This window comes from Sturnira hondurensis, unplaced genomic scaffold (assembly GCF_014824575.4).
Source record: "Sturnira hondurensis isolate 20B ecotype Veracruz unplaced genomic scaffold, ASM1482457v3 Scaffold0006413, whole genome shotgun sequence".
In the NCBI taxonomy this organism is placed as follows: Eukaryota; Metazoa; Chordata; class Mammalia; order Chiroptera; family Phyllostomidae; genus Sturnira; species Sturnira hondurensis.
Window position 1 is genome coordinate 22770415 of NW_028079044.1, and position 72089 is coordinate 22842503.

Below are 72089 nucleotides of genomic sequence, written 5' to 3' on the forward strand. Positions count from 1 at the left end.
TATTAAGGAAAAAGAGGTCAATATACAGTGAATGATAAAGGTATAAGGAGCAATTCACTGGGGAAATCTATCTATCTATCTATCTATCCATGCCATCTATCTATCCACTTATTTGTCTGTCTCTATGGAGCCCAGGGAAGACAGAGAGGCAGAGAGAGAGACAGAAGGAAAGGAGAGAAATATTAGAAGCCTGAACCTGCTGTGAAAGAATGATACTAAACAGAGACCGGTACAAGCTCCACATTTATGTCAGGCTTTCTGCTAGACCTCATGTCCCCAGCACTCACTTAGCGCAGTGCCTGGAATGTAGTAAATGCTTACTGAGCATTTGTGGAGTGAGGGGGAGAATGAATGAGTGGAGGGTAAATGACACTGATAGGTAGGCAGACGTGGTTTTCCTTCTATAAAAGGGACTCAGTGGTCCTCGCTGACACTAGGTCAACATGAGTAGGCGAGTACATGTGGCCACCGACAGCTGTGGTGCAGGACAGCCTATATGAGGAGGGAACCCCCCAAAACAGAATTATCTTCTGGGAGGTGGGCCCCTGGTAGTACAGGCTTCCCCTGCTAGGTGAGTGTATCAGTGCACCAGCTGGTGTTGTTCTGAGAGGGTGCATCTGGTTGACTTCGATGAATTGTTTTTGAAGAGTTTTCAACAGGTTTGCCCATTTCATAATGGGTGATTTAGGAGCCCGCACCATGCTGAGTGTTCAGCAGTTTTTGACCAAAACTGGCATGACCCCCATGCCCCACCCTCCCTATTTACTGGATCTCGGCCTGAACAACTTTTTTTTTGTTTCCCCAGGTGAAAAATCCTTAAAGGGAAACATATCTGCCGATATGGAAGAGGTAAAACAAAATACGGCAGAAACACTAAAAGGCATTAAAATTGGCAATTCAAAAACTGTTTTGAGCAGTGCAAAAAATGTCTGGATAGGTGTAATGCATCAAATGGAGAGTACTTTGAAGGTGACTGAAGTTCAAATATGAAAGAATAAATACACAATTTTTTATAAATAAATTCTGAGTCTTTTTTGGGGTCCCCCATCGTATATACACATATATGATAGATCTTACTATAAGAGATATTTCTAAAAATTCTCTCTAGAATCCATATTCCCTGGTATACAGAGTAATTTTCTTCAATATTTCAAGCAAAAATCCTAAGATCTATCTGCTTCGAGTAATTTAGCGCACATGCTCAGACCTGAATTAATCCATACGGTGGCCAGGGCTGCAATGACGTTGACTACGTTGGTTTAGATCAATTACTACCTGCTTTGGGCATCAGGAATCTGCAGATTCAAGATTTTCTTCATTTTGAGGGAAAATTTTCTTCTAACAATCTTTGAATGATTTTTGCTTCCATATTTTGAACTCTTCACCTAAAGGATGGCCAAAACTTGTCTTTATTTCAGGTTATTTTTGTCATTTTTATGTGTTTCCCCTTATTGTTTTAATCTCTGCCTTTTCCCACTGCATTTCCTGGGATTATTGCAAGCATTTGGAGGGAGGTGGAGGGGTGAGGAGGAGTATCAGTGATTTTATTTTTAGCTTAATTAGTCTTAAATTTGTTTTCTTAGTTTTGCAGACTTTCTTTTCATCTCATTTAGCTAGTTTTATTGAATTAACACACCTATGTAATTATTATATAGACTGAAGTGCTCATGGGGAACTCTCTCTTCCATGGTTATGGCTTTGGGCAGCCTGGGTCCTTCACCTAGCTTCCCTGCCATGTTGCTGCCTTTTAATTCTTTCCTCTTTGTAAAATGTTCCCATGGTTACCACACCACGTGCTTTTTTAAAGATTTTATTTATTTATCTTTAGAGGGGAAAGGAAGGAGGGAGGGAGAGAGATATCAATGTATGGTTGCCTCTCATGTGTCCACTGCTGGGAACTGGCCTGCAACCCAGGCATGTGCCCTGACTGGGAATCGAACTGCGATCGTCTGGTTTGCAGGCTCGCACTCAATCCACTGAGCCACACCAGCCAGGGCCCACACCACCTGTTTTTATCTTGTTTATGTCCAACATGGGGATCTTGGTCCAGATTCTTTTTGCACTGAAATATTATAGATGCATTATTTTGACTCATTCTCCTTTCATCTTTCTGTTTACTGCACTTGGTTGGAGGTGCATCTTCTTTCATTGTGGAGACAAGATTTGGGCTTTGGAATATTTTCCCCAGTCTAGTGTAGAGTCCCAGAGTCTTCACTTCATCAGGGAGAGTCAGCCTTGTTCACTTACTTCTCACCATTATCTTCCTGATAAATATTTTCCTTCAAAAGAGGGAAAAGATGAGAGAATTCTACTTAAGGTCTTTCCTTCCCACATTGGGAATATCAGTACCAATTTTTAAGATTTTATTAAGTCACAAGTACTACCTCTGGGAGACCTGGGGACGTTTTGAGTCAGAATATGGTTTTCTTGGCCCTCAGTTTTTGATAGTTATGGCAGTAGGTTTCTCCCCTTTGTTTGTTTTTTTTTTGATTGATGCTGATGTCTACCTTTCACCTGAACCATTTTTTGTCAAGAGTTACAAAAGAGAATGATGTGATCAACTTTACTTCCCACGATTTAACTAGAAGTCTATAGAAGGGTTTTAATTAGTGGAGACTCATGTTTTAAAGCATAATGGCAGGCACAGAAAGATGCTCAGAAACGTTCATGGAATAAGAGTGAATAGTAAAAGGTGAAAGATTTAAACAATCTGAAGAGAAACCAGAGTATGAGAATGAGTGAATAGGAGAGGTACATAAATGAGAGTGTGGGTGGAACGAGAAGAGGAGATGCAATGGGTGGGTTTGGGAGTAGACTGATGAATTGACTTTGGAACTCTTTTGAGCTGGAATGACACTCATTTAATCTGGTCTTTACCTTTGGGTAGATGTTAATGATTTGCAAAAGCACGAGTCTTAATCTATGGAGCCAGTTGTTGGAGAAGTGAACCAAAGGTGATATAAATGAAAGCTCATGGACCTAGGCACTCTTTCGTTTTGTTAGTTGGATGATAAAGTTGTGGCTTTGAGCAGGCCTTGGTTGTGCCTTGCCTCATCCCTCCCCACCCCTTACACTCTCCTGCCCAACTGCCACCACATAGGCTGTGACTGACAGATCTACTCTGTACAGAAAAGAACATTAGGTTCTAATAAAATGCTCCCATATGTTTGGTACTATGAATCTAACAAGCTGTAACAAAATAAATTGGCTGGAGGCGAGCTTCCTTGAGCCTGAGAATCTGGTTCTGTCTCATCCTCCTAGACATTTTTTGAGTTTGCTTGAAGTTCAGGAGGTTGTAGACATGCAGCAGCCTTCAGGTCAGAAAGGGAATTGGTTAGAACACATCTTTGAAAGGGTCAGAAATCTGATCTGAACTAGCATAAACAAAGTAAAACAGGAGAGAGAGATGCTGTTGCTTATTCCCTGAGATGATGGACCAAGAAGAGGAGGGGTTGTCCTCAGCATGATTCAGTTCAAGAACAGGCACATCAGGACTCCTTCGCCTCTCATTTCTGCTTCTCTCTGCTTCCCCCCTTCTTCTCTCCAGCTGACTGACTCCATGCAACTGCAGGAATCCAAGATCTTACATTTGTACAGTCTAGTGACCAAAGAGGAAAGAAAACTTGCGCCAGATCTTGTGACAAACCCAGGGGAAGATTTTCATGGACTCAAACCAGTCATGTATCCAAATGTAGGGTGGGATTGTGGGATAGCAAATTGACAGCTCCCACCAGAAATAGGTGTTTCCTAAAAAGGCAAGGGAGGTGATAGTCTGAGCACATAAAACAACACATTTTCACTGAGGGGGAGAATGAAAGCCTCCATATGCTTTGCAGGAACAAAATTCACCCCTGCCGAGCTGTTGGGGGATATGACCCTTCACTCCCGTCCAAGTATATGAGTGCCACTCGATACCTTTAGATTATTCCCTTTTGCCAAACCCCCAAAACTGGCACTTCTTGATTTTGTAACCTCAAATAAAGTGAACCCCATGATGTTTCCAGGTTCAGCTTAATTCCAACCAGTTGTCACTTCCTCCACCTAGGAGCTGGTATGGAAATAGGTATTATGCCTCTGCTGCTTTGTGTTATGGCTAATGCACTAGAGAGACCCTTTTCGAGAACCAAAGAGCCCTAGTTACACCCCAGAGGATGAAGACAGACTGCAGGGGACCAACTGGTTTTCGTTTGGACCACCATTAAGAGAAGGTTCACTTGCTCTAGTGCTTTTAAAATCAGCTCTGCTCCAAAGCACTTGGGTTATGTACTTGCCACCTTGCAGAAAGACTCAGTATTTGAGATTCAAGCCAAATGCTTTTTAGGCCACTTGTAAAAGACACTGCTGCCCTGGGCCCTGCTGGCTGACTAGGCTGGCAGCCAGTTCCGAGACTGACCATGATAGCACATGCCATTTAATACGCAGGGAAGAACGGTGACATGGTTTAGATTAAGAGCAACGCTAACCATGTACCAAATACCTTTCACATGGCCCAGGCACTATTTTTTCTTTAGCCACTTTTCTCTCACTGTTAAATAGAAAAACTTCACATTTTATTTTATTTAAAACATATTTTATTTATTTATTTTTAGAGAGAGGGTAAGGAGGAAGAAAGAGAGGGAGAGAAACATTGATCTGAGAGATATATTGACCTGCTGTCTCTCGTATGGGCCCCGACTGGAGATGATGAAACAAACTGGTGACATTTTGCTTTGTGGGATGATGCCCACGCAACTGGTCAGGGCAAAACAAAAATTCACATTTTAGAAGGAACAATTGCTTATATTATTTCACTATTTAATAAGCTGATAGGTAGCATATTGTTCTTGCAGAGTCAAAGATGAAAAATCACTACCCTGGGAGAAAATGTAATAAAATTCTGAAGACAATGGGAAGGAGTGACTAATTTGGTGACTTTGAATTTCATGAGGAAGACTTTTTTTTGTTGTTTAAGTTTGTGTTTTTCTATTTTCTACCTAGTGTTAAACACTCATCAGATATTCCTGACACACAGTAGGTGCTCATCAGGTATTTACTGATGAATAAATAAGTAAATGAATATATTAAACTTTCTAAGAGGAAGAACTGATCAACAATTAAAATAAAAATCCAGGCAAAATCAAGTTTAAATATGCGCTTTTCTACAAAGAGAGTTAATCTCATAAGAGGAAAATTGATCTCGTTTACTCTATTCCCAATTTTACCTGGAATGAGAAGTAGAAGTTCTAAACCCTCAGATAAATGAATTGTCCATGCAATGTGCCTATCTTACCACGGGATGCTAGACATTGTAGGAGCCCCACGTTGCTAGACATTGTAGGAGCCCCACATGCCAGTTTTCCAGCTGTAGTTTCTCAAGTAAAGTGTTTCAAGATAAATTTGGTTATAGTCACATGTATGACCCAAGTGACTAGATGTTACTCAGAGTAACTCAGAATCCTCACATCAGTTTCAGTATTTATAAAGTTAGGACAAGTTATGAAATTTTGGGGGGCTCAGCACAAAATGAAACTGTGGGGACCTCGTTCGAAGATCATTAAAAATCCAGACAATGACAGCACAGCATTAAACCATGCGCAGGCCCTTCTGCCTGGGGACCTATGTGACTGCATAGGTGGCATGTCCACAAAGCCAGCCTTAGAAGCTCCTTGTCTTCTGGAGACTGTCGAAGCCTGGTGAGTTCATATTCACAGCAAGACCCCACTGAAATCACTGGGTTGTTTAAATGTTTCAAACGTGGTGATGAGAAGTAGGACGACATGAGGTACTGGCTTAGGTGAGACTTGAACCTAGGGTTGCTGTCTCCCAGTCCGAGGTGTCCTCCAGCAGAGAGATGACAACCGAAAGTTCCAGGGACACTACTTGCTTCCATTCACTATTAAAATAATGTTCTTGGATCTTACATTGAATTTTTGGCATTTTGCTTTCAAGTAACTGGGGATTTATAATATCTGGGCCACTTAAAATGCCTTCAGTAAGTAACAACCTTTATTTGTGGTAAATACTTTAGGAAAATGTATTCCATTAACCTGAAAATCCACCACAAAAAAAATTTCAATAACTCAAACGACAGACCGAATTCTGCCCTGATTTAGTTTGAGTAGATATCATTAAAATAATAATTTACAAGATGATTTATATGTAATTAATTTTGGATTTATTGTAATGATATTTTTGTTTATTGAGCTATAATTTACATATAGTAAAAATCAACCTTTTTTGGGTGTACAAGTGATGAATTTTCACCAGCTTACACAGTCAGGCAGTTCCCCATTCAATCAAGATACTGAATATGCCCAGCATCACAAAAGTTTCCTTCAAGCTCCTTCAAGGTCATTTGCTGTCCTCACCCCAGACCCTGGGAACCACTGATGATTTGTCTTTCCATTTTTGCCTTGTGTGGAGAAAGAAAGAAATAATTTACATGAAATTCTTTTAAGTTTGGCTTATGTTACTTATTATAATATTTTCTTTGCTTTACATCCTCACCAGCAATATTTAGTAATTATCTTTTTTAAAAAGCCTAATCGACATGCAGTGGTGTCTCATCGCAGTTTTAATATGGATTTCCCTAATAACTAATGATATTTGGCATTTTTTTTCATCTGCTGTTTCCTCTGTGTATCTTCTTTGATAAGGTATGTTGTTCAAATCTGCTCCTGTTACTTTCTATTTATTAAATATTTTTATGTTTTAATTTTTCCTAGCTTAGTAAAATATAATATGTATAACATTGCATAATTTTAGGGTGTTAAACATAATGATTTGGTATATGTATATACTACTAATAATCACCACAATGAGTTTAATTACCATCCTTCACCTCACATAGACATAACTTTTCTTTATTCAATGGGAACTGAACCGACAGAAAGACAGCTATCATCATGGTTTTATTCAAATGAAGTGTAAGAGGAATGGGAAAGACTTGAATGACCAGGAATAGACTAGAATGAATGCCACCCCAGCGCTCAACCTCTTATGATTTAAAAAGTGCATTTTTCTTCCGGTACCCAGCATTTTCCATGGAAGTTTGTGGGGTCTCTTATGGCACCAAGAGGACAATTTGGGGTGCTTTACCAGGAGACCTGCTTGGGGCAGAAGATGTTCTCCTCACTGCTTCGGACCACCATGAGAACTCTCGGCACCCCGCTATCCTTCCAGGTGAGTGTGATGCAAACCAGGGAAAGGCGGGCACCAAGGAGGCTAGCGCCGGCCCCTGCCATTCGCTCCTTCTCGTCCATACCCTGCCTTTTCAGAGGCTCTGGTTGCTCTGCTCACTCTGGTTTTCTTCTGCTCCTTCTACTGCTGCGCTCTTTGGTCCTCCTTCGTCCTTGAGTCCACCTCCTTGAAGTGATCTCTGACTCCAGCTGGCTGGCACACTCTGCAGCCCACACCTTTTTTTGACGACTACATAGGTGACTTGGTGTTTCTCCTTGCCAAGCCCAGCCTTCTGTGCCACTTTCTCTCATTCTGAGATGTCCACCGTGTTCCACAGCTTCTGCCCTCTTCTTGGTTGGCTCTAAGCATCTTCAGCATCCTTAGTTTCTTTCTATTTAACATCAGTCACTTTCCTGGTGGGATGCACATTGATTTCCCTTGAATATTTCCCATAATGCTCTACTTCCTTCCTGTCAATAGGCAATTGTCATGTCCTGTGATGTTTTCCTCTTGCCACAAACCACTCTGGAAGCTCCCCACTCATTCTCAGTAAATGAATATTGGCCAAAAGAATGAACTATGAGGCCCCTCTCGGCTTTTTGGGGAAGAGGCAATAATGGCATCTATAGCAAGGCCTTCAGGGTCCAGTGTCTGATGCTTCACTAGATCCTCAATAGACACTCTCTCAAACTCATCACTTCTGACTTAGATCCACAGTGTCGCTTCTCATCATGACCTGGCTGGCTCTCAGCTCTCTTCACCCTCACTGTTGCTGCTATCACTGTCTGAGCTGTCAGCTCTCTCTTCAGCCCCAGGGCCAGTGGCAGCCTCTGTCTCTGATGGAGCTTCTGCCTCCTTAGGGGGCCTTATCCTGGCACCAGGAAGATTCCCTCAGTCTTCAAATTGGAAGGTGGTGGTAGAAGTGGCTGCAACTGCTTCTTTGGAGGGCTCTCACATGGGAACTGGGTCTGACCAGGACTTCAGCAGCATCATCCTTGAGCCCACTGAAGCCATCCTTTGAGGACCTCAGGTTGGCTTCTTTTTCCTCCAGGACTGCCTTTCCCTTCAAGGGCACCAGCAGTAGATTCTCTTGTTCCTTCCCTTTTTTATCATCTTCTGTTTCAGCAAATTGTAAATGCCTTTGGTCCTTTAGACTCTGAGGCCTTCTGACTCCTGCCAGCTTCTCTGGATCCAGGCCTTAAATGTTTGGTAGTATTCATCAGCGAAACCATTGGGTCCCGTGCTTTTCTTTGTTGGTAGGTTTTTGACTACTCCTTCAGTCTCCTTAATCATTGTATGTCTGTTCATATGTTTTGTTTTTTCATGATTCAGTCTTGGTTGGTTGTAGGTTTCTAGGAATTTATCCGTTTCTTCTAGGTTGTTCAGTGTGTTGGCATATAGCTGTTCATAGTAGTCCCTTATGATCCTTTGTGGTTGTCATGTCCTCTCTTTCATGTGTAATTTTTATATATTTGAGACCCCTCTTTTTTCTGGTTAGTCTAGCTAAAATTTAGTTAATTTTGTTTATCTTTTCAAAGAAACACTTTTAAATTAGGTTGATATTTTCTACTATTTCGATGTTTTCCAGTTCATTTATTTATGCTTTAGTCTTTATTATTTCTTTCCTCCTGCTAACTTTGGGCCAACTTTGTTCTTCTTTTTCTAGCTCCTTGAGGTGTAGAGTTAGCGTGTGTATTTGAGAACTTTATTTTTTATGTATGTGTTAATTGCTATAATATTACTTCTTAGAACTGCTTTTGTTATATCACACAAATTTTGGTATATTGTGTTTTCATTTTTGTTCATCTCAAGACAATGTTTTAATGTATCTTTTAGATTATTCTCTGATTTTTGGTCATTCAGGAGTGCACTGTTTAATTTTTATGTTTGTAAATTTCCCAGTTTTTCCTCTTGTTATTGATTTCTAGTTTCATAAAATTGTGGTCAGAAAAGATACTTGGTATTATTTAAATTTTTAAACTTCCTAAGACTTGTTTGGTGGCCTAATATATGATCTTTCCTAAAAAAATGTTTCTTGTGTGCTTGAAAAGAATGTGTATTCTGCTGTTGTGGGATAAAATATTTTGTATATGTCCACTAGGTCTGTTTTATCCGCAGTGTTCTTCAAACTGCTGTTTTCTTATTGATTCTCATTCTGTATTACCTATTCGTTGTTGAGAGTGGGGGGGTATTAAAGTCCCCATCTATTGCTCTTTATTTCTCTATTTAGTTCTGTTTGAATTTGGTGCTTTATACATTTAAGTGCTTTGATGCTGGGTATTTGACCATTTACAAATGTCAAATCTTCTTGAGGCCCTTTATTATTATATAGTCACATTATGTGTCTCTTTTTACCATTTTCAGCTTAAAGTTTGTTTGTCCAATATGGCTACTCCTGCTTTGTTTTGATTACCATTTACTTGAAATATCATTCCATCCCTTCATTCTTAGTTTACATGTGTCTTAAAGATAAAATGTGTCTCTTTTAAGCAAAATATCATTGAATCAAGTTTTTTTTTTTAATCCATTCAATGTTCTTCCATTGGAAACTTTATTTACATTTAAGATAATTGTTGTTAGCTAAGGACATCCTATTCTCATTATCTTAATTGGTTTCTGACTGTTTTGTATATCCTTTGGTCTGTGCTTCTTATTTGTTCTCTTCTTTGGTGACTTAATGAATTTCTGTAGTGGTATGTTTTGACTCCTTAATCACCATCTTTTGTGGAACTACTACAGATTTTGTGTGTGTGTTTCCATATGGCTTACATAAAATATATTTATAACATCTTATTTTAAGTTCATAACAAATTCAATAGCATTTCTAAATTTTACACTTTTACTCCTTCCCCACCCCCACATTTTAGGTTATTGTTATTACATTATACATTTTTATTTTATGCATTCAATAACAAACTACGTAATTATGGTTATCTTTAATAAATTTGTTGTTTAACTTTTGAACAAGAGTAGTAAGTGAATTATGCACGACCATTACAATATTATAAAATCTGACTTTGAACAAATACGAGGTCTGTCCAGAAAGTATCCATTCATGTAATGTGAAGAGTAGAGACATTTATTGAAGAAGATAAAAGATACATTGTACATAGGATAATGACTCCTCAGTCCCCTTCAAAGTAGGCACCTTGGGGCCTCACACAATTCTGCTAGTGTCTCTTCCACTGTTCAAAAATTTTGCAAAATCTTCTGTTGGAATTGCCATCAGCTGTCTTGTTGTGTTTTCCTGAATCTCCTTGGCAGTCTGGAACATCTTCCCTTTCAAAGGTGATTTTTGTTTTGGAAAAAGCCAGGAGTCCCAGGGGGCCAAGTCTGGGCTGTAAGGTGGCTGAGTCACCTGGATGATTTGATGTTTCACCAGAGCTTCTGCCTAAGACATGATGCATGAGTGGTTGTGTTGTCATGGTGAAGCTGCCAGTCACCAGTTACCCATAGCTGTGACCATTTTCATGTATTGCAGCTCTCAACAGATGAAGAACATTGAAGTAGTACTCCTTATTAATTATTTGGCCTGGAGGGGTGTACTCATGATGAACCACATCTTCCCAATCAAAAAACACAAATAACGTGGTCTTGATCTTGCTTTGACTTTCTTGTGCCTTCTCCAGGTGTGGAGAACCAGACGCCTTGCACTGGGACAACTGGGCCTTTTTTCTGGATCATACGAGTCTCCTGTTGTGACCTGCTTGAAGAAATCTGGTTCATTGGTACCAGTTTGAATCAAGTCATTAGCAACTGCAACACAATGTTCCCTCNTTTTTTTATCCATTCAATGTTCTTCCATTGGAAACTTTATTTACGTTTAAGATAATTGTTGTTAGCTAAGAACATCCTATTCTCATTATCTTAATTGGTTTCTGACTGTTTTGTATATCCTTTGCTCTGTGCTTCTTATTTGTTCTCTTCTTTGGTGACTTAATGAATTTCTGTAGTGGTATGTTTTGACTCCTTAATCACCATCTTTTGTAGAACTACTACAGATTTTGTGTGTGTGTTTCCATCTGGCTTACATAAAATATATTTATAACATCTTATTTTAAGTTCATAACAAATTCAATAGCATTTCTAAATTTTACACTTTTACTCCTTCCCCACCCTCACATTTTAGGTTATTGTTATTACATTATACATTTTTATTTTATGCATTCAATAACAAACGACTGTAATTATGGTTATCTTTAATAAATTTGTTGTTTAACTTTTGAACAAGAGTAGTAAGTGAATTATGCACGACCGTTACAATATTATAAAATCTGACTTTGAACAAATACGAGGTCTGTCCAGAAAGTATCCATTCATGTAATGTGAAGAGTAGAGACATTTATTGAAGAAGATAAAAGATACATTGTACATAGGACAATGACTCCTCAGTCCCCTTCAAAGTAGGCACCTTGGGGCCTCACACAATTCTGCTAGTGTCTCTTCCACTGTTCAAAAATTTTGCAAAATCTTCTGTTGGAATCGCCATCAGCTGTCTTGTTGTATTTTCCTGAATCTCCTCGGCAGTCTGGAACATCTTCCCTTTCAAAGGTGATTTTTGTTTTGGAAAAGGCCAGGAGTCCCAGGGGGCCAAGTCTGGGCTGTAAGGTGGCTGAGTCACCTGGATGATTTGATGTTTCACCAGAGCCTCTGCCTAAGACATGATGCATGAGTGGTTGTGTTGTCATGGTGAAGCTGCCAGTCACCAGTTACCCATAGCTGTGACCATTTTCATGTATTGCAGCTCTCAACAGATGAAGAACATTGAAGTAGTACTCCTTATTAATTAATTTGCCTGGAGGGGTGTACTCATGATGAACCACATCTTCCCAATCAAAAAACACAAATAACGTGGTCTTGATCTTGCTTTGACTTTCTTGTGCCTTCTCCAGGTGTGGAGAACCAGACGACTTGCACTGGGACAACTGGGCCTTTTTTCTGGATCATACGAGTCTCCTGTTGTGACCTGCTTGAAGATATCTGGTTCATTGGTACCAGTTTGAATCAAGTCATTAGCAACTGCAACACAATGTTCCCTCTGCTCTGGTAGCAAAAGTCACAAAACAAATTTTGCCACAACACATTTAATGCCAAGATCCTGCATCAAAATCTCGGACACAGCAGGTTTTGGAATCCCCAGATCAGCTTCTAGTTCTCACAGTCAGTCACTGATCTTTGTTGATTGAAGCTCATACACGTTCAACTTTTTCAGGTGTTCTGCTTGTTGCAGGCCTTCCAGAACATGGATCACTTTCAACAGATTCTTGACCATCTTTGAAGCATTTAGTCCACATTTTTATGGCACGGCACTCATTGCATCATCCTGAAAGCACCATTCTGAATGATGCTTCATTCTGAATCAACTGAATAGTTTCCTTGGAGGAATGTTCAAGCTTAACACAAAATTTGATGCAGATTCATTGCTCTATTCACTCAGTTTTTTTTAATGCAATGGCTACACAGTACACATGATCACCCAATGGCATCTACTGCCCCCACTGACGTCATCATTGTTCACACACGCACATTCCAGTCCACTCTGTCTGTCCACTGTTTCGCTGTCAGGTTACATCACTATTGCACAAACCATTCTCATTATATTAACAATGGCTGGACTTTTCCCAGACAGATCTTGTATACACCATAGTTTTATAACTACATTAATTTTTATATTGTTCATTAGCATGCTTTTATTTACTGTTGGCAGAGCCAACAGCTCAGCTCTACCAAGATTAGTATATTGGATCTACTAAGATCTGAGCCCTGGTTACTGTAAATTCTATTCCCCTCGTCCCTCATAATCTCCCATCCAAGTACTAACCAGGCCCGGCCCTGCTTAGCTTCCGAGATCAGATGAGATCGGGCGCATTCAGAGTGGTATGGCCATAGACCTCCCTCATAATCTTATCTTCAGTGGTTAAGCCCCACAGATTCCCCCATGTGATACTTGTGAGATGAGACCCAAGTGGATATCCTATGAAGTGACCCACAGCGCTGGGGCAGCTGCATGTTCAACTTTGGGCTCTCTTTTTTTCTACTGGAGAAAATATGGGTCCAGTTGGACCCTTCTGGTGCAGAACTGCACTGGCCTGAGGGGAGGACGGTATGGTCAGAATGTAGCCTCTCCTCTTATCCATATAATATGAACCTTCTCAGCCCCTATAGTCTGGGAGGGGGCGTTTTAGCATTACTTCTGTATTCCTGTATTTTCACAATGGTGTTTTGTATATGGATAGTTGCTAGTTGGTCTTGCTTTGAGAGAATGACCTATGTTATCATCTTGATGATGTTACCCCTCTTTTTAAGAAATGGGTTATTTGTTACTTGTTATTAAGTTTTAAGGGTTCTTATATATTCTCATTATTGTTCTTATATATTCTCATTATCTGATAAACGTGTTTATCAGACACGTTTTGAAAATATTTTCTCCCAATTTGGGTCATTTAAAATTTTTTCTTAATTTTATCTTTCAAAGAAATGTTTTTAATTTTAATCAATTCTAACTTATTAATTTTTTCTTTTATAATTTATTCTTTTGTTCTATGCAAGAAATCTTTCTTTAAAACACATAACTCTGGCCATTGTGGCTCAGTTGGTTGGAGAGTTGTCTCATAACCAAATGGTTGAAGGTCCAATTCGGGTCAGGGCATATATGTAGGTTGCAGGTTTGATCCCCAGTCTGTGGTGTACAATCTCTGGTCCAGGTGCACACGGGAGGCAACCAATCAATGCTTCTTTCTGTAATTGATGTTTCTCTTTCCCTTCATCTCCAGAAGCAATGTAAAAAATGTCCTCAGGTGACGATTAAAAAAAACAAATCATAGTTTTCCTGTTATCTTTAGAAGTTTTATGGTTTTGTGTTTGATACTTAAATCTATGATTTTTTAAATTTAATTCTTGTATATAGAGCAAGGTGTGGAAAAAGCTTATTTTTTTCTTCATTTGAATATCTAGTTGTACCAGTACTATTTGTTGAAAAGACTGTTGTGTATCTACCTTGTAAAAAATAATTTGCCACATACACATGAGTATATATCTGGACTCCATTGTGTTGCATTGATCTATACGTTGATCTTTTACCAATATCAAAATATCTTGGCTACTGTACCTTTATAATAAATCTTGAAATTGGATTCTATGAGGTTTCCAAGTTTGGTTTTTATTTCCACATTATTTTGGCTGTACCGGAGCCTTTGCTTTTTCACATATATTTTTAAAAATTAGCTTTTTGACTTCTAAAACATTCTACTGGATTTTGATTAGGATAGCTAAAATTTTTTATTAGTTAAGAAATTGTCTTCACTGCCTTAAGAGACGTTATTGCAGTGATTTCCTAGTGTCTGCCTCTATTTTCCATCATCTGGAATGACATTCAGGGCATGAAAGTAGCGTGATGGTGGCCCTGAAGTTGGGGTTGGGAGCTGTGGACTCAGGCTGGCTGTAGACAGGAGGGACTGAGTGCTGGATAGTAACTCTCTATTCACAGCCAGAGGAGATGTTAGGAAGGAGGCCAACTGTGTGTATTGTTTATTTTAGCCTTGGGGAGATTAGAGTTAACTTGCTTGGCTTGTGCTACACCTCTCAGAGGGAAGGCACGACTGAGATGTGGGAAACAGTACGAAGTTTCTTTAATAATTTTAAATTTTTTTCTCCTGTTTGCTGCTATTTTGGAAATCTCACTCACCCATCATTTACTCTAGTTGTCTCTCATTCAATACCCTTTATTTTTTCCTGCCTTCACTCCAAATTCTTACTCAAATTTCTGATGTTCATTAACAATAATATCCTCTAAAGATTAGAAATGTGAAATAAATATATTTTGGTAGAAATTTGGAGACAAACAAATCAAGCATTAAATTAAGCACAGTTATTGGCGTGTGCTGATTGTGATTAATTGTGGGGTAAAGTATTCCAACCACCTAGGGACATTTTCCCTGGTTAGACCTCAGTGTCAATCCACAGCTTCTTCTCCAAATAGCAGAGTCTCTCTAGTGCATCTCTGACAACTTCGTGGCATCACTGAGTTTCAGATTTTCTTTCTTCCTTATGCCTGGCAGCCATGGACCAATTAATCTGAAAACATGAACATTTGGGAAGAATATTCTTTGGTGACTCAACAGGGCAACAGATGGCAAAATGTTTAATGTTTATTTCAAATCCATTTCCACATTGGATTCACATCCAGGAGTGTTTAAAACATTTTTATTTGGATAGAGACTGTTGGTCACTGTCACACAACAATCTCTGTTGAGAGTATAATTTGAGTTACAACTTCTTTGACAGGTGTCAGGCAGACATTGCAATTTTGGGGGATCATGAATATGGCTCACCATCCTTCCTCCTTCACATTATATTTTACTTATCAAGAATATATTTACAGCCCTGGCTGGCGTAGCTCAGTGGATTGAGTGCAGGCCTGAGAACAAAAGGATCACGGTTCGATTCCCAGTTAGGGCATGTGCGTGGATTGCAGGCCAGTTCCCAGCAGGGGACATAGGAGAGGCAACCATACATTGATATTTCTCTCCCTCTCTCCTTCCCTTCTTCTCTAAAGATAAATAAATAAAATCTTAAAAAAAGAAGTGTATCATTAAAAAAAGAATATATGTACAAATACTGCTTTTTAACACCATTCGTTCATTCATTCATTCCATTCATAGTAAGTGTTAATCACTATTTCTGACAATGAAAAGACACAACAAAATGGGCTACAATTAAGGACTCTAGAGTCTATTAAATATATTTACTTTGTCAATAAAATTTAATCCCATGAAAGCATTTTGCTAGGTAATCTTGCTCTGTTTTTGTTGGGCAGGCCTTTCCCTCTACAGAGCCTTGAAGACTGTGTTGGAAGCTGGTTTGGTGACTAAGTATCAGAGGCAGATTTGCCTAAATGGAAGTAAAATGTATTTCAGACCCCTTCTTGCTCGCATAGATTCTTTCCAAACCTCTGGGAGGAGCCCCATAAGGTTGTTTATATGGTCATAATTTTTGTAAAATGTGGACATGTACGGTATTTCAACTATAATTGGTGAAGACTGCTACCTCTTTGTATTCTGAATTTCCGCCTGTCATTCCTATTCTCACACTGGAGGACAATGGAGGGACTATCACATTTGGGGGCGTCAGATAAGTGGAAGTTTAGTTAGTGTTCACTTAGTTTGAGCTTAGTAAGGTGTATTTGTGGTTTGCAGTCTAATCTAAAAATAGTTTTCTAGCTGTGGCTCATAGGAATAATGTAGAAATACAACTACTGCTCACTGGGATGACTCCTCCAGGGTTTTGTAAAAAAGATTTTATTTATTTATTTTTAGAGAGAGGAAAGGGAGGAAGTAAGAAACATCAGTGTGTGGTTGCCTTTTGCATGCCCCCTGCTAGGGACCTGGCCAGCAACTCAGCAATATACCCTGACTGGGAATTGAACCGGTGATTCTTTGGTTTGCAGGCTGGTGTTCAATTCACTGAACTACACCAGCCAGGGCTATTAGTTCCTTTAGCGTTTTTCAAATGAAGTTGCCAATAGAGAAGTCATAGTACACAGCAGTTCGTGGCATAGAAAACATGTGGGTGTGGAAGGAGAACAGAGTTTAAAATGTAAGGATCTAGAATCCAGTCTGTGGAAAATTCTCCTAAACTGTACATGAGCAAAATTGTAAGCAATAGCTTTTATTCCCATCAATGCTTAAACAAAATGCAAGTTCTCTTTCTTCACAAAATTATATTCCTTCATGCAGTACATGCAATTGTAAACGCGCCATGGAGCCTTTTCTTTGTATTTTGGGGAATGTGAGAAATAGAATTTGTCAAAATTTCTGTTTTTGTAAGGGAAAAACTATGGCTATATTATATGTAGATAATATTCCTATGTGACAGCCTATGTTTTATGCATGTTAATGTATTAAATAGCATCTTAGCATAACATTACCATTAATAACTATAAAGCTGAAACAAACTTTTGAATTATCGAGCATAAAAACTAAATTTGGAGCAATTATTCTAGGGAAAGTCTAAATTAAGACTTCTTTCTGTGTTGAAAATAATATGACAATATTTTTGTCGTATGAAAAGAGAATCAGAGTAACAGCTAAAAGATGTAGGAGCAAAATATGGTGCAGGTGTGTCAGCCATTTAATTAAGAACATGTTCTGTTGACTTTCTGGATTTTGTACGTTTTGTTAACTTTCCAAATTCAAGGTTTGTTTTGATTTGTTTTCTTAGTCTACATAAATACTTACATACCTGCTTAATTTTATATTAGTAATTTTGCATTATTTCTATTAAAGATATCTCTCAAAATTTAAAAGTTTCAGGCCTCAAACACCTGGATCTACTCTGTATTTGCCCCTGGTTTTACTTTTGTTGCTCAGCGATTTTTCAAGAGAGAGTAAGTCCTGAAACTAAATTAATCTTCTGTGAGGAAATTAAGAAACAGATTGAGTGAAGGGTGAGGGTAGGATAAAAATAGAGGAAAAGGGAAGTGTATGAGTTGGCCACTTAAGCGGCTGATTTAAAGTTGGTAGTGAGTGCACTGAGAGGAGGGAAACATGGGAAGTAAGAAAGTGGGGAAATGGGACGGAGAATAGGACAGCAAGACTACTTAGCTTGGTACAGAGAAAGAATACAGAAGCTGGTCAGGAAGCAAGTTCCTGGATCCATTCATTTACTACCACTGGGCTTCCTGCTGCCTCCTTTGTAAAATGGAAATAATAATACTTACCGTTCAGGTTGTTGGCATTGAAAACAACTACATCCAACCTCAAGCCCAGTGGGCCTCAGAGTTATTACCACTGTTGCTGATTCAATCAACTGTTCTGAAGGAGCAGAGGCAGGTGCAGCAAGATGCAGAATATAAGATCTTGAGAAAAGCCTGAGAGACAAATGGGAAGTAAAAATAAGGCCAGGCTTTGTCCACTTGTGAAGGAATGTGTTGGGAATGCTAAAGCATGAAGAGGCTGAAAAATGATTTGGGTTATATAAGGTAAAATAGGAGAATTGGGAAGACAGATTCTGCATAATCTAACCACTACATGATGAGAAGAAAAACGCATGCCTCTCTGATGGTGGTGGAGGAGGAGGCACAGGAAGAGAACGGACGAAGCCTCACAGGGCTCCTGGGTGAAAAAGTCTGAAATTGGTGGTGCCAACGAGTGTGTGGGTATTTGGCCGAAAGGGGGAACGTCAATGTTATCTCATCTATCAGGTTGCTGGATGGCTAACTCCGGGGCTCTTGCATATCAGTGCTGGGATACCGATAGACTCAGGTCAAAGGGAAGACCCAGAGGCTCCATTCAGATAATGAGGAGTAGGGTTACTGTGAAATTTTGGGAGGAATGACTAAAACGAATAAAAATTTCCGTTTTTATCTGATCATCATTTTTGCTGAAATTGTGAAAAAGAGAAAGCAGGTCATCACAGAAAAACAACCCATTCCCTTTAGGGCTAAAAAACGTACTCCAGTTGGCTTCTGCTTCAGGGAAAGTTAAGTTTGAAATGTTGACTTCTCAGCCTATAAATTAGAACCCACATATTTACATGTTCCATTTACAAAGAGATGGAAAGTAAAATTTCTTTAAAATTTATCTTGCTTACAATGTTTAAAATGTCACTTCAGTTCTGAAATTTTAATTCGTGGTTGGCTCTCTGGGTCACATCTGCCGCTTAAACGAGGGCCTGTGCGGCAGACACGTATTTTTAAAAAGTTGTGTATGGGGGTGGGGCAGAAGGGGCACAAACATGGTTAAAAACAAAGACCCACAGGCTAAAGCTGAGAATTGCTAAATAATGTGACAGAGACCCTCTGCTTAGCCAAACTTGGATCTGGCTCCTCTGAGACCTTTTCTCCATTATACCTGGACCTCGAGTCTTATCTCTGACCCCACGCCAGTCCTTGCGGGGTCTGAGTAGTTCGGTTAGCAAAAAGGGGATGGACTCACATGAACAAGTAAAAAGGACACATGGACAATAACTAAGGTGGGGGGCGGAAATGGGAGGGAGGTGGGGAGCACTGGGTGGGGCAGGGCTGGGAATATAAGACAGAAAACTGTACTTGACCAAGAATTAAATTTTTAAAAAAGTAAAAAAAAAAAAAGAATCCTGCAAAGTCAGTTCAGAGCGACTCTCCACTTGCTATCAGATCACCCTGGCCCGAATTCAGAAGATTCCTGTCAGGTGAGTTAAGCCAGGATTCCACTGCCCTTGGTTTCTTCTCCTAGTAATTTTCCATCCACCAACCTCCCCATGTGTTTCCTTGGCTGTCAGTCCCCGTTTGTTCTTGTTGTAATCGGACCCGAGGCCTGTTCTATACCAAGGTCTCATTCCCCTACTGCAATAGTTTCTGAATGAAATATTTTTACCATTTTAACTACTGTCCAGCTCCAGTTTTCTTGAACGAATGTGAGATTGTGACTAGCAACCATCATTTCTTGCCAGCCCAGCTGGTAACTGCTGGGTTGGCAAGCAATCTGCTGTGTTGGCTATTGGGTAAACTCTTATCTGAATAATTTTAGTAACACCTGTAACTGCCGCTTGTATACAACTTAGAATTTCCAAAGGCTTTCACGTATATTAATTTTTCCCCACTTGTGAAGTAGGCAGGGATCTTAGAGATGAGGAAACAGAGGCTCAGAGGCTCAAGATGGGGACACCCGTCTTGGCGAGGGTCATTCAGTAAGTGTAGCAGGGCTAGAACAAAGGCTTTCAGAGTCCTCGCTCAGTGCTTTGAGTTACAACTGCAATTTAAAACGTGAAAGAGGAAAAACTAGAGTACCTCAGAAATGTTGTGGTAGAGAGTGAATTGTCATGGAGATGAAGATGGCGACTCTTAAGCAGGACAATGAAACAAATGAAGTGGGGAGTCAGTAACTTGCCTTAGGCATTAGAATGAATAATTATTTATTATTTTTAAATGATTTTATTTATTTATTTATTTATTTATTTATTTAGAGAATGGGGAAGGAAGGGAGAAAAAGAAGGAGAGAAATATCAGTGTGTGGTTGATTTTCACATGGCCCCCACTGGGGACTTGGTCCACAACCCAGGCATGTGCCCTGACTGGGAATTGATCCTGCAACCCTTTAGTTTACAGCCCGTGATCCATCCACTGGGCCACACCAGCCAGGGCAGGATGAACAATTATTTCATGACTATCCTTGAACAATTTACTGCTTTCATATAAAGAATAGTTTCAAAAGCTTTAAATTGTAACAAAGATACTTAGACACATCAAGAACAAATCTTGGGTGTAAAGATGATTATAGGCTCAACATACAGCATCCCCACCATCTAATAAAGTCCTTGAAATGGCCACAGTTCTCAGACACTGGGTAAAATGCTGAAGGGAACAAGCTAGGTAAGACATAGTCCCTGCGGTCTGAAGCTCTTGGCCAGTTTGCACAGGAGTGACGTGACCAGACATCTAGTTACAGAACAGCGGGGAGAGGCATGCCCTTCTTGCTCCTAGGGCCCACTGACTGAAAGCCGTCCTTGGTCTGCCTAGCAGTGTGCCTGTCTGTGTTACAAGCTGGACCCACTATTCTCTGAGGGTCTTTTCAGTTTTTTTTAAATTGAATTGCAAATCCTGTTTTCACGAGGCTGCTGCTTCTGCCACTATGGAAATGATGGTCATGTATATCACAAATTCAAGTACAGGACTACAGGACTCAAGAGGAGGAACAGATGAGCTGTAAAGGGGCACAGTCCTCCTCCAAGCCAAGTGTCTTTGCTAATGAGCAAGTAGGTTAAAAAAAAAAGAGAGAAGGAAAGGAAAGCAAGCGAGAATGCAATCGGCCAGGATAACGGGATGTGTGAGTGAGGTTCTTCAACAGATGTGCCTGCAGTGAGGTCAGTAGATAAATCTTAGCACCTTTCACTGGAACATTTCTCAAGCCAAGTGCTGCTCCCTGGACAATCCCACAGCTGCAGTCTCTCTTTTTGATGAAGAAGGAGGCCAATATGTCTCTCCCTGGGTAAAGCAAGACATCTGTTGTCCTTTGCCCCGGGCCATCTCCTCCCCAGGCTACAGGTGATGCCCACCTTCAGGAGCTGCTGAGGTGGCATCAGGACAATGCTGGTGAGATAAGAAACCCCCTCTTTCTGAAGTGTTTTCAGATGGACCCTCCTTGGTCTGGGTCTGGGGGAAAATTGTCTAAGCACCACTGTGACCTGCTTGTCCCATGTGAGAGTGTTCCAGTGCCATTCTTGAAACAACTCCGAACCATCCCTCCCCTGCATTTGCAGGGAAGTCCCATGTGGCTTAACTTTCTGTCGGAGGTAGGGTTCCAGACGGGCCCTGCAGACAAAACTCCAGGGTCAGCAGCAGCGTTCTCCCAGCGAAGCAGCAGTCTCCCGTTGGGGCAGGGCTGGCTGTGCGCTGTAGTCTTCCCCGCCCTCTGGCCTGGTCTTTGAGGATGTCATGGTGAAAGTAAAGGAAACTTTGTTTAGTCTGCACCACAGCTTTGAATAGGCCATAAAAACTCCCTAGGCTGTGACCGACCAGACTTGGAACAGCAGACCTCCGCTCGTCACTTAATGCACCTTCTTTGTCACTTTGTATTTTGCCTGTTGTCTGTCTCTCTACCCTGGTGGCCTGTAAATACACACACACCCGCCATCTGGAAGTTGCTGTGCTAACACTGTGTTCTCTAAAGCCCCTCACACAAGTTGATGAAATCATGGGATGTACGCCGTTGCTTTTACCTTTAGGGGATGAGATTAAATAGAGACATTTGGAGATTGAGAAACAAAGGGAAACATTTCTACTATAAATCACCTCTCCTGAACCAACCCCTCTCAAATGCTAGTGGCTTACAAATCTTCATTATGATTTGAATGGTTATAACATAGTCCTTGATTAGAAACATCTTGATTCCTAATAGTGTCAGAAAAATCTTAATACCTGAGCCCTAAAACAATGTGCTTAAATATAAAGCAGCTGAAAGATTTCCCTATGTGCAAGTCCTCCTTTAACTTAGTTAATCTAGAGTAAATGAAAAACAACATCAACAACAACAAAAAACCCCTAATATTTTCAGCAGGGGGAACCGGGGAGGAGGAGGGGGAAGAGGTTGGTATTAGCGGATAGAGATGGAGAAGATGGAGAAGATGGAGAAGGGAAAGGAGGAGAAGGAGAAGAAAGAAAAAAAAAAAGCGTTTGCTGCTGAGCTGAAAATTCAACTAGAAAGCCAAGGCCCAGCTTGGAGCAGAGTTTTATGGCTGAGTTATAAACTCTGAAAATAGGGCTTTATAATGGAAATGTTGACAGACTCTCTACTATAACTGGGTTAGCGGATGCCCGCTGTAATGTACTGTGTAATTTATAGGAGTCACCTGTTAAGCCATCTGGGAAAGAAAATTTCCCTTCTTTTAAAATGTTAATAACTTGATTAACCTTTTGAACTTTATCATTACTCCAAATGGAGTCCATGGGAGCTGGTTGCTGCTGTACACCCAATTTGTATTTGCAGATAAAATTTGGGACATAAAAAATATTCATACCGGGAGGCTTTCTCATTCTTACCTTGTAGGAAAATGAGTTGTCAGGGGAGAGGTGGCACCGTGATGGCTTGGTTTCTGCAAACCAACACTGCCTGCAGTTCGAGCACGAAGTGGGATCTCTTTGTGCCTGTGTCCGCATGCACGATTTTCTTCTCTTCTCCCTTTCCTCCCCCACTGGCTTTTCAGGCAAGAAATCAGGTACTGAGATCTCTCCCACCCTCAGGGAAAAGAGGTATTATTCACTCCGGGAACCCTGACTCTATAACTGTTTAATGGATTGCTAAATGGCTTGTATATATGGTTTTACGACTTCTGCACTTGTACAGTTAGAGATCCCCGTACATGAACTGCCCTGTTTTCCATATTCCACCTTCTTTCATGTTTAGTACAGCTCTCCTTCCCTATCAAAACATCCTTATTAAATCTCTTCATTCTCAACATCATTCCCTAAATGACCAGCTTCCCAGGCTGGACTCCCACAGCCTGACTCGCATTCTCAGGACCTCTCCACGGGCGCTCTGGGACCTTTACCCAACAACCCTCTCTGAACAGACTGAAGAGGGCCAGAAGCTGAAATTGCTCACTTGGAATTTGCTGTATTTCAAACACAGGCCAAGGCCTTCATATTTATTTCTTGTTTAATGTCTCCTGGCTGACTATTTTACTGTTAATCTGGGCTGCGAATGTTTTATGTGAGGCATGCATCTTTGTCTTTAGCATATGGTATTCCCATGTGATCTTCATTGATTAAATCAGGAGATCTTTTCTTTATTTCTCCCTAGAACACTGAAGTAGTCACGCCCAAAGTAAGTCAGATAGGAATGATTATTTTGTTTTGGTTTTTTAAAGATTTTATTTACTTATTTCTAGAGAGAGGGGAAGGGAGGGAGAAAAAGAGAGGGAGATGTCAATATGTGGTTGCCTCTCACATGGCCCCCACTGGGGACCTGGCCTGCAACTTAGGCATGTGCCCTGACTGGGAATTGAACTGGTGACCCTTTGGTTCACAGCCAGTGCTCAATCCACTGAGCTACACCAGCCAGGGCAAAAATGATTATTTTAATAAATATCACATTGGAAGAGCCAATTGTATTAAGAGACAGCCCTGCCATTTCCTCAATCCTTTGGTCTGAAGGACAATGCTTATCAAAACTACACAAGAAAGTGGTCTGATGGGAGAGTGAATATACGGAGTTCTCTCCCACTTTCTGGGAAGGTTGTCTCTATTTTATTCTTAATTAAGGCAGCCAATCATTCTGGTTTTCCCAGACACTCCTGGTTTCAGCACTGTAGTCCTATGTGCCAGGAAACCCCTGAGGCCCAGCTGGCCATTTTACTCATACTGAACATTTTTTATTATGTTCTTAAATTACCTGATTATAATAATACAAAAAGAAGATTGATCCATAAAGACTTAATATAAGGAACCATTTTTTAATTGCTAGAGCATTCACAAATGACTGGGCTTCCTGCAAAGACAGCACACTGTCCCTGGGACATTCATGCGGAAGTCAAACCTGTGAGTAGGTTTGGAGGAAGCTCCCGATTTTGGCAGAAAAAACAAGACTTCATGACCTCAAAGGTCTTTTTCAACTCTAAATTAAAGGAAAATTCTGGATGGCTTTAAAAGACAGAAACATGCCAGCTACAAGTGACCTCAGGGATCTTAAATCCCTGTATCTTTAGGTTCTCTGTGCAGGGTTTGCATTGTTATGTTAATGTGGTTCTGTATCTTATCAGTTCCTCTGAGACCTAGTGTGGTCCTATTTTGTAACATTGTGTATCTATTTTTATTCTAAGGGCCTCTTCTGTGATTTTCAGACACTCACCCCTTCGTTGGATGGAGCCTGTGCTCTTCGTCGGAATCTGATGCTCATTAATGCCATGACCATTTCTCCGCTGGAACCACAGCTCCTGCTTGCAATTTGATGTCATCCACCCTTCACACTCTCCGACACTCATATGCATTTCACAGTTGTGTCAAGAGAGACCTCAAGATGTTGAGAGGAAACATTTGCCAAGGCTACAGTGAGATTGTGTGGCACAGCCAAGAATGGAAAAGTCAAAAGTCTGGCTCCGACTCCCTCTTCTAATGACTAGACACTACTCCCTCATTGGAACGTATTTGATTTTAATGCCTTAGAGGGGCACAGAAAGCTGGCTGGTTTACAAATCGAGAAACGTTCTTCCTGAGGCAGCAGCACAGCCGTCCCTGCCACCAGGTTCAGGGAGCTGTCGATCTTACATGACAAAGCCCCTCTCCTCCTCTTTCCTTTCTCTCCATACCTCTTCCTCCCTGATTGCCTCCTGAATTTGCTAAATGAAAGTTTATTCTAGTTATAGAATATTCTAGTTATCTAAGGGTAACAGAAATTTCTGAAGTACATAAAAATGTTTATAAGAACCTGAAATGGCACAGAATCTAAATTAGGAGGTAATTCTAGGAGCTCATGTCTCCCTGATGTCGCTGTTGAGATCACAGAAAAGAGGACCTGGAAACAAAGCCCCTCTGTTCTCTCTGTGTCGAAGTCGGGCTCGTCCTCTCTGAATTGCGGGAGAAACCCCCACTTCCGGAACTTCGTCCTTTTCCTTTTTGCTCTCTGTCACCCTCCGTCTTTCTACCCCAGATAGTTGGGTTTTCTTTGATGTTATTGTAAGCACTTTCCTTTGTTCAGTAAGCATTTACTGAACACCTACTATATCCTGTGCATGGTGCTGGCCTCAGAAAGTAAAATTAGTCATATTTCTATTGCATCCTTGATGAGCTCACTTTGTATATGACAGTGGTGAGAAATAGAAACACCTCTCCAAACAGCTAACAGTAATATAATTTGATGAATGTTCAATGATCTAAACTGAAAGATATTTAGACATTTCTAGAACAAGCAGAGAGGCAACTGTTGTTTGCCCATTAAGACAATGTGCTTGTTTTTTTAAACATGTTTGCCCTGATGATATGAACTTGACTACGTGGCAGATAAGCTTATCCAGGTTCGTGTCTGCCCTTTCATAAACTAGATCACTGAAACACTTGTACTGGACTGTGTCAGCATGGCTTTCTTTAGACCTGAGTTCTGACCCTTGCTGGGGTGTGATGCCGTAAGGGTTTTCTCTATCATGACCCATAAGAAAAATATTTTTTCAGGCTCAGCACTAGAAATACTTACACATTTTTTGGAGAATTGATATCTTTTTGGCTTACAGAGGTTGTGGGCCTTTTGACTGATAGTATGCTCCTTTCTGAGTTATATCTTAACATTCATGAAGTTTAATCACTCCCATCCAGTACTTACATCCCCTCAACTAGAGGTTTAATCCAGTATTTTAGCCCACACGGAAAACAGATTTTACACTGTGACCTAGTGCACACATTTATATGTGTGTATACGCATGTGTACACACACATGTAATTAAAGTTGCACAAAACACATTTCTATTGCAGTGCTCTATATTTTTATTCTCTTCTGTTCCACTCCATCCTGTTTATTTCATGCCATTCCATTTTATTCAATGTTTAAAAATGTTAATCCCATGTCACTATATTGATTTCATAACTCTTTTAAATATAGTTCAATTTATTTATTATTAGAGGGAGAAAGGGAGGGAGGGAGGAAGAGAGAAAAAGAAACATCAATACAAGAGAAACATTGATAGGCTGCCTCTTGTACATGCCCTGACTGGGGACTGAACCTGCAACCCAGGCATGTACCCTGACTGGGAATTGAACCTGCAACCTTTCACTTTGCAGGACGACGTCCACAATGGTCAGGGTTGATTTCATAACTCTTTGGTGGGTTGTGAGCCCCAGTGTAGGAAACACTGGTTCAATCCCTTCCTTGAACACACCCAGCTACAGACAACTCACTACTTCCAGGGGAAGCCTATTTTATTATTGGGAAATTTGGAGCTGTTCCTTCAATGAACCGAAAACGCCTCCTTTGTAGATCTTGCCCAGTATCTTGTTAGTTCTATCTTTCAGTTTCATGTAGAACAGTTCAGTCCTTCTTATTCCTGACCATCCTTCCAATATTTGAAGAAAATGTGTTCCCCTGAAAACTCCTCACCCATTTGTATTCGATAATGGCTCCAGCAAGAGGCTCAGTGGCCAGACATCAATAGCTGAAGAAAAGCGTTAGGCCAAGGCAATTAGAAACGTTCCCTGAAGCATTTGAGTAATTTGAAGTAAAGGGTTGCTTTTTAAAAATGTGCTCAATTTGACTGAACAATTGCCCCAATTCCCTACTTTACTCCAGCTGTGGAAAACCTGGCCCAACTTCTGCTACATATTGATTTTGCTCAAAGGTGGCAAGTGACAACACAGCCATTACATAAATGACATGAGAAAACAGCCTTCTTCCCCCAAGGTATTTAGCACACTCCACAGATGGCGACGACCTAATTCAGTCCAAAGAAGAAACAAGTGAAATCATTCACTCAATTACTTTCATTGGGTAGAGGCAGTGTGGCTCTCTCGGCTCTCCCAGAAGAAAAAAAACCCTTCCTGAAACTGCCATGCACGGGCAATTTCATTACAACAGAGTTCCAGTCACCTCTTGTTTTCTTAAACTTGTATTATTGAAAGATTAGTCTTCTGTTTATGGTTACATTGCCAAGTATCCAAAGCAGAACTTGCTCCTTCATTCGGAGTTAATCGAACTGAAATGGACATGTGGCATTACCAGGGCCCATGGCCCTATGAGATCAGAAGGATTACTCAATCGGCACCACTTAGGGTAGAAATTTTTGAAAGAAGTTAGGGTAAATTGACAAAGATTGCTTACCTCAGATTACAGAGTTCAAAATGCAGTTCAGAAAGACTTTATAATTACATGTCGTAATGGGAAAGATTACGGTGTTGTATGGCTGGATAGTAGGACTCACTCAAGTGATGGCCAAAGCCAACGTCGTGAGGGGATCTCCTTGCTTTGTTCTGAATTCCTGTACACAGAAGTACAGAGCAAATCTGTGTGCTTGAAGGAAAGTCTTGGAGAGAGTGATTCTCGATTGATGGCAAATTTTCTAAAATATGTTGGTATTGAGAGAGCCATTCTTGTCTTACACAATTCTTTAGCTGGATTCCATAGAACTTTAACCAAAGCTCCAGACTAAACCACGGATATTTAATCAAACTGATGAGAATGAACTAAGGATTAGCATGTACTTCTGTGTTGGTAAAATTTCAACTTTGAGATAGTTTTTAGGTATTTTCAGATGGCTTCATTTTAAGGTGGTTCATTCTGAAAACCTACTGGAAGAGCAAATATCTCATACACAATATTTTCTGCTTTAGTCATTCTATGTTTCCATTTCCCATTTCTTGTTTGCATCATATTTTAGTCTTTCTCAGTTTAGTCTATCTGTAGCCAAGATTTATTGTATTTAATCTTTTGTAAATTTAAGTGTAGGCATTTCAACTTGGAGCATTTGCGTATAGTGGCAACCAAGAGCCTCACCGACGTCTTGGCTGAGGTCTACGTTCTTTGCCAACGAATGCCGAGGAAAGGGAGGAAATGCGGTAAGTGGGGTGAAAATAAGAACCTGTGTTCTTTCCCATGGTATCATTTATCAGAAGGGAATGGTGTTTCTGGGTTGGGAGGACATGACTTTCCTAGAAGAAGAGATACTGCTGTCTGAACACACGAGGGAACCTCACAGGCTGGAATTTTCAATACACTCGAAGGACAGAACCACATGGTGGCTTGAGAAGGGTGACGAATATCACCAGCTTCTTCTGTAGTTACTAGCCTCTTTCATTCCATCTTTCCTCTTGCTTTTAAAATGTCTGGGACAAAAAAGGATTTAGACAATCTCATTGTAGGGCTGGGGTGTCAAACTCATTTTCACCAGGGGCCACATCACCCCTGTGGTTGCCTTCAAAGGGCTGAATGTAATTTGAGGACTGTATACACGTTACTACTCCTTTACAGTTAAGTGAGAGCTCGGTGCTGCCACCAGGTTGAAACAAGGTACTGGGCCAGCTAAAACAAGGGGTGGAGGGGCTAGATTTGCCTGCAGGCCTTGTGTTTGCCACCTGTGTTGTAGGGGTTGCAAGATTCTGAACCGAAGATTGAAAATATCCTGCAGATGGATTGTGTTTGGCACAAGCAACTGTTTAAAAATAAAAACACTAATTCATAATATAAACTTTCAGAAAAATAGGAATAGAGGGAAATTCCTTCAACTTCACAAAGAGCATGTACAAAAACCTATAGCTAACATTATACTTAATGGTGAAAGACCAAATGCTTTGTTCCTCAGATAGGGAATAGGGTAAGGATATGTCCGCTCTTGCCACTGTTATTCAAGAGAGTGCTGGGAGCTCTGGCTAGTGCAATAAGTCAAGAAAATTAAATAAAAAGCACACCTATTGCAAAAGAACAAATAACACTGCCCCTATTTTCAGACGATGTGATTGTCTATGCAGAAAATCCAAAGGAATCTACCAAAAGCCTCCTAATACTGAGTTCAGTAAGGCCAGAGGGAACAAAATCAACATACAAAAATCAACTATATTTTAATACAGTAGCAATGAACATGTGGACACTACAATTAAAAGTACTATGCCATCTATAGTTGCTAAAAATACTTTGATGTAAATCTAAGAAAATATAAACAGATTTATAGGCTGAAAATTATAAAACGTTAATGAAAGATAAAAGGAAGATCTAAATAAATAGAGACACAATGCGTTCATGGATTGGAAGACTGAATGTACTAAAGATGTCAGTTTCCCCCCAACTGACAGAAGTTTAATGCAATTTAAAATTCCAGCATGATTACTTGCAGATGTAGAAAAGACTATTCTTAAATTTTATGGAAAAGCAAAGGGATTAGAATAGCTTATACTCTTTGAAAAGGAGAATGCAGTGAGAGGAATCAGTTTACCTAATTTTAAGAATCATGGTATAGTTACAGTATTCAAGACTGTGTAGTATGAGAAGTGGATAGATAAACTGATAAATGGAATAAAATAGAGAACCTCAAAACTGATCCACATAAATATTCCCAACTAACTTTTGATAAAAGTGTGAAAGCAAATGGTGCCAGGGCAAGTAGACATCAACACAAAAATGTTAACCTCACCTTGGATCTCACATTTTTATATAAAAATAAACTAAAAAAGATGTAAGTATAATTATATACCTATAATGATCTTATACACAGTATAGGGGAAGATCTCTGGGAACCAGAGCCAGGCAAATAGTTTTTAGATTTGATACCAAAAGCATGATTCATCAAGGGTAAATTGAATAAACTGAACTTCATCAAAATTAAAACTTATGTTCTTTGAAAGACTCTTAAGAGGATGAAAAACAAGCTAAAAATTAGTATCTAGAATAGAAAAAGAAATCTCAAAACTCAACAGTAAAAAACAAAACAAAACCAAAAAAACAATGTACCCTCTTCCAATAATCCAACTGTAAATTCAGCAGAAGACATAAAGAGACATTGAGTAAATATATATATGTATTACATATAAAATATGTACATATACATATATACATATACAGCCATGCACTGCATAACAATGTTTTTGGTCATTGACAGACTGCATGTATGACAGTGGCCCCATAAAATTACAATTGAGCTGCAGTATTCCTACTGCCTAGTGACACTGTAGCTGTTGTAACATTGTAGTGCAACACATTACTCATGTATTTGTGGTGATGCTGGTATAAACAAACCTACTGTGCTGCCAATTATATAAAAGTATTGTGCACAAAATTATGCATAATGCATAATTATTGATAGTCATAATAACGACTGTCACTGGGTATGCATTTACTATACTTATTATTGTTTTAGAGTATGCTCTTTTTACTTACAAAAGTATTTGCTATAAAACAATATGCTGTGTTATGCTGCATCATTTTCTTTTGTGCTTGATTTAGTTTTGTGACACCTTCTAAATTTAGTGCAGCCGAAGTTTACAGTATTTATAAAGTGGACGGCAGTGTACAGTAATGTCCTAGACCTTCACATTTACTCACCACTCACTCACCCAGAGAGACTTCCAGTTGTGCAAACTCGATTCATGGTAAGTGTCCCATACAGGTTACCACATTATATCTTCCATATCATATTTTTACTGTTAATTTTCTATTTTTTGATACACAAATAACTTGGTTATTAAATACTTGGCTACTCTGAATAAAGCTGCTATTAACATTCATGTTCAATGTTACTGTCTCTAATATTCAGTACGGCAACATGATGTACAGGTTTGTAGTCTAGGAGCAGTAGGCTATCCCTGTAGCCTCGGTGTGTGGTACGCTATACCGTCAAGGTTTGTTAAGTGCTCTTTATAATGTTCTCACAACAACAAAATCACCAAAAAACACGTTTCTCAGAATGCCTTCCCATCATTAAATAGTACACGGCCATCCAAATGACAAAGAAACACATTGAAAGATACTCAAGGTATTAAACATCAGGGAAATGCAAGTTAAAATTCAGTGAGATGTCACTAAACCTCTGTCCTAATGGCTAAAATAAAAAATGGTGACATCAAATAGTGACAAGAACACAGAGAAACTGGATCAATGATAAACTGGGAAAGTAAAATAGCACAACTGTTCCAGAAAACAATTTGGAAGTTTCTTAAACGTGTGAACATGCAGGTGCCACACAGCCTGGCAATTGCATCCCTGGGCACTTCCTCCAGAGAAACGAAAACGTTTGATCGTGCAGAAACCTCTACACGAATGTTCATAGATGCTTTCTTCATAGTAGCCAACATTTTGAAACAATGTAGATCTCTTCAAATGAGTGAATAGCTAACAACTATGATATATCCGTTATCATGAAACACTACTCAGCAATAAAAAGGAACAAAATATTGTTAAATGCAACAACCTGGATGAATCTCCAGAGAATAATCTAGAGAGAGAAAAAAAGTTAAAAGCCTACACACTGTGATTTTATTTCTATAACATTTGTGAAATGACAAAATTATAGAAATGGAGAACAGATTAGGGGTTTCAGAGATTCAGAAGAGGGTGGGATCAGGAAGTGGGCGTGACTATAGGAGGCGACATGAAGGATCTCTGTGGCGATGGAAATGTTCTGTAGCTTCACTGTATTAATCCCAACATCCTGTATGTGATGTTATACTATAGTTTTCCCAGATGTTATCTATGTGGGAAACTAGGTAAGGGGGGTACACAGGATCATTCTCTCACTTATTACAGCTGTGTATGAGTGTATAATTACCTCAAAAGAAGATTTTAGACATAGTCTTCAATTCACCAGAGCCCCTACTATTCTCATTTAAATTCATTAAATTAAATGAGCCCCCACTAATTTCTATTTAGTTTTAACTGTTTTCAACTTAATTTCAAACCTAGTAATAGTTTGCACAGTTTTGTTATCTGTTTGGGACCTACAGGCAAGAGAGAGAAAGAACAAGAAAGAGAATGAGATTTTGCTAACAAACTATTCAGAAGAAATGTCATGTGGTGTTTCTCTCTTGGGGCCAGGCAGATGGGGGTGGTTTAGCATTGAGGACATTGTATTCTTATATGAGTTGAGGGATCCATCATGGACAATGGGACCTTATTCATCATAATAAATTATGCCGTAGGGATGTCTGCGTGTCTTTCTCCTCCATTATCTTCCTTGAGAGCAGAGACCGCGACTTGTTTGTTGTCTACACTCCTTTCCCCTCACCCTTCTCCCCCCTCCCTAGCAGAGAGGCTTACTTCACCTTTTCATAGGGGAGAGAACAGCTTTCTAAGTTGATCAGTGACACAGCATGATCACAAGGCTAACCACAAGTGCCCAGGACCTGGTAACTACCTTCTTAACCTTGATTTACAGGACATCCCTCCAGGTGCCTAATGATCTAGCCAGCCCGAATTGCTCCAGGCTGCCTACGTGTTGGGAGTTTTCTCAATTCAGTGCCTCTGCCCACGTTGTTTCCTTTGTCTGATGTTCCCTCCCTCATCCCCATAGGTCGTACTCCATTGATCGTTCACTGTTCAGTTTAAAGGATGCCTTTTCCAAGAGGTCTTCCATGCTGCAAATACTACTTCACAATTTGCACCCCTTGTTATTTTCAACCTTATAGGTGCATTGGACTCACCCTGTGCTACTGTAAACAACCTTGGGGGCAATTGGTCTTGATTCTTCGGAGGTGTCCAAACATTTAGCATCTCTGGGCCACACTGGAAGAAGAAGAGTTGTCTTGGGCTACACATTAAATATACAAACACTAAGGAAAACTGATGAGCAAAAAAAAAAAGGTTTCAAGTAAATTTACAATTTTGTGTAGGGCTGCATTCATAGCCATCCTGGGCCTCATGTGGCCCACAGATCACGGGTTGGACACTTCCCACAGAAATGGGTTCAATGTGCTGCCCACAGCAGATCCCATAAATGGGCATTGACAGAGAAAACAAAAGAAAGGAAATTAGAATGCCCAGGCTAGCATAATGGAAGCTCTTAAGGTAGCCAAATAAAAATGAGAGGAAGCTAGAAAGGAAATCTGAGAGTGGATCAGAAGTAATAGCAGATAATGTTAAAATGTTGCAAGGCTGATTTTACGTGGCATTGGTGGAGATTAGGCTGCTCACCACAGCCAGTTTCACTGTAAATCATGTAACAGACCTTGTAGAAATGCCAAGATAGTAGAAGTCTTCTTAAAACACAGAGCTCCAAGACACGCTCAACTTGAAACATTGTTTATTTTCTTCATTAGGAGCTAAAGGGAAGCAAGTTGAAGGCAGCGGGTAGCAATTACCTAATATCTTTGCAGAAAGAGAGATTTTTCAAAATGGGCTTTTCTCACTAATCCTTGAGGGGAAATGAGGTTTATTTATGGTGTCAGAAGAGAACAAGGCATAATAGTGAGAGATTTTATATGACTTCATGTTTTTAGGAAAGTCATTTGTTTACAAATCCAACTTAATCAGACCCAAAGGTATTTAATATAGTCCAGATTTGAATGTCACCCAAATGATTTTGCACCCAAACTTCAGACTAGAGGAAGTAATTATGATAGAGTGTAAATGTTAATGTGAGAAGATACAGGTTGTAAGTATTTCCTCACTGAGATGAAAATCTTAGGTGTAGACCATCCCTCAGTCCAGGAAAGAATGGAATAATTAAGCACATTTTCCCCCTCTCTAGCTTTCACTGCAATTGTATGGGGCTGTCTAAAGTCACTTAACTGTTTTGATTGATAATTCAGGATAACAGTCTTTTGATAAAGAAATAATTTTGTAAATAAAGCAAACACGTGCTGAAGTTTAGTTATATGAACACTTTCACTAGCTTTTTTTCTCCCTTTCATTTGCTTGCCAATCTTTACAGAGAATCTCTAGTCATTAAAAATGATATCTCACATTTGGCCAAAACTTTTTACTTTTTAAAATATACTTGCATAGTTTAATTTATTTGATACTCCTTACAGCCATCTGTGATTGAAGTGGGGATTATTATTTTTATTTTACTCAAAGAGCAAATTAATACTCAAGGAAAAGAAAGCCCCTGAAAATAATACATTAGATTTTGGATCTGGAAAGCACCTCAGGAAATTATATCTGTGAAAGCGTTATCATAAGTAGTATAGGATAGTGGGTCCTGCAGTCTTTCGGTCTAAATTGTGGAGAATTACTCTTGTATTTTATAGATAAGGCATCTGAAGTCTGACCAGTGTGTGCCTTGGCCAAGGTCACATGGCCAGTACGCTGTAAGAGCATCATAGATGCTCTTTGTCCACACTAGACAGGGGACAAAGGAGCTGTTCCCGGATTTTGCTCAGTATCAGGTAAGTCTAGTTTTAGGATGTCTGGACTCACCTGGGCATCACATCTTCCTACCTGAATCTATGGGAAGATGTGACACAAATGAAAGCAATTTGACCCTAAAGGCAAAGCGCAAGAACCTTGGCTGTCAGAAAAGGTTCAAAGTGGTGAAATTTTATGGTGAGAGGAATACCATGCACGAAAGCAGGTGGCAACACTTGGCATGAGATCCCGAGGCAAGTGAGCCCCTGGATAACTCATTTGGTAAACAGCAGACTCTATGGAAGATACCAGCTCCTTCAGTGAGAATTTTTGGGGTGCTGACGGAGCTACCACAACTCATGGAGGGCAGAGACCTGTTACAGAATCTGCTGGAGAAGAGCTGGCACAACAAGCTGAAGTATAAAGGGGGTTAAAAGATGCATTATCTTGGAGCAAAAGTACCTTCCTTTGAAAATGGGACACCCAATGCCGGTTTGATTCCTGGCCAGGGCACATGGGAGAGGTCACCAGTCGGGGTGCATATGAGAAGCAAATGATTGATGGTTCTCTCTCATATCAATGTTTCTCTCCCTCTCTCTCTTTCCCTCCCTTCCCCTCTCTCTAAAATCAATAAGCATCTCTTCAGGTGAGGATGAAAAAGAAAAGAAAGAAAATGGAACAACCACGATGACCAATTTCGTCAGTGAATTTTAATCCTATTTTAAGGACAGAATAATCTAGTCAGAATGCAGGTGGTATTTCTTTTATACCATGATAACTATATCAATAACATTGGGAGGAGTTCCTTTATTCTTTGGACTAGGTAAGCCCTTTCAATGGTCCTTTCTCAATTCTAGGCTATAGTTTTAGGAATCACTTAATAGAAAGCTTTTATAGGAATTGTAGTCAACTGCATTATAGCAGGTCTTTTATTATTCTTCTATTCGCATTATTGTTTTAATAACAATAAAGTGGAAGACTAATTTCAAGGACTGTTAATTTGTGCTTTGTTCATACCTTGGCATGAAGAAAGTAACTAGACCTTTGTACTCCCTCATCTCAGGGACCTCAGGAGTTGCCTGAAGACCCCTCTGTGAAGGGCCGATGCTATGTCCTTTCAGAGAGGGAGAGAAACATGCTGGTAGGTGGAGATGGTGGGCTACTTGGGAAAGGGACAACTATCTCCAAAGCTTGGAATGGGTGCAAGCCCATGGGTTCTTGGCTTGTCACAGGGCTGCAGTACTCTGGAAGGAAGAGGTCCACCTGGGCAGCTCGGCCCGCAGATGCCAATGCTCCCGGCTGTGGAAAACCCCATGTCCCAGACTGGGCATGAAAGTGCAGAGCTTCCTTTGTTCATGGGGGCAGCCGGGACTTGAACCTTAAGCATATTCAGAGTAAGTGGTATGGACTGAAGATGAGAGAGCCCTCTTCAAATGTGAGGGCAGAGGAAGGGAACAAACTGTAACAGTTTCTTATCATTAAGTGGCATCTGGTGCAGCCTAATTCTGGTTCAGAGAAAGAGATGTGACATCAAATCTATCACAATAAAAAGTGTTACTGTAAAGTAGTCAGTTGAAGTACTGGGGTGCGCTAGAAGCTAGCAAGATGCTTGGATAGAGAAAAAAGCTCTCAGCTGCTTTTACCAGATTGGGGTGGGAGCTGGGGAAGTCAGGCACACGCACCAATAGAAGTCAGAATGGTCCAGGGGGAGGTGCAGAATCACAGAGGCCTGTCAGCCTAGTCTGAGGAAAATGAGGTTGGTTAGGAGATGGAGCCATCTGAAGCACACAGAAGTTTGGGAAGGTGATTGGGCATTTTAAGAAAGCACTTGGTCCATCCCACATCCTGAGCTGATATAACGCCAGGGGAACAAAGAGGCTCTGCTGCTCGCTCATGACCTGCACTTGCATGGTGCCCTTGCCTGTTCTCTCTGTGGCCATGTGGCCTTAGCAGCTATGTGACCCACGGCCTCCAGGAGGAAGCCTTTCTCTCTTGCCCACCAGGTGATGCACTCGCTGGTGCAGTTGCATGCTCTTTCACTTGGGGTTATGTAACCATGTGGCCCCGGCAGTCACATGGGCCCTGGTCATGCAGGCTTCAGGAGGGAGCCTGAAAAGGACAGCATCTGGGAACAAGCTAGGCTGCCTGGATGGGACTAAGACCACTTAGTAGCTGCCTGTGAGCTCCAAAGGCTGTACTTCAAAATGGAGCAGCAACTTTGGACACTGCCTTTTGTCTTGGGCTTGCTGGGTATGGTTGGACTTTTTCCATGGCAGGAAGAAGACATGGTCATTGAGGCAGAGTCTGCCAGATCGCACAGCACCTGAATACAACCTCTGTCCTTTTGAACCAGCATCTGCCTCATGAGTTTGGCTTCTGTGGCAGCAGGCAGCCAAACCTCCTGTTTTGTTCAGTTACAGAATCACAATCTCTGTACTTCCAAGTCTGCTACCTCATTATGTCCTAACAACTGTGTAAAGGGGTTAATGTGGTTATAACCATTCTGTAAATAATTTCCCCGAGATTCCAGAGCTTGTAACTGGCAAGGCAGCTCTCACTGCTGCCACTCTCGGGGGTGGGGGGGGCTCCCCTACTTCATGTCTAAGTGTTGCATTCACTCTTCTTCCCATTACAATCGAGGCAAACGTTTCATAAGCATTCCCTGAGGAACTACAACATACTGGGTACTGGCTAAGGCATGGGGATCCAAACTCCAGTAAGACATGGTCCCTATCCACAAGGAATCTTAACCTTGAAGAGCAGAGCTCATGGAAGGGATGGGGCTATGGTGTGGGCACCTGGGAGATGAGGCTGCAAGGCTGCATGGGAGCCGGGAAACAGATAGTGAATGATCGTGCTCCAAGCTTTCACTCCAGAAACTGTGAAAGCCATTTTAAGAGTTTGACTTTTTAATTTCTTTTAAAATTTACACAAGTCATCGGATTATTAATTACACGTAACAAGTATTTCTAAGTTCCAAGCCCTATGTGGTTCTAGGGACATGGTGGTTACCAAGATGGATATGTGTCTCTGTCCTCACAAACTTTGTATTCTGGTTGCAAAGAGATGAACAAAATCCATGTTTAAAATAAACATAAGAAATCAACTACGAACTGCGATGAGGGCGTGTCATGCAGAAAACAAACAGGGTCCCGGGGTAAAGAGAAATGAGGATGAAACAATCAGAGATGTATAAAGAAAGGAGAATCTCTTCTTTTAGCCCCCTACTTCCCCCCTCCCTCCATGGTACATTTCCTTTCACATCTTTATTCTAAACAAATGTTTGAGAATATATATGACTGTTTAATTTTTACAAATATAAGTTTACACTACACGTTACTTTGGGACCTGCTTTTTATAAACTCAGCAATACATGTGGATACCTTTCCATGATAATCCATGTAGATCTGCATAATATTCTTAAACTGCTGCATAGTATTGTCGCATAATATGCATGTACTTCAGTTCTGTCTGTATTGACTGCCAAAACCTTTCTCGTTTTTTTGTTTTTGGTTTGTTTGTGGGTTTTTTTTTCTGTTAAAAACAGTGCTTTAATGAACATTCTTATGCTGATACCCTTTTACATATTGGTGTTTTTTTTCTGGTTGGGTACAGTCCCAGGTGGGATAGCTGGCCCTGAAGTTTCGTTCCTTTTTAAATTTTGGTACATACTGGCTGATGGCTCTTCATGGAGATGGTGGCAATATGTAGGCATGCCCAAGTCTACCTGCCCTCTCAGCCCTCGATGGTCTCAATTTTCTTGATTTTTGTCAGCATTAGAGGTGAAAAAATAGAATCTCATTATCCTTTTGATTTGCATTTACTTGACACCAGGAGCTCATGAGCCTTCCAATAGTTTTATTGATCATTTCATTTTCTAATGGATGGATTGCTTGCTTATAGCCTTTGCCCAATTTTTTCTGTTGTATTGCTTGTCTTCTCATCAACAGATGCACACTCTTTGTATATTAGGGGTATTAACTCTTTCTCATATGTGCTGCACATATTTGCACCATTTTATAATTTGCCTCTTAACTTTGTTTCTGGTGTCATCGAAGGGTTCGAAGCAGGGAAGTAACCAGACTGTATTGCACGTAGAAAGCTCATTCCTCCAGCACAGGGAGGCCCGGAGGGGAGACACATGACTGGCAGCAGGGAGACTCCTGGGAACTGGCCGGCGATTGCATGACTCTGGGAAACAGATGGTAAGGGACTGAGTCAAGTCAGTAGCTGTGGGGAAGGAGAGGTAAAATACATTTGAGACAATAAAAAACAAAATGTATGTGAAACTGTGCCTCATTGGCTGGTGTGGCAGGAGAAATTGAGGTTCATGTGCAGGTGTTTGAGATGGGTGTGGGAAGGTATTGGTAACATTTACTGAGAGGACTCGGGGCCTGTGTGAGTAGAGGTGTCTACTCTGGATTCAGATGAGTCTGGGGTGTCTAAGGGATGTCCAGGTGGAGAGATGGATGTGGGGTTTTGCCTATAGGAGAACAGTCTGGGTTGAGGAGCAGGTGGCAGGGCTTGGCAGTGCACATGGTGACTAAGTACAGGCATCGGAGTGAAGGAAGATCCTCTGAGCGAAGGAGGATGTTATGGTGCATGGAGATCTGAGGAGGAAACTCACGGAACATTTCACATTTGAAAGGTTTATGGAGAAAAAGAGCTGGTAATGGAGGCTCTTGCTCACCCTGAGGGTCCCGAAACCAGTCTGCACATACCAGGGACAGAGGGGTCCTCTGGGGGCTGCTTCTTGCCCTTGGTGGGGGTGTCACCAGTCTGAGAAGAGGGTTCTGATGGTAGTCATACTTATTCCTCCTGCAGACAATTCTCTGCCTTCTCCCCTTCCCAGAGCACAACCAGGACAGAATCCCATGCAGAGATTGTCACCCATTCTCCCATGGAAGGGTGCAGGCTTGCAGTCTCACTGCAGCCACTTTGCCTGGCTTCCAGCCAGTAAAACAACACGTGCAGCCGCATCCCCCTTCCTTCACGTTCTCCAGAGTCCCAGGTCTCTCTCTAACGGCAGAATCCAGCTTACTATCTCTTTTAAAGGTGGTAGAATCTTTCACTACTTCACTACAGCTTAATTTATGCCAAGGAAGTGAAATGAATTCTCCTTAACAAAGTTCCAGTGAATGAGCTCACTCCACATTTGGTTTTTGATTTAAAAGACCACTCTGAGATCTGGCCTATCCTCCAAATACCAGAAAGCTGGCTCTTACCCATGTGGAAATATTTGTTGCGTAAACTAGATTCGTCTGCAGCAATTTAAAAATTACTTATACCCAATTCTTGTCCAATGGGATTAAAGTAGTTCCCGGTAACACACAGAGAAAGCGGGTGTTTTTCTCAGTTGATAGTGATGTGGTTCATAGAAGGACTTGTGAATGTAGACATGATCTAAGAAGCCAGCATTTATGGAAGAACACCACACACTATGTAAAACACCTGGTCCCTTAAACAGCAACCTGATACTTTCTCATTTATCCAAATGTGACTTGGTGATTAACTCATAGTCTCTGGCTCAGTGGCTGTTTGTCTCTTCACTTTGATGCATTGTGAATTTGGCACAAATCTAGGGCCATCCATAGTTTAAAACCGCTATGGCAAATGAGTCATAACCATTGAATGTTATGGTTGGCAGGGGCTTTAGAGAATAGCTAGGCCCACCCCCTTATTTTTCAGATGAGGAAACAGAGTAAAAACTTGTCCACGATCACATGGTTAGCTGACATAACTGGATTTCTCTATCTCAGATCTGGGGAATTAGTATCCTGCCAAGGTCTAAGGCAGCAGTAAACAGGTAGGGGCGGCTTTTGCCTCCTCTTCTCCACCTGGCCCTCCCTACCTGCAATGCCTTCAGATAAACATGCGAGTAAAATCCCTGCCCCTAGACAGGGCCTTGGCTTTTCCCTCCAGGTGGATGCCGACTTCCGGGAAAGCTCCTCCTATCTAGAAATTTTGGAGTCACTGATGACTTTGGCCGAAACATTTGGATGATGAATCTGATAACACTATGAGAATAAGGACTGAAGTGAGATACTATCAAAATGCTGAAAGCTATTATAATATACCAGGCATTCAATAACAAAAAAGGGCCTCGGAGCACAGAGCTATCTGTACTTACTTCCTCTCCTCGACTTTTTTTTTTAATACCTGTCTCCAGTGACATCTGTAGTGTATTTAAGGGATCGTTAAAGAAAAGCCCCCTTGCTCTATACTGAACTGGTTAATGAACTAAATAATAAGAATGGTTAGAAAATAAATACAGTAAAAATATTATTTTCTTCATACTGGCAGAAAATAAAATTAACATTATAGTTCCAGAAAGAAAAAAGTAACCAATTAATACTTTTAACTTGTATATTTTGGGGAAAGGGAACATTCTTTTATTTATTGTGCTAAAATTGTAATAAGTGATATTATAGTTTCTTTTTGGAGCATTAATATCTATAAATTGGTCAATGACAAATCTATCTTCTTTGCATATACATTTCAATAGATAGTGTATACAGATTTGTCAACCCATCTTCAATCAATCTTAGTGGAAAAATACTTTTTATTAATTTCCAGTTCTTTTCTTATGAGCCACAGAGACACAGATAGGAAAAAATCTCACATGTAAAGATGTTTGGTAGAAGTTTATAAATATTCCAATCCCCATATTCCAGAAATTTCAATAATATTCATTTTTTTCAGACACATTTCTAGTGGCTTTGAAGTAGTTTTTAGCAGAAATATTTTCACTAGAAAACTCATTAGAAATCTCTCTTATTTCTGGTAAGTACTTCCAAAGTTTTACTCTTCCACAAAAGTCACTTTAAAATGGCTGAATGACAGAGGACCCTGATAGTTTTGGATTCATGGTCTTACAATAAGTGTCCAGTTCTTGCTGAAAATGAGGGATTCAGATCTTACAGTTTACTTGAATCTGGCAACGCAAGACCAGCATCTTTTTCTTTCTCCTGGGAATCTTCAAAATTAAATCCTTTTTCATAGGCCATGTCCATTTTCTTATATTTTATTATTACATAGTTATGGCTTATACCACCTGTGCAAGCTGATTTAAAGGATCAGTGTTAAAGCTTGATGTCTCACAACAAGCTGTTCAAAGCTGATTCTGGTTTTTCACAAATACTTTTTTTCTGGTTAATCTCATCTAAAGCTTCACACCAGGGGGAAAAAACCCCAGATAACAGAAAAGAAAATATTGCATTGAAGAGAGTAAAACTGGAGCTGATTCTCTTGTGGCCTATTTTCTTTTGGGGCTTTGCAGCGGGCCAGCTTCACCTTCTCTGGGAAACCTTCTCACCGTGGCAGCCAACACCGCGTTCTCCAACGAGGCAGTGACCCTGGAGTGAGTGACTTTTTTCCCCAACAGTTCCAAAATGGTAAACTCTTCCAGTAGTCACACAGAATGGCAAATTGAAGTATTTCAAATTCTATTGTTTTGCCTTGGTAATCACTGTGCTGTCATTGTTTACTTTGAGTTTGTTGCATAAAGACAGAAATATGTAGTGCCAGAGGGCTGGTGAGCTGAATTTTGCCCAAAGTGTGAGAGATCCTGAACTATTAGCACCTTACTCTCAAAACAAATGTGTGTAGCTGAGCGTGTGTGCTCTGAAGGCTGATTAAATGGCTGGGTATTTTCTGAATTGACTTTATGCATAGTATAACATTCATTAAAGAATGACTGATAAAAGTATACTACTTTGAGGCTAGCCTATTAATGTTAAAATCAACAGAAACTATAGTAATTGTTCAGAACTTAGACCAACTAAGGATTTTGGGGGGAAACAGTAGCTTCTCAGTCCTATTGTTTAGAATTCTCAGCACATGGTGATAATAAAAAACACACTTTGTAGCCAATTTCATTACTGTTTTTAAATTCTTTACAGAAAAGTGCCCATAGGTACAGTACACTCACTTCTCTGTCCTTCACACGACACTGCTGGGGCTCCTCTGGATTCTGACTGTGGAAGCGACCTGGGTGTCTGTCTGCTTTCCTCCTTTCATTTCCTTCCTTGCCTTGCCCTTCCTAGATTAGGTTTATCCCCATTTCTTTGACTTCCATGGGGAAATGGTAGAAAAGGAGAAAGAAAATCAAGCTGTTATAATACATAAGGCTATCACTTTATCACCTTTACCTCTGTAACAACTAAAGATATGCGGATTGAGTCAATATAAGTCAGCCATTTAGAACGGGGGTGTCAAACTCATTTTCACCGGGAGCCACAGCAAGAGCTCGGTGCTGCCTCTGGACCAGATAAAACAAGGTGGAGGGCCAGATTCAGCCCATAGGCCTTGTGTTTGCCATCTGCGCTTTAGAACTACATCTAGCACATAAAAGTACTCACTAAATGCTTGCTGGTACTTGAAGGTAATCAGGAGGAGAGGAATCAGGCCGCGTGGTTACGGCACCTCCCTGGATGGCAGCACTATTAGACTCAGATGCTTCCTTATGCCGTCTCTTCACATGGCTTTTCTGAGTGTTAGAAGATTGAGTCTTCAGCAGAAGTTATGTTCTCTGCCACATCTAAGGAATCACAGCATTCTATGTGTAAAGGTTTTAGAAAGGACTCAATGCAGGCGCTCACACTGGACATTCTCACCCTGGAGGCAGTACCATCTTTGGAGCAGGGGTCCCGGTCACTAAGTTTTCCCTTTGGGAACCATCACCACCAATGCACAGTGCAAAGCCCAACCTGGGAAAGGGGCCTCGTGTGCTTTTTCAACTTGGCCCTGGTAGACGGGCATGCCCACTCAGAAGAATTTCTTAATAAGCATAGGGGCTATTTGCTAATTTAAAAAATTTGAGATATAATTTGTATGCAAAGAGAGAGCTTAGATATTAAGTGTTTATTTGTATGAATTTGAAAATTCTATACGTTCTTCTATCTACTTCCCAAAGCAAGATATTGAGTATTTCCATCCCGACAGAAAGTTCCCTCATTATCTGTTCATTTTACAACTTGGACCCAGGTATCCAGTCCCTGGATACTGCCCAAGGAGTCTGGGGCAGAAGAGAGATGGCAAAACTGGGCTGGCAGGCGGTGCACTGTGGTGAGGCTGTTTCTTGGCTCCCAGAATGCCAAAGGCTCCCTGATGGATGGACTCATGGAGGGCTCTTGTCATAAAGGGGAAGGTTTCATCCACCAAAAAGAAAATAGAACTGAACTGAAAAGATCAAGAAATAAAGAACGTTAATCAGGTGTAGTATTTTCACTGGTATTGAAGAAAGCTTCTCATAGTCTCCTGCCTGAACAGGCAGTTTGATCTCTGAATTATCCAGATTATGTAAATAAAGCAAAATACATATATATATATATATCACTACTCCTTTATTTCTGACTTGTACCTAGAGCTCTAGACCTAGATCCTAGAAGGCAAATATGTGGTGTCTCCTGATGGACCAATGGAGAAGAAGCAGCTTTCGAGCATGCTCACTACCCACGGTAACAAGTGATCTTCCAACACTTGTAATCCACACCGATTGTGCTAAATCCCTATTGCCAAAATAATTAGTGAAATATTGATTTAAAGGAAAACCTTTGAAAACCACGAGGCTTGCCTTTTATCAGTGGACTTCAGCTCAGCACCTTCTTTTTTCATGTCTTTAAAAAAATACATTGATGTTATGCAGCTGTGAAATTGTGTAATCTGCATTTGTGTAACCTTTGTTACTTGAGTCTGAACTAAGGGAATGTTCTATTTTGCCAAAAATTCTCAACTAGCTTAAATGCAGTGAAATAACACTACATTATTAACACCTTATGTGCTATGAGAAAGTTGATGTTCAGCGGCCCAGAGGTTAAGCTTACAGTTCTGGAGTCTTGGGTGTGAGCGTGTGTCTGTGTGTGTGTGTGGTGTGTACAGGCATTGTTTATTTCTAAGGGTGTGATCACTTGAGAATGAAGCAATCACTCTAGATTTGCGCAGAGCTTTTAAGGAGAGCAGTCAGTGTAAACAGGTTAGGTTACACCTCTGGTGGACTGGCAGCTTTATTAAATCATTAACTGGAGGAAAATCTGACTGGGTAAATTACAGTGGAGTAAAAGGACTAGTAAGGAGGTCTGGTCTAGAGGATGTTGCTTCTGGTGACCTTGTTTTAATTCAAGGCTAATTATAAAATTAGATTCAAGTTTAGAAATAATTGTTCTGGAAAGGAAGAGTAAAGTCAGGGTTGGGTTTCTATTCATGTTGTCACCTGTGGGGGCTCCCCTATTGTGGCAGACCAATTGCAAGGCCCAAGTTGAACGAAACAGCTAGAGAAATTAAACAGGGGGCCTGCCATAATGTAACCTCATGTTCTGGGCAAGATTTGCAATCATCACATTTTATCCATTAATTAGAAGAGGAAGAAAAGTACCACGTTGCCTCCAAGGCCAGACACTTGGGATAGGCAGATCTTTGCACAGGCTGGACTGGCTGCTAAAGGCGGAGGGACTTGGTGTGCAGTATTAATATAGGACAGCTTGTTTTTTAAATATATTTTATTGATTATGCCATTACAGTTGTCCCATTCCCCCCTTCACTCCCCTCCACCCTGCACACCCCTCCCCCACTATCCCTCCTTTTGTTCATGTCCATGGACAACTTGTTTTTCCACAAATAAAAAAATTTCACGTGTACTGTCCCTTGGCATGAGAATGAAGTGATTCCCATTCAGGAGTTGTTTCTGCAAGTCACGTAAAGAGTACACAAGCAGGGCCAGCTGGAAGCAGCATTGTGAAATCAGTTAAATGTGTTTCCAGGCATGATAAAGGTTCCTGGAAGAGTGAGGCTGAGCTCTCGTGTTACAATATTAGGCTACTTTGCAAGTTAAGTTTGTATTGTTTGAGGATTTTTATTTCCATTGGGGTGCTTTTTCTGCAATTAGAGGGTTCTAACGCCAGATGGCACCTTTGTTATAAACATAAGGTTTGAAGAGCTGGACTTTGTATTCAATATGAGTGTGTGCATGTGATGCTAGTATATATATGTATGTGGATATATATGTGTGCATGCATATGTGCATATATGTGTAAATATATTGACACACATAGAGTATGTTTATTTACACATGTATAGCATGTGTGCATGCATGTGTGTACATATACATATATATAGCATCATAGATGCATGATGGCTTTACAAAAACTTTAACCTGGGGGGCAGAAAAGCTTAGACTGTGGGTCTTGACTGCTGACAATCAAAGCCCAGCTCTCTTACCCGCTAGCCTTATGATTTCAGACAAATTATGTAACTTATCCATGCCTCAGTTTCCTTATTTGTAAAAAGAGTTTAATAATGCCTATTTCACAGACTTATTGTGAAATTAAATGTTAATATATTTAAATACTTGGAATAGTGGGTAGCGTATAATAAGGGTCTGGTACATAAATGTTAACTCATTAATATGTAGTTTACTCAAAAGTTGATCTATGATTTTGTTGTCCTTACAGTAATTTCACTTCCAACTACACAGGAGGGGTCAGGCCTTTGTGATCTAATCAGGGTGGTCCCTTTTTTAAAGTGACTGTTCTGGGCAACAGAAACACTGGTTGATCAGTACCATAGCTTCCCTTATCCTGGGGTAAACGTTCTCCAAGACAGCAGTGGGTGTCTCCCCATATGCACACACCTTCTCACTTAAGGAAAGCTCTTTATGGCCTATTTTGGAAATATCTGAATGGTCACCGTCACTATTCATGCCTCTGGGCCATTGTTAAGTAAAAGGGTGATTTCAACACAGGCTCTGCAGTATCATGACCGTCCATCTGATAATCTACTATCAAGCGACTAAGTGACTACCAGGGAGGTGGCGTATACAGCGTAGGTATGCTGGAGAAAGGGAAGACTCACGTCCCATGTGGGATGGAGCGGGATGGAGTCAGATTTTGTCACACTAGCCAGAATGGCATGTGATTTAAAACTGCTGAATTATTAACTTCTGGAATTTTTCATTTAATATTTTTGTAACTTGATTAACTGTGGGTAACTGGAACCATGGAAAAGGGGGGCTACTGTATGTGGCATTTTTCTGCACACTGAACTGTGTGTAGGTGCAGGAAGGAATGTTGACCCAGGTTGTGAGAGGAAGTTTTTTTTAGAGGAGAGATAAGCTCTCTTGTGATACAAGGATGCAAACCTTGGAACTGCTGCAGTACTTGTTACCACAAGGGAAAAGAAACTGAAGATGTTGCTGATCTTATGGGCAGAAGAATAGAGAGACCACAAAAGAAGCCAGTCTCTGAGGACCTCAGAACTGTCGGGTCAATCCAGTAGTGAGGCTTGCTCTTCCTCTGAGACTGATACATCCCTTTTATTTTTTAAGCCAGTTTGAGTTGGTCTTCCTGATACAGTCCTAATATAAAATCCAGATGCCTATTTCTATTAAAATAGCTGAACAAGACCATCATTAGTAATTAATATTCCTGGATGATGATCTCTTACATGAAAATAGAAAATCATGCAAAATTTGAAAACAAATGAGAACCATGTCACCACACTGGTCCCATCTTACTATTCCTCAGCTGCTGTGTATGATTCTGGGTCCTTCACTCCTTTTTCTTTAGAGCCCCAGAGAATAAGCTCCAGTTCTTTAATCTCCCCTGTTTAATTCCGTGTTGGACTATCCCTGCTTATCTCTAACAAGCTCTGTGGGCGAGTTTAAAGTTAAAATCCCTGGTGCTGTACATCTGTATAATTTTAACCATGTCTTACTTCCCAGTCCTTTCCCTCTCTTGGCTAGAATAAGCTTCCAGAGTGCTGGGGGAGTGAGGAAAGGCAGAGTGTAGTTCTCTCCAAAACAGAAAGTGCTCTATTAGCTAATCGTTTTTTTCAATTAAAAACAAAATGAAACCATAAAGGTTCTATGGTCAACTCAGTTGGAAGAACTGAGTTTAATAACATTTAACATGATTTTAACTGTAATAGCTTTCAGACATTTAAAATGTAAAACATTTTATCAGTTAAGATAAATGCTACTGTAATAGGAAAAAAAAAACACTGACATCTCAGTTGCTTGACATAAGACCTGGCTCATGGCATGGCCCAGTCTTACAGTCTTTTAAAAATGTTACTATTATTATTTTTTATTGTTGACACTATTACAGATATCCCCACTCCCCACTTCCCCCTGCCAGCCTCCTTCTTACTTCCCTTACTTCCTTTCCCTTATTTCCCTCCCTCTCTGTCTGGCCATCACCACACTGTTGTCTGTGTCTGTGAATTGTGCTAATATATGTTCTTTAGCTAATTCCTTCACCTTCTTTCTTCCAGTCCCCTTCCTTCTTCCCCTCTGACAGCTGTCAGTCTGTTCCACGTGTCAATGCCCCTGTTTCTATTTTGTTTGTCAGTTCATTTTGTTAATTAGATTCCATATATAAGTGAGATCATATGGTATTTGTCTTTTTCTGACTGGCTTATTCCACTTAGCATAATAATCTCCAGGTGTATCCATGCTGTTCAAAAAGGTAAGATTTTCATTTTTTTTATCATCGCATAGCATTCTATTGTGTAAATGCACCACAGTTTTTTTTTATCCATCCATTTGCTGATGGTCCCTGGGGCTGTTTCCAGATCTTGGATATAGTAAATAATGGTGCTATGAACATAGGGGTGCATATATTCTTTTGAATTGGTGTTTCTGGATTCTGTTTATAGTCCTTGATGAAGTGGCTGCCTTCAAGAGGTAACTCATAGAACCAAGAATTGTACATCAGAATTTTATCATCCTCAATGTGTAGCTCCCAAATCACCCCAGACTTATTTTCATTCCAGAGAGTAGGAAGAGACAAAATCAAGGAAGACAGTGCACAGAAGTCAGAAGGTGGGTCAAGTCAGAAAGTGCCATACATGCCATCTACCCAGATGTCACATGCTATTGGCCAGAACTCAATCACATGGCTATACCTAACTGGAATGAATAATGAGAAATGTGATCTGGAGAGCAAAGAAATGGATTTTAGTTAATGCCTAGTAGTCCCTGCCACATACATATGTTAACTCTCTAGGAGAAACCTATGGTATAAAATCACCTATCCCAAGGCAAAGGCCTTCCCCTACATCCTTCTAGCATCATTTCATTCAAGCGATCCGTGGAACACACTTTGAGAAATGCTTATGTTTTTGACCCTGGACCCTCCTCTTAAAGAGTTGCTGTTGGGTTTCCTGCCATCTAACCCTGTGGTAGAATCAGAAAAACAAATGCTGCAGTTAGAGACATCAATTGATAATGACTCTTTGAGGATCATATTTTCAAATCAAAAGATGGTTTGTTTTCTTAGCTACTTCATACTTCATTTTCTGTCCGAGAGTATTTTGCTTGTGCTTTTTTTTTTTTTTCTGTGTATTTGCTTAGCTTTTGGTAGCAGAGTTCGAACTTAGCCGTCAACATTTCCCCCCATACGGCTTTGCTCTAGAACACTTGAAACTGCATGTAAATGGAGACTGTGAAGCTTTCCACTGGCTTCGTAACAATAACTTTACCTGCCTCCCAGGGACTTCCCTTCCTGTCCTGGGCCCTCCTACATTTCCCGATGCCTTCCTGCATCTTCCAGAGCCTTCCTCCTTTACTAGCATTTCCTTTCCCATTACAGATGATTACTTCAAACGTCATTCACTTCTTCTATTCAAAACTCATCGCCATGAAGACAGAAATGACTGTGACAAGCTCCGTGTGTTATTCCTCTGTAGAATTTACATCTTAGCATGAGATAAAAGATGAAAAGAAGAGAATGAATTTCTACTGGTGGAATTTGGTATCAGTTACAGACCTTGGGGAGACAGTTTGAGAAGGACAGCGTTGCTAGACTATTCAGAACACACAGGTTGTGTGACTACCGCCCAGGACCATTTATGAGGTTCACCCTGACAACCGGTGTCTTGGTATTTCTTTCAGGGAAGGCAGACCAACCCTTAATTTGGCCCTTATGCCATTTCTCTACACATATTGACTTTGTTACAGAAGGGCAAGGTTTTCTTCCTGGACCAGTTTATGAGATGTCACTTCCCATTACAACGATGACAAAAATTTAACAAGTTTAATTTCCTTACCTGTTTTATTCCATTTTGGCCTCAAACCTAATTTTTCAAATGTAGGAATACTCTTAGATTATTACCCTGAATAAAAATATGACCTTGTTTGCTCTTCTCTTTCTAAGCCATCTAGTCTGGATATTTAGATCTATTTGTATATGAACATTCGAAACATAGGAAGTAAATTACTTCATACATATAAGGAATCACTTATCAAAGCTTCCTGTTATCAATAAAAATAAATATTCTTGCCAAATAATCATGAAATTTTACATTGCAAAGTGGAGAGTCCCTTGTCATTCTGCAGACTAGTGTGGTCTCCAGCTCAGTGGGGAAGTTGTTCTCCAGAAGTGTGTTTCCAGGGCAAGGTTGCATTTGATGAATTTGTTCCAGAAATTTTGCCAAGAAAAATTACAAAACCGAAGTCATAATTTGTACACAAGTTTTTGGGAAGCAACGTTTTGTAAAAAGGATTTGATTAATTTAAAAAATAGAAAAGAATTTTGATTTCATGATTGGCAGGAATAGATACTCTGGTACAATAATTGAGGGGATTCTTAAAAGTATCTATACTACTTGGTGACGACATATAGGTTTATTTGAAGAAAAAATTGAGATCAAGATAATTGATTATAGTAAATCAATTACATGTACATGTATTTTAAAGATCAAGTAATATTTAATGTATATTGTTTGTTTAATTTTAGAGAAACTAAGGACTGTGGAAAAAATCAGTAGTATGTCGAGATTCGAAGTATGCATTTTTCTCCTTCTTGTCATTGTAAGAACTATTTATTTTTAAATACAAAACTAGATTTTGGAAAAATATTACAATTTTCAAATAGTGAGTTGCAAAAATAAAAACAATAAGCTTTTCCCACATAATTCATGAACAATGGAAGCATCAAACCCAGAATATTTTATTGTAGTTTCAATACCAAAGGATCTAGAAATCTGTCACCCTCAACTTTCTAGAGAAAGCAACATGTGTCTTTACTTTGTTGAATTCCCGCTTTTTCTCAACTTCCCCAGCTACAAGTTTTCAGTGAATATTCTGATTCATTCTGAGACCAGGGGTGATCATAATAGAAGACTCCTTATATTTTTAAAAAATAACAACAATATTAGACTTTTGGTAAATAATATTATTTGTAAGAAAATAATAAAACCAACTGATTTAACTGTGCTCTCAGTTTACAGTCTGAATAACATTCTCTGTGCAGGTATATACATATATAACAACCTGGGTGTCACCGGAACCTTGAATTTACATCTACTTTTCTGTTTCACAGAATTTGTATCTAGCATATAGATAACACCTTTTGTATTGGTGAGAGTTAGATTTTCCTACCACCATTTATCATTTTTTAAAAGGCCATGGCATAAAGGGTTAAAAGTTTACTGACAAACCTCTGACTATAATACATTTGTTCAGCTGGGCCCATACTGACCCTTTTCTGCTTCCCTTGGATTCAACCGAATCCTGGTGAGCTTACGGTGAAAGTGAGACACGTCGGTTCCACATAGAGTTGGGGTGCACTGAAGGTTGCACTTCCCTAATTAAAAAAGCCACTGTTTTTATGGCAGGATTCTGGAGGGATGCACTGATTTCCTGATGAATGTTGACAGGACTATTAAAGCTGTAAAACAACATCTTTGAATATGGCATTAAATGAAAGGACTAGCTTAGCCACGTTGTTCTTGGGTGTTATTAGCTGAATAAACTGGAGCCAAGGGGAAAACCATCTTTGGGCTATGCATTTATTTTCTCAGCTTTTCTGCTTGTCTCTCAGCAATTATTTCACAAGGTCAGTAGCTAGGTTTCTTTACTGTGGCTTTAAACACTATCCATGACATAAAGGATGAGCCATTTTGTCTCTGAGTCCATTAGATGCCCCAAGACACCTGGTGTGCTACACGAAAAAGACTCCCCCCATTTTTTTGATTCATAACTTTGACTGATTTTGTGTATGTGTGTGTGTGTGTGTGTGTACTTTCATAGTGACAGACTTGTCTTAGGCCAAAGCCATCTCAGCTCTGATGTACCCATTCTTCTTCCATGGGTTTTTACCCTCCCTGAGACTAGGTTTCTCTGAACTATAAAATGGGCATGATACCTTACAAGTTTATTATGGGAGTTAGAGATCATGTAAAGTGCTGAACATGGTTCCTGGGATAGATTAGGCACTCAATACCAGGTAGTTTTTTTATTTTTGTTATGGAGACAGTCTAGTGAGAGAAAATGAGCTGCTGCTATTTTTGTTAGAGAACAATCTGGGAGAGAGGAACAGAATGGTGTGTCCACAAATGGAAATGAAATGAAACATAACCATTTACTTGGAATGAAGTTTTAGACCTTTGGTAAAAATTGGGTTATCTTTTTGGAGAAATTGATTTTGAAAGATTTAGATAATTTGACTCTTAACAGAGTTTGGAAGAAAGTCCTGAAGGAAGTTGTATGAGATTCTTCATCACTACACAAAATGTGGTGAGTGTCTGAGAGACATTTAAATCCAAAGCGATAATATGGAAATGAGAACACATTACAATAGGTGAGATGCAGGTTAGAGCTAAGGTATCACATGACTTTTCCAATAAGGTGTTGAAATACCAATTTAGAAAATTGAGACAGACCCCAAATACTTCTTTTCTGATATTTTAAAATCTGCTAGTGGGAGTGTAATTTGTTGTTAGGTGATAAGATTCTTAAAATCTTTAATCTTCTGAATCAGCAATATAATTTCTATTTATCCATCCTAAGAGAAAATACAAATTTAGAAAATTGCTTTATGCCCAAAGGTGTTCACTATACTATTATATCTATCTATCTATCTATCTATCTATCTAAACAATTTAAATGTCCAAAAAATAGGAAAATAATTATGTCAATTTTCATGTAAATATATGTTATATATTTGTGAGAAATTTAATGGGAGAATGTTTTTGCAAAGAAAACAATAAATATCCAAGATTATTTATAAATTATTATTATAGCTGTATAAAACAGTTATTGAAAAAAACTGGAAGGAAATATTGACTTGAATCATATAAAGTTATTGATTTTAACCTATAGATGGGCTTTTTCACATGGTTCAATCTAATATTAACACATGAATATCTTTGGGAGGTAATGAAATTTTCAGCAATATTCTTTTTCTGTGAAGTTTGGGTAATTTTCTATTTTTACAGAAACATATTTTTATAGTTATAAAAATTTTTTAATAAAAAACATGCTAATCTAAAAAGGAACTGCTCTAATTTAGGCAAAATTTTAAAAAATCCATTAGATTTCCATTTCTGGTGGTATTACAAACTTGGTACTCTGAGAAGCCGTACACTAGGAAATAATTCAGGGTACTATATAAAGTGTTTGGGAAAACTTTTCAATGCATGACTGAGCTGGCAACAGAGAATGAAAATCCCCAGCAGTCACGCATGAAGCAGAACCATAAATCCTGGGAGAAAGGCCTAGGACTGCTCTTCGGGCACCTGTGGATTTCTGGTGATCCAGAGATTAGTGTTTAATGGCCTCGTAGGGAGCTGAAAACGAATCTTAGTGTCCGTATAAAATAGGCTATCAGACACTACCTACCAAAAAGGACCACACCTTCAGTGAAGAGTGAACTAGAGGTAAACCTTAATTCACAAGGGAAGTTTGTTTATTTTACTTTTAATTCTACCTGGAGAAACAGAGATACTAGAAAAAGTAAGTTTAAAGGTGGCTAGCAAAAGCGAGTATAAATTGTGTGTGCATGAAAAAACCCTCAGCTTCATGACTCTGAACAAATTCCTTCAGACAAAACATATCAGAGAATGCACTCAACAGCCAAACATCACAGAACAGAAGTAAAAGTAAGGAAACTTGGCTGAGATGTGGCAGAAATACCTAGCAGTTATATCAGATATCCTAGACTTAGGATAGTCAAATGGTCAAATGTGGAATAGAAATAAACATATTTTATCAGTTTGATAAATATAACAATTATTGAAAACATGAGTATGGTTCGGCGACTGTCAATGATGATGAGGCAATTTGAAGAAGAAATTACAGATCTGAGAAACACAACTGAAATAAACTCGGTTGGTGTTTGAAAGCAAATTATATACAGCTGAAGAGAAGGACCAAATCAGAAGTCTACAGAAATGACCAGATACACCTGCATCAAACACACAGTAACCAGGAAAGGGAAATCAAGCATCACGGATCACAAAATGAGAAGGTCCAGCACAGACATAGTGAGTTACATAGGAGAGGCTTGAAAGTCTGAAGAATAGATACTAGTCTTAGATAGTAGTGAAAGTTTTCCCCAAACTGATAAAAGACACAAATCCTAAGATTTAGGTAGGAAAAAATGTGAAGACATATATTAGTTACATTGTAGTGAAGCTGCAGAATAAAAAAGGGAAAACATCTAACGAGTAGTTAGAAAAAACAGATTAGCAAACAAAGAACATTTAGATTGAAGGAAAAATGAAAAATAGAACATAGTGTTACTTCGCTTTCAGAGTCTAATAGAAAATAAATGTAAACTTAGAGAGTATAAGAAGGAGACATTTTTGGATAAACAAACAGCTGTCTGCAATTAAATATGGCATTTAACAACATCAATAGAAAAGTGACTGACAAACCTACTTTAAGAACAATGGGAATGATCCCAGAGGGAAGGTTTGAGGAGTAACTAAGAAAGCAGAATAAAGAAAAGAATGAACAGGTGGATAAATCCAGATAAATATTTATTGTATAAAACAATACCTAAAGTAACAACAACAATGATAATGTTTAATTTGTGAGATTAAAAAAACTTTAGATACAAGTAAAATGTTTCCTAATACTAGCATATAAGTAGAAATTTTGTTACTAAAGCATTTTAGACTGTAATGTGTTTACATGTTAATATTTCTAAATAGCTATTACATTATAGAAATAGAATATAACATTCCAAACTAGCCCTGCCCAATGTGGCTCAGTGGTTGGGCATTATCCTGTAAAGCAAAAGGTCATCTATTTGATTCCTGGTCAGGGCACATGCTGGGTTTCAAGTTTGGTCCCCAGTTGAGGGCATGGAAGAGGCAACGGATCAGTGTTTCTCTCTTACACCCCTGTTTCTCTCCCTCTTTTTCCTACTCCCTTCCTCTCTCTCTAAAAATAAATAAAATCTAAACAAATAATACAAACTAGTACAGTTAAAAAATTGGAAAGATAACAAAAAGCCTTAAGCCATCCAAAAGATGGCTTTAAAAAACATCAAGAGGAAAAGCAAAAATAAGATGGTAAAAAGAAATTCAATAATTTCAATAAATATCAATGAACTAAGTTCTTTGGTTAGAAGGTGAAGTTTGTCCAATTGGATTTCAAAAATATCATATCCTATGTGGTTTAATATAGACTTGCCTACAATATAAAGATATGAAAGTTGAAAATAAAAGGCTGGAAGAAGGTATGCTAGGAAAATAGGAGCAAAAGGTAATTGGTATGGTTATGGTAATATCAGACAAAATAAGGTCTTAAGATAAGAATTACTACTAGAAATTAAAGTATTCATGACAGATTGCTGCTAAAATGTTAAATTCTCTTGGAAACATACAAATACATAACTTCAAAACATATAAAGTAAATGTTAAAAAACTATAAGGATAAAATAAAGTCTGTGATCATTATAATCAATATTAAAATAACTCTCAAGAATTGATTACTAAGCAAAAAATTAATGTTAGGATATAAGACATTTGCCTACTGCAATCAACAAACTTAATACAGGGGTTGGCAAAAGTAGGGCTTGCCTGAGTGTGGTTGGTAGGGTACGTGAATGTCTTAGATGAGATGGACAGCAGTTTGAACATTTCACCTAAAGTGTCCTATGGTGTGACTTTTGAGTGTGATATGGTTAGGTTACAGAATTACATGCTTATGATTTTGTAATAAAAAGAGGCGCTATTTGTGCTGGAGCCTGTAGATTGACTCCTGCACCAAGCAATCGGAGAAAAACATTCTTCTCAAGCATCCATTGCACATTTCCAAAAACTGACCAGTTACCAGGATGAAATCTCATCAGATTCTAGATCATTATCACAGAAACTATGTTTTATGATAACAACACAATTGAGTAAGAAATACATAATTAAAAGATAACTAAATCACACCTTACATTTGAAAATTAAAAGACTAAATAACTCATGGGTCAAATAAAAATATAAGAAAATTGGGAAAGACAACAGAATGAAAATATTATTACATATGAAGTTTGTGGACTTCAGATAAAACTATTTAGATATTTATTTATTTTTATTTACTTGTTTTTAAAATATTTTTATTGTTGTTATGTTACAGTTGTCTGCCTTTCCCACCACTACTCCCCGCCTCTCACATTCAGTTCTCCCCCACCCTCCATTGTCTTTGTCCATGGGTCCTCTATACATGTTCTTTGACTTGACCCTTTCCCTATTTTCCCCCGTTACTCCTCTCCTCTATCCCTCTGGTTACTGTCAGTTTGTTTTTTATTTCCATGTCTCTGGTTCTATTTTGCTCACTTGTTTTTTTTGTTGATTAGGTTTCACTTATAGGTGAGATCATGTGGTATTTCTCTTTTAGAAATGGCTTATTTCACTGGCATAATGCTCTTCAGTTCCATCCATGCTGTCACAATCAGTAGAAGCTCCTTCTTTCTTTCTGCTGCATAGTATTCCATTGTCTAAATGGAATTAACAAGATTTTTTGATCCACTCACTTACTGTGATGGGTACTTAGGCTGTTTCCAGCACTTGGCTGTTATAAATAGCACTGCTATGAACATCGGGGTGCACAGGTTCTTTTGAATTGGTGTTTCAGGGTTCTTAGGGTGTAATCCCTGCAGTGACCCTGCTGGGTCAAAAGGCAGTTCCATTTTTAACTCTGAGGAAATTGCATACTGTTTTCCACAGTGGCTGTACCAGTCTGCATTCCCACCAACAGTGCACTAGGACTAGGTTCCCTTTTCTCCACAACCTCACCAGCACTTGTTTGCTGATTTGTTTATGATGACCATTCTGACTGGTGTGAAGTGGTATCTCATGGGTGGTTTTAGTTTGCATCTCTACGATGGTCAGTGATGCTGAGCATCTTTTCATATGTCTCTGGGCCCTCCATATGTCCTCCTTGGAGAAGTATCTGTTCAGGCCCTTTGCCCACTTTTTTATTTGGATTGTTTGTCTTGCTGGTGTGGATTCTTGTGAGTTCTTTATGTATTTTGGGGATTGAAGGTTTGCCCTAGGTACCATTGGAAAATATATTTTCCCAAATGGTTGGTTCCCTTTTCATTTTGCTAATGTTTTCTTTAGCCATGCAGAAGCTTTTTATTTTGGTGTAGGAGAAAATGACTGAAGGTTAGGGAGCTAATACTATAACTCAAAAATTAAATTAAAAATAACAGTAGAATAAATCCAAAGAAATTAGAAATAAATAATAAAGATAAAAGCAGAAATGAATGAAAACATAACAAAAAAGACTCCAAAAAGTTGGATTTTTGTGAAGTTACAAATAAAATTGCTCATTATCTGTTAAGATTGATCAAAAATGAGAGAGGAGGCCCAAACAAACTATATTAGGAATAAAAAGAGATATAACTACTTATGCAGAGAACTTAAAAAGATAACAATATTATATACAATTTATTTCAGTAAATTAAAAGGTTGGATGAAATGTATAAATTCTTTGAAAAAATTCTTATATAAATAAACAAAAGAGGAAAGAGAAAATCTGAACAGTCTCATTACCATGAAATAATTTGAATCAGGAGTTTAAAATCCTCTCGCAAAGAGAATGTTAGGGTTCAATGATTTCATAAGCATATTCTTCCAGATACTTTCAAATACTTAAATAACAGGTAATTCCACATTTTTCTCTGCAAATAGGAATAGAGAAGACTGTCCCTAACTTGTTTTATGAGGGTATTAAACCTTATTATTAAACCCAGACAATGATGGTATAAAAAAGGGCAATTAAAGGACAATCTCTCACACTAACACAGATGCAAAACTTCTAAAGGAGATAAGAGGCAAATGAAGTCCAGTGAAATAGACATTGTTACAAAGCTGTTTTCCTAGTTATGAAGTTAGTTCAATATTATAAAATCACTCTAGTAATGGAATAAAGAGGAAAATAGTACAATAGTCCTAACAGATGAGAAAATGAAAGCAATAACTGAGGCTCTCAATTTTTCATGTTAAAAATATCTTAGTAAACTAGGAATAAAAAAAGAACATTTTTGATCTGATGTGTTACCTACCCAAAGAACTACAGAAAATGTTTATTTAAATTATGAAATGCAAAATCACTCCCTTAAATTCAGAAACAATACAAATGCTATTACTATTTCCATTCAGTAATGTACTGCCAGTCTTAGCTAACACAATGAAAAAAGAAAAATAAACAAACACTATAAAATTTGGAAAGGAAGAAACAAAACTGTCATCACTGAAGATGATAGAATTATTTACATAGAAGAGAAACTGACAATTTCTTTTGAATTAGTTAGAAAGTTTAGGGTGCTAGGTATAGATTAAGAGATGAGTTAATTACATACTTATAATCAGCAACAAGCAATTAGAAAATGTATATATTTGAAATATGCTATTTGCAATGGCAATATAAATAAGGGTCAGGGATAAATCTAACAAGTGATATGTAGAAACTTTAAGAAGAAAATGATGACAATCTATTTAAAGATATTAATAAAACCTAATGAAAAATATTATGTCAATATACAAAATATATAACTTAGACCCAGACAAAGATACTTCCTCTTTTCTCAGAAAGACTTAATATTGCAAAGATCTCAATTATCCTTAAATCTCCAGACTCAGTGGAATTCCAATAAAAATTTCAGTGGGATTTTTAATAGAACTTGACAAATGGATTTAAAAAATATAAACAGACTAACAAAGGGCCATGAGTACCTGAGACACTCCTGAAGAAGAATGAATTATATGAACTTAGTTTAGCTTCTTATTCTTATTCAAGAGTTGTTACAAATCTGTAGTTAGTTACAGCAGTGTAACTTTGGCAAAGGCATAGAAAATTAGGTCGACGAAACAGACTAGAGAAGATAGAAGCTGACTCATGCTCATTTGGAAGCTTAAAGCTTATAGAGCAGACACTGCAGCCAGGATGGTCAGCGCTGGGGAATCTTGGGTGCAATATTTATTTACCAAATGCTACAAAGAATTTTAATATTTAACAGAGTATGACATGCCTGTGTGAACCATATGTCTGCCACCACAGTTTTTTCTTCTCGCCTGTCTGCTGTGGGGTAAATGGATCTGCTCTTCCAACTAGCTAAGATAATTGTTCATTATACTGATACTTTGTATAACACAGGTAGACTCGACTCCTCCAAGAAACTTTTTCTGAATTTCTATTTTGGGCTTAGTTTTTGTCTGTGCTTTGAAAGAGCATCATTACAGACTTCCATTATAGCACCTATCTTGCTCTATTAAGATGTTTAGATATCATGGGCTAGGGAACAAGACTGGCTGGGATCAAGGATGGCCTTGGGCAAATGACTTAGTCTTTTCACAAAATAAGGACAGTACAAAAATTGCCTAGTACCTCAGAATTCTTGTAAATATTGAAAGATCTGTTCAGGCAAAACATTTGAAACATCCTCTGACACTATAATTAGTGACACATTTATATATTTTAAAATTATATTAAAATGTATGTCTTTATTTGCTTTCCTGAACTGCAAACTCCTTAAGGTTGAAGAGCATCTAAATTATCTTCAGATGCCCAGTAAATGTTTGTTGAGCCAAACAGGCAAATGCTGTTGGGAAAACTATGCCATTGGAAATGGTATTTTTTTATGGTCTTTTATGGCCCTGTTGATTTAATATTTAATTAGTTGTATACTAAACGATAATTAACTATTAACTATGAGTAAGTCAATCGTCTATTCACTGTATTTTGAGATGAGAGGGGCAGCCAGTCCAGCCTTGGAGGCTTCACTTGGTGAAGGAAGGGATAATAGCCAAGCCAGGCCAGGAATCCCATGGAGTCAGGGCCATCTCCATCTTCGTCACTGCTTTCTGTTTAGGCCCAGCCCACAGCCTGGCCTAATCAATGCTGGATGAAAGAATGAAGGAACGGGAATTAGAAGAAGAAAGGAAGATCGCGGCATATGGCATTCCAGGTGAAGAAAAACAGTCTGCTCAATGTTTCAGGGTTGAGATTCTGGGAATCTGCAGACAGTTCCGCAGGATGAGAGAATAAAGTGCATGTTGGGAAAGGAGAGAGCAATGATAGTTTCTACATAGCACTCCAAGGAATTTGGATTTGTTCTTGAGACTAGGTCATTGAAGTAATTTAAGAAGGGGAGCACTATCATCGGGTCTGCATTTTAGGGAACTCACTAGTCACGGTGAGGAGAAGCATTCAAACGGGGCAAAGCTGGTAGCAGGGAGATGGGCCTGAAACTTCTTAGCCACGCCCTGCTTCTCCCACGTGGCTGCAGTTATTCGACTCCCGCCTGCGTCTGCCTTAACTGCCTTGTAGAGAAAGGTCAGAGCGCTTTAAAATGTTTTAAAACGTTTTCTTAAATTTTAATTACAGTGTACTTTTAATATTATTTTGTATTGGTTTTGATATAGTATAGTGGCTAGACAATCATATAATTTACAAAGTGGTCCCTGGGATGTTACAAAATAGTCCCGGGGAAGTGAAGGACAGCTTGGGGAATAGAGTTAATAACATTGTGATAACTATGTCTGGTGCTGGGTGGGCACTGGAAATAGAGTCCTTTAGAAACCTTTTCAATATCTTCCCTTTTCACCTCCTCTTGGTGATTCTATGTGTTTTATGTGGATATTCCGTTATTTTCCTTCATTTTCAGAGTCCACAGTTACTAAACTTTCCATCATTTACTCTAACGTACTTTCCATTAATGTCCACCCCAGTGTCTTTTGTTCAGTGGATCACACACATTTTTCCAAATGCTGCTCCACTGAAGTTTCATGCCTTATTTTTTCCATTTCTGGGACTCTCCTTGGACTTAACGGGAAATATGAAGCAGCACATCCAACCCATTTGGCTGCTGTGGAGTCCTGTTGATTTATCGTCAATAGGTAAACAGAAAGTCTGCTTAAAAAAATACATGCTTGAGATCTTTCTTTTTGAAACAACTCTCAGACGAAAACGCTCCATATGTAAATCCTTTTTGTAGCTGTTTGCTTCCATCTGTCTAACCTGGGTACCTCTAGTTCCAGCATGCAAACGGGAGGGACTCCAAAGCACCACCGCACTCCCCCTCCCATCGGAGGTGGCTGGTACCCCTCTCCATCCACACACCTGCTGCTCCCTAAGCTAACATCCTTTAGCTGCAACCTTATTTGAGAAACTCTCTGTGTGAAACCAGTGGGTGTAGAAATAGCAGGTGACTCCATTTCAGCAGTTTTGGTGGCCAGAGAAGAATTATTGCTTCCTTCACTTTGTGGCTCTGGTAAGTGCCCAAGAGGTGTAGTCAAAAAATCAACACATTAGTAATCCAGCAGGACTGACTCCAGCTGTTTAACATGGCCCAGCTCAAATGTCACATCCTCGGTGATGCCTTCCCTGACCCCCTTCCTTGCCTAGTCACCGTTTCACTGCACCCTTTGTGCTCCTGGAGCTCTTTGTTCAAACTACCACTAGTATAGCCTTTATTACTCACTGTTATTTTAACTTTTTACAAATTGCATTTGAGCATGGTACAGGGGCAAGAAAATGAATTTTCAGGAAGGACAAATCTGGGTCCCCATCCTACCTGGCTACACTTAGGCTCAAGAATATGGGTAAGTAAATACCCTCTTTGAACCTCAGTTTTCTTATCTGTAAAAAAGATTGTGAAAATGAAAGAGAGTAGATGATGCGTATCACACAGAGGCTGGTCTCCAGCAACTATTTAACAAATATATTTTCTTTCTTTTCCTTTCCTGCGTAGCATGGAACTGTCCCTCTTATGACCACGAAGCCCTCTAGGGAGATACCTTGACCTAGGAATCTTTCTCACCCCCAGCCTTAGCACAATGCCCAATACAGGTGTTCAATACAAGTGGTTTGGCTGCCGGATGAAAGGAATGCTGTGTCAAACCCTGAAAAACTTGGCCCAACTTACTGGCCAGACTTCTCTGACAATGCAGTGGATCTCTGAGTTTGTCTACCTCATTATTTATTGAAGCCCTTGATTTGTGGGTGATGAAGGGAGATAGGGTGGCTTAATTAAATCCATATAGTCTTTGAACTACAGATAGGTACATGTAGACACTTTGTTAATGTTACTATTCCAGAAAGTTGTGAGTTACACATTAGAGAACCAGGATTACTTGGTGAAAAAAAAAATTCGGGCTAAACCTTGGAGCCTTTGGAGTCTAATTGGGGAAGTTTTTGACGATAATTGAGGTGCTCCCGCAGGAATGATCCTGCAATACAAATATGGATTCATGATCAAGGTCTCTTGGCCTTCTTCCTTGGAAAAGCACATGTGTTTGGCTGAGTAGAAAGAAGTAACTTGGCAGGTACTGTACTGCTTTAAAGTCCTTTCAATATGTGAATTAATTCCATGTCACCACACTTAGCTTCAAGCCAATGTTTCACGTGAATCGTGCCCTGGTATACTTACTGCATGTGATGTGATCAAGATAAGTTGATGGCAATCCCTTTGAGAGATATCAATCATATAGTTAAGTGATGCTGATGACATGTGAATACTTTGCACTATTGGGTGTCTTTTACTTTGACCGTGTCTTCTACAACACTTTCCAGACCAGTGCTCAGTTTGTTACTATTTAAAAATTTGGCATTTCCCATTTTTTACTATAAGCCGGGCATTGTTCTAGGTATTTGGGAATATGGTGGGAAACAAGTCAGACAGGCTTCCTGCCTTCTGGGAGCTTACATCTTAGTGCACCTATAAACCCCTTTTCTTTACTCCCATTTTGTTGATTTGGCTTCCATGTTACTTTCACTTTCCTGATTCATGAACTTCATTAAGTGCATCTGATACACTCTATTCTGCTCTTTGAGATTTTTAACTTTGTTCCACTTGAGGGTTTGTTGATTTTTTAAAGAGCTATGATAAGGTCATAAACTTTTAGCTCTAGGTGAGCTTCGAGTCCATCTAGTGCAACAGTAAGTGCTGGAATAACAACTGGTTGCTCCGGTCTCACGGTGACACCATGGTAGGGCTTAGCACTGACTCCCAGGGGCTCATTGCTTTGCACCACCCTTGACACCGCCTCCCTAATTTCTGATCTCACCCTTACCCTGATGTGGCTTTCCTAGAGTTTCCTTGTAGATTGATTCTAAATTTTAAATTTTAGTCAATTTTCATGTTTCTTAGCTAAGAGATGCAGTTCTTTCTTACCACTAGTATCTTGTGGGGATGCCGCAGTGGTTTGTATCCTGGCTGTATACTAGGTTCTCCTGGCAGGGCTTTGAAAAGGATGCTGGAAGCCCACCCCAAACAAATTAATTGGGGATAGCTGGGGCTGGGGCCTACACACAGTTATGGTTCCTAAAAGCTCTCATGGGATTCTAACGTGCAGCCAAGGTGCAGGGCCGCTGGCCTGTAGGATGTGCCATTTCCTTCTTCACTCCCCCCCCACCCCAAATCTCTCTGGAACAATTTTACTTTAAATACTAGTTGCTTTCTTACATTTCAAAGTCAATTGCATATTTTTCACCAAAGGTGACATGATTTTCAAACTTTCATTAAATGCACTTTACCATAAATATCCAAATTCCTGTGGTGGTCTGTATGAATAGCATCTAAAGCAGTACCTTTTCAAGTTCTTTCCTTGTCTGAAATACCAGCTTTTATCCTCTAGGGTTCTGTGCGCGTACACTCTTTCAATCCTGTGTTCCAATGTGCAGGTTCATTTCCTCCATGCGTGTGACATTCACACTTTATCGAATCTTTCCAGCCCTCCTGTGCGCGCCCCTCTTTCTGCCCTTTGCTGTCTCAGCTCAGTGTCACTGTGCTCCTCCCACAGATTTGGAATTTCATTTTCCTACAATGAGCTACGGTTTTTATTATTTTCATTTTCCTCCCTTTTGTTCATTTTCCTAAAACTCTCCTGCTCCTTTACCCTTTTTTCCTATTACAATTGATTTTATTTGAAGCCAGAATTTTGATTGCCAGGGTTTTGCTGTCTAAAGAGAAGTAACTTTATAGTTTTCTCTGCTGTTTTCTTGCTGCATGTTGTTTATCCCCAACAATTATATACTTTCTTCTCAATGTGGAAACATGAAATATATATTCATCTCTTCCCCTCTTTCAGGTGAAAGAGTTTCACCTGAAACTCTTTCTGCTCCCATCTGTCAGTCCTGCTTCCATGACTCTTCTTCCCTGTGTGTTACGTTAGTGCGACGTTGTCAGCTGTGCATGTATCACCTCACCCCCTTTCTCCCTACATCCAGAATTCCTAGGAAATGTTTCACCATCTCCTTTCCTCTTCCCAGATCTTATTCACAGTCATATTTTTTCTCATGCAAATCCCTCATCTTCTACAATAGGACTGTTAGTTCATCACCTTATCTCTTTAACTATGCCGCATAATTATTTTTATTTACTCTTTCATTTATTTTTTTACACTTTAAATATTTTTATTTTTAAAAACCATATGAATAACAGTTTGTAATATGCACAAAATTAATTAAAAACAAGACAGAAATCCTTTTTTAAAAAAATCCTCGCCCAAGGACATGTCCATTGCTTTCAGAGAGGAAGGAAGGGAGGGACAAGGGAGGGGAGAGAGTCATTGATTGGTTGCTTCCTGTGAATACAACAAACAGGGATCAAACCTGCAACCTACGTATGTGCCCTGACCTGGAATCAAACCCACAACCTTATGGTGTACGGGACTACACTCCGACCAACTGAATCACCCGGCCAGGGCAACAGAAATTCTATAATCCTAAATCCACAGATAATCGTCGTTAACATTTTATATGTGGCTTTTGGGTTTTTATCTATTCAGATTTTCCTCCTTTAATTACTAACTTGAATCACATCTTCACCCTCTGTTATAAGCAGTGTTTAAAGTTTGAAACAGTGAGACAATCCTTCCACGTAGATAAATATATTTTGGCAACATTGTCTAGAATTATCATGAGAGATACAGAATTTTACTTCTGCAATTATATTATCTAAATTGTATCTTCGACTGACAGAATTTCAACAAATGGAGCAAGGAAGAAGATATTCATGACAAGTTACCTGTATTTGAAAGTGATTATGAATAGTAAATACAGACAACATGCCATGTGCATGTAACAGAAATTATAATGCTTTTTGATTGCACAGGTCATGTAACATGGGCACAGGAGCATGGATCATACACAAACAAGTCCAGGGAACCAGAAATGGCCCAGAGTCTGGACTTGGCTATTCAGCCTTTTACAGAGCAAAGCTTATGATAAGCCGAAGAGCATGTTTTGACCAGATATTAGGGTCAAAGGCAAATGTTGTTGCCTCTACTAAATTGTATCCCTTCTGTAGGAGAGACATAGAAGCTGTTCATTCATCCTTTAAGTAAATAAGCTTGAGGTCCAAAACTGCCTGCAGATATCTCCACATAGCTATTTCCACGAGTGTGGGTGCTTTCTCTCCTCGGTGTAATTTATCTAAACAAATTCTACTTTGCTGTTGCTCCAGAAATCACTACCAAGTTCTAAGTGTAGGTGACTTGGATTATTACAAATAGATGCTTAGGTACATCCTGTAGTACCATTTAAATAGACACTGTTTCATCTTGTCTGCAGCGCCGTGTCCAGCTTTGAGGCTCACAAGGTATCGTCCGCCTGCCCTCGTTTGTGTTCCTCTATGGCTGCTGCTTCCTGTGTGAAATCGGTGGGCTGGCTGCCACTGACTCCCAGCTGCACACACTGATTCATCCCTGGAGCTTGGCGCCCCTGGGCACTTACACATTGTTTTCCCTGCTCACTCTACTCGGGGCTGCCAATATACCAGTTGCCTCGGATCCCTTCTGCTTTTCCTCACTAGCATACGGAATGGTCTGACCTGGTGAATCTGAGTTTTAATTTCACTGAGAAAAGACGCACTCTGACGTAAGCTGAACGTGGAAAGTGACAGAATAGTGACCTCCCGTCTCAGTCAACAGCTTTATGTCAAGCACTTGATTGAAGCCAGACACGTTGCTGGTATACACTGAAGTTACAAATGTGAGTAAAATTTTGCTCTGACCTCAGGGAACTTTCAAATTAATGGAAGATACAGGAAAGTATACCTATAATTAAAGTATACCATCAAATATACCTTAATTACTGGAGAAGGTAGAATAATCTAGTGCTGAAGAGGACAGGCCTGTAGTTGAATTTTGGACCTTACCACCCACTTGCAACATGACCTGCAGAAAATTCCTTAATATTTCTACATCACCCCTTCTTGTCTATGGTTCGAAGTGACAGTTCAGTTCTTACAACATAATACTGCCTTGGGGATTTAATGAATCAATAGAGTTTACATACTTAACCCAATGCTTAGCTGTTAATAAGTGGTCAGAAAATACTGGTTTTAAAAGTAATAGTGGTATGTAGAAGCTACTATGGTAACAGAATGTGAAAGTCAAGAAAGATTTCTTGGAAGGAGTGAAAGGTGTTGAGATTTGAGGGACAGGTAGGCAGGCAATAGGTAAATGAAGTGAAGAGAGGGAATTCTAAGCAGAGGGAGCAGTGCATGCTAAGGTACGAAGATGTGAAATAACATGATGAATGACGAGCCCGAAGAGACTCCTTGTGTATGGCAGAAGCACAATGACACGTAGCCTGAAGATGAAAGAGATGATCACTGAGACAAAAAAATTTCACGTTTAATTTCAACAGAAGAAATTCTGCAGCAAAAATCATGTATCACTCTTCTATACAAGTGCCTAGATAGATGTAAGAGTGAGATAAAACCTCAAACTTTCAAAGATGCATAAAAGACCTCCCACTAATTTGAGGCAGGAGGGACTGAAGAATGAGAAAAGAAAAGGTGGCAGAAATAACATCCTGGCATTCAAGTAGAAATATATCATAAAAAAAGACATTGGTGCGTAGTCCAAAGGGCCATGAACCTGTAGCCTGTAGCTTTCTTAGCAACCTATGACCCCCAAAGCCCATCTCTATCCACAACTCCATTAAACTTTTAACCTGCCTATCTCCTTGCTTTTTGTTATTGGACACATATGTATATAGCTTAAGATCTTAAGGAAAGAGCAGGGCAACTTGATTCTATGACACCTGAGCCCAGCAGCTGTGTGTGAGTGACCTGCAGTTAGAAAGGCAATACTCCTTGTCCAGGCAGCTAGACATGGCTGCGCTGCGTTCTCTAGACACCCAGGGCTGAATTTGCGCAGCCATTGCCAGAAAAGCACACCACACCCACATGTCAAAACAAACATGATATCCAGGGGAGATTTCAGTTGTTTCTTTTCTTCCCTCTCCAAATCCCAAGAATCCAGTGAGTTTTAATAACACTTCTAAAATGTCAAGAGAAAAAAATCTCACTTTAAAAAAAGGTAGAACCACCCAGGGGGTCTTTTGTGAGTCTAATATTACTCTAGTCCCCTCGGGAGGGTAAGGGGGCAGGTGTGCCTTGTTTTAAGAAAAGGCAATGAAAAAATAGTCAAGCATATCACAGATACTTTAGTAGGTGATTATTCATACTGTAACATGGGGTTTTAATTTTATCTAAATCATAAGTTTGCTATAAACTAACAGTGTCCTTCTTATGAATCACTACTCATTTTTAGATTGTTAATTTGGTAGAGTTGGGAAGAGAGTGTTGAGAAATTTAGTGTTTAAGGATTAAATAATCATTTTTATTTATGGCAGATCCATCAAAAACAAAGACTAAGCATTTAGTAAATGCTGGAAACCACTGAGAAGGGAAATAGTATTATTAAGTATTTATTATGTGTAAGGCACTTTACATATGTGAAGATAAAACTTATTAAAGCATAATTCCAATTTTACTTAGACTTCCTTCCTTTTCTCTGCCTCTTATTCTATGCAGTTTCTCTTATCTCCTTCCTTGTAAGAAGGATCTGAATTTGTAGACAGGTTCTTAAGCTTTTAAAATCCAGAAGCAGGAAAGTGGGCAGGAAAAGACAAGAGTGGATAGTCAGGGGGAAGGTAGTAGGAAGACAGCAGCTGGGACAGGCTGCAGCCCTGAGGAAGCTTGACAAAACTGTAGACTAGCGAGGGACTGGGATGCGGACTCTAGAGAAGCTATAGAGTATGAGGAAAGAAATTTTAGGAAGTCATGTTTTAAGTACTGAGTTCAATTTCCTTTTTGTTCTTCAAAAAATGCAAACAAAGATTGAAATCCTTGTTAAGTTGCTTTTTTAAAACTTTTTTTATTGTTGCTTAGGTACAATTGTCTCCATTTTCCCTTCACCACTCCCCCTATCCTAGCCGTCCCCACTTCCCACCCTTGACCCTGGGCTGTGCTACTTCCAATGTGAAGATCACTGACACGGTGCACTAGGCAGCTCTGAGAGTTGTGTGACCTCAGTCTTGCACATGCCCCATACACCGAGGGCATTTCACTTTCATTAAACACATGGGACACTGAGTTAGAGAGATGCTCTGGGACATGCCTGGATCACACAGCTACCATGTGGCAGAGGTTGGGCTTCAAAATAGGTCCATTTCTGGTATCAAAAGAGAGAGACATTTTGGCAAAGAGGTGAAGAAAAGGGAATCCTTGTGTACTGTTGGTGAGAATGTAAATTGGAATAACCATCATGGGAAATGGAGGGAAGTTTCCGAAAAAGTTAAAAATCAACTTGCATACAACCTACCTCCTCCAGCAGCCCCACTTCTTGTATATAGCCAAAGGAAGTGAAATCAGAATTTGGAAGAAATTGAAGATCCTTCACTTTGAAGAAGAAAGATCTCTTCAATTCTTTGAAGAAAGATCTGCACTTCCGTGTTCACTGCATCACTATTTACAAGAAACAAGACATGGAAACAACTTAAGTGTCCATTGACGGATGAGTGGATAAAGAAAATGTGACGTGTACATATAATGGGATATTACTTAGCCAAAAAAAGAAGAGAATCTTGCCATTTTGGACAACATGGATAAAGCTGGAGGACATTATGCCAAATGAAATTTGCCGGACACGGAATGACAAACGCTGTATGATCTATTTATGTGTGAAATATAAAAAAAGTTCAACCCATAGAAGCAGAGAATGGAATGGTTACCGTGGGCTTAGAGCTGGGGGAAATGGGGTGATGTTGGTCCACGTGTATACACCTGAGTTTTAAGATGACTAAGTTCTGGGGATCTAGGGTACAGCATGGTGGCTATAGTTAATAATACTGTACTATATACTTGAAATTTGCTCAGAGATTAGACCTTAAGTGATCTTATCACATGCAAAAAATGGCAACTATGAGAGGTGATGAATATATTAACTTGATTGTGGTAATAAGTTCACAATGTATACATATATTAAAGCATCATGTTGTGCAGCTTTTAAAAATCATATTTTACAACCTAAATGTATACAGTTTGTATTTGTTAATCATACCTCTACAAAGCTAGGATAAAACCCCAAGAACATACAAATAATTTAAATTATAAAAATATTATTTCTAGGTACTCATGTGAACTACCCTTCTTTATTTGCTGGGATTTCTTACATTTTCCCCTTGTAATCATTTAGGAAATAATAATTCTGATTTAATTCTGCTGGAGGTTACCGTTAAATTATTCAAATGTATTTCTCATGTTGTGTTAATTTTTTAACATCGAAAATAATATTTTTTACATAGTAAAGAATAATTCTTTCCTCTGTAAAATGAATATTTTGATGATTTCTCCTCTTTCACCATCTTACAACTTCCTTTCTTCCTCTTAAGTTTATATGATTTTAGAAGTACATTTAGAAGTTTTTATCTGTATTCTTTTTTTAACAATACTTTTTGATATTAACATTCAGATTTTATTAACCATAGTTCCCAGTTCACCTGTGTAAATACACGGCTGTTTCCTACAGATTGTGATAATAGGGTGTTTGACAACCAAATCACTGTCCTGTACACCAGTGTTATAGTTAAGTGTCTTTTAATGTGCTTTCATGACAGTTTTAGTGAAAGAGTGGACAAGAGGAGAGGAAAATGTAATAGAGCTAAATATACACATTTCATAACAGAAATCTAATAGATAAATCAATACATAGAAATATAATTGTATTAAAAATAGCTAAAATACTTAAAAATAATTGCATGGGACATGGTAAAGGTGAGATAGAAGCTACAGGTTTTAAAAAATATATATATTTTAAAACTATGATTTGTAAAGTAGCATTCTGCATAAAAAATAAACAGTGATATATATGCCAGAGTAAAGTTCTGCTCTAAATAATAAATATGGAATAAACATGGACAAATATGTGATAATCTGGGTAACTCTTTCCTCTCCTCTCGGAGGAGTGTATGATCCTCCAACTGGGGGTGGGGGGTGGAGGAGAGTTGAAAAACACCAGGGTAGTTAGAGCTGGTGAATGTCCTCAGGAACAGACTTTGTATACAGTCTGCTCCACTCCTATGCTGGGCTGAATCTCAGAGGATGGCCACAGGAGGCCCAGACAGATTTGGGGATGCAAATAGGGAGGGGTCCTATGTTTCACTTCTTGTCAGGATCTTGGGAGGCAGCAAGCCCTCATAATTCCTCATCCTACCATGGGTTAGACACGAGTGCCTATGCTGGGTGCCACAGCAGATTGACCTCAGGCAAATCTACAGGTCTTCCAGGTGCCCTAGTGGGGTGCAGGGGCAGCAGATTCTTTTCTTGAGTCTGGTGTTGACCAGCATCTGAGACTGAGGGTGGGGATGCCATAGTGGATGTGATGTGAATTATTTGGTACAAGACCAGAGGCCACATAGGAATAAGCACGTCTCCAGTGTGGCCAGAATGGAGAGGGGATGATGATGAAGGACTAGGTAGACCCTCATGCATCTCTGCAGATGTGCATGCGAAATGGTCTTGAGTAAGGTCCAGGGGACTCCTTTGGATGAGCTGTAAAGCCCATTAAAACTTGGGTGCCTCACGCCCAACCCTCTCAGGGAGATTTCAGGAGAAATACTTAAGGGAATTGTCAGGATCCTTGGTTAGAAACAAGGAAACAACTCTGGTTAACATAAGCAGGAAAAGAATTTACTGGAGAGATACCAGAGAGTTCTTGCAGTCGATGGACAGAGAAAAAAAAGGCAGAACCACCTCCAGCCCAAACCACAGTCCAAGGAGTGTCTAGTGAGATGCAATGACACCACCACTGCATCACCACTGTCAGAGATGTCTACAGGACATCACTGCCATCAACCTCTGCCACTCCCAGAACAGGACTTTGGATTCCATTGCTGCTCTTGCTGCCAGAATAAATTCCCCGGTGTCCGTCACTTCCTCTCACTGCTGATTTGATGTGTGGGCGAGGTTATCCTATTGGCCAACATTAGCTATGTCCCCATTCTCCAGCTGCTTGGGAGCAGGCCTATCCTTGATCACATTTATTGTGGCATCACTCACCCCCTGCCCCACTCAAAGGAAGAAGCTTCTTACTCATACAGTCAAATATGACAGTGTCCAGCACTCTTCACTGAGAATACTTTGAGACAACTGGATTTATTGGAACTGATGACATTTAATTTCTGCCACTGTGACAAGTGGGAGCTTAAGGTATAAGATATGATTTAAATTCAACCACAGAAAAAGGTAAACTTACATTTTTACACACTTGAACTTTGGCCTGAAAAATTCCTATCTGCTTCATCAGTAGAATAAATGACACCTTACTTGGGCCCTATTTGGTCTCCACAAACACCCTGGACTTCACTATTAACCCATTTTCCAGTCAAAAAGCTGAGGGTCAAGGAAGTTGAGACTTTCTCACACCAGAGCCCAGACGCATTCTTGAGTTTTTTGTTCTAAAGCTCTGAACCCTTTCAAACATTACATTGCGATTTGTTCTCAAAATGCTAGGGCCAGGTGGCAACTGAATTTAGACTATTCTAGATGATTTGTTCTGAGCTTTTATCCTTAGCATAGGGCCACTTCTCCTTCTGTATGTCTCTGCACATGTCTGAAATGCTGCACATCTCCTCCAAACACGACACTGAAATTTAATAAACCCTACGGAATTCATTCTTTTTAGGTCACGGTCCTGTGTCACCAGAGAAACAAAGAACGAGGTACTCTTTGCCTATGCATCATTTTTTCCCCAATTAACTTGCTCAACCTCCTGTCTTCCTCTTGCATTCCCTGGATTAGACGAGGTGAGTAGAGAGAAAGGCGTTTTGCAGGTGGTCTTGCGTGCTGTGCCTCACCCTGACTGCACTTGGAGACGTCGTGGATTACCACTCGCCTTCCACCCCATCCTGCCCCATACCTTTCTTTACCTCATCTTAGCTGAACAGATTGCTTAAGAGACAGGAAATGTTTAAGACCAGAGCTGAAATAGGTATAAGTAAGAAACATATCTGTTTTCTATTAAGGAGATTAACTTCTCTGTTGGGGTTGTTGTTATAGGACTAGGTCAGGGCACTGCTTGGGGCTGACTGGTGCCTCTTCTGACTGGGTGGGCAGTGCCCCCTCCCAGCTCCCCCTTCTGAAGCAGGCTGTGTCTCCTTCCAAACCTGCCTTCCACTGATGGAGTGAGAGTGATCAG

General features: G+C 39.5%; 1 pseudogene; it reads right to left on the reverse strand.

Annotated features, from left to right (window-relative positions):
• Window positions 1-7203: 7203 nt before the first annotated feature.
• On the reverse strand, window positions 7204-24585 carry LOC118988352 (pre-rRNA 2'-O-ribose RNA methyltransferase FTSJ3-like; annotated as a pseudogene).
• Between the last annotated feature and the right edge of the window lie 47504 nt (window positions 24586-72089).